The sequence below is a fragment of the Mobula hypostoma genome, chromosome 8 (assembly GCF_963921235.1).
Source record: "Mobula hypostoma chromosome 8, sMobHyp1.1, whole genome shotgun sequence".
Lineage (NCBI taxonomy): Eukaryota > Metazoa > Chordata > Chondrichthyes > Myliobatiformes > Myliobatidae > Mobula > Mobula hypostoma.
The window spans coordinates 129,445,663-129,506,610 of record NC_086104.1 but is presented as its reverse complement, the minus strand read 5'-3'; the positions used below and the strand labels follow the sequence as shown (position 1 = coordinate 129,506,610).

The 60,948-nt window shown below is 42.2% G+C and overlaps 1 protein-coding gene across 1 annotated transcript; it reads left to right on the top strand.

Moving 5' to 3' along the window:
* The first annotated feature begins 2,054 nt into the window (after positions 1-2,054).
* LOC134350949 (chromaffin granule amine transporter) lies at positions 2,055-51,025 on the top strand. Its single transcript, XM_063056823.1, has 17 exons — positions 2,055-2,129; positions 14,421-14,588; positions 16,721-17,066; positions 23,760-23,818; positions 24,310-24,393; positions 26,710-26,802; positions 28,100-28,189; positions 30,373-30,407; positions 38,566-38,580; positions 41,809-41,863; positions 43,623-43,718; positions 43,841-43,919; positions 45,644-45,695; positions 45,799-45,862; positions 46,385-46,504; positions 47,378-47,511; positions 48,470-51,025. The coding sequence occupies exons 2-17, from the start codon at positions 14,462-14,464 to the stop codon at positions 48,581-48,583; spliced, it is 1,563 nt and encodes a 520-aa protein (XP_062912893.1). The 5' UTR covers positions 2,055-2,129; positions 14,421-14,461; the 3' UTR covers positions 48,584-51,025.
* The last annotated feature ends 9,923 nt before the right edge of the window (positions 51,026-60,948 follow it).

The window sequence follows — 60,948 nt, the reverse complement described above, 5'->3', positions numbered from 1 at the left end:
ATCAGAGCTATCAAGCCAGTATGTTGTAGAAAACGGGACGCCTCAGGGGAGTGTACTGAGTCCGACTTTATTCTCCATTTTGATAAATGATATATTCGTAAATATTCCAACGGAAGTGGAGAGGTCATTGTTTGCAGATGACGGGGCTTTGTGGAAAAGAGGGAGAAATATTGAACATATAGTTACGGAAGTGCAAGATGGAATTAATCAAGTTGAAGAGTGGGGGGACAAAGTGGGGTGTTAAATTTTCAGTGGAGAAGACGAAAGCCATCTTCTTTACAAGGAAAAAGTTCAGGGGACTTAATTTGAATCTGTGTGGAAGTAACCTGGAGAGAGTTGAAAGTTTTCGGTTTTTGGGAGTGCACTTTGACGTGAGATTAACATGGAGAGAACATGTTTACATTTACTACGTAGTTAGTAAATGTAAAAATATGATAAATGTCATGAGGTGTCTTGCTGGATTGGAATGGGGTGCTGATTTTGCATCACTGAATAATATTTATGTAGCATTAATGAGATCAAGATTAGACTACGGAAGTATTGTATACGGGTCAGCAGCAAAATCTGTGCTGGCAGAGCTGGATATCGTGCAAGCTCGGGCTCTAAGGGTGTGCTTGGGAACGGTTAGAACTTCCCCAGTGTGTGCTCTCCAAGTTGAAGCAAATGAAATGCCATTGGGGCTGTGGCGTAAACAGCTGGAGGCCAATTACTGGATTAATTTAAGAGGGCATGGTGATAGCCATCCTACAAAAAGAGTGTTGCAGACATGCTGGGAGAAGGAGAGGTCACAAAAAGAAAGTTTTGGCTGGACAGGAGAGCAAACAGCAAAAGATATGGGTGTATACGATAAAGAGTTTTGTCCAAGTGTGGTGTGGCCTGTCAGACCTTTCTGGGTATTAGAAAATCCCTCTGTAGATTTGGAATTGCTTAAGATTAAGCGCAGTAATAAGACGGCTGATATACTCAGTGAATATCATAGTTATAGGGAATGTAACTATAAAGGCATACAGATTTTTACTGATGGATCAAACGATCCAGAAACAGGTGCAACAGGGTCTGCAATTGTTGTACCAAGTTATCGAGTGGAAATTAGCAAGAGAACACCTGATTGCTTGTGTGTATATGCAGTTGAAATGTTTGCCATATTGTTAGCACTAGAATGGAGTGAGCAGGTTGATTGTAATAATTTTGTGATATGTAGCGATTCTGCGTCGGCTCTTGCAAGCATTAAGGCGGGTACAGCTAGAGGTCACCAGGATCTGCTTTATGAAATCCTGTTTGCAAATTCAAGACTGGCTAGACAAGGCAAAAATATCGCATTCATGCGGGTTCCAGCACATTCGGGTATTATGGGAAATGAGACAGCAGATAGGCTGGCAAAAGCAGCAGTCAAAAAAGGATCTGTAGAGGTCAATATTAAACTATCAAAATCAGAGGGGAAGAGCATAGTGTGGAGAAGGATAAATCAACAGTGGCAGCAGTATTGGGATAGAGCGATAAAAGGAAGACATTTACATTCAATTCAGAACAGAGTAGATATGGGAAGAAGTAGGGGAGTAAAGCGGAAGGAGCAAGTAATTATAAGTAGACTGAGAATTGGGCACAGCAACCTTAATGGCACTCTGGCCATCGTAAATAAGCATCCAACAGGTTTTTGCGATCTATGTCAGGAGACTGAAACAGTAGAGCATATCCTTATTTCATGCAGGAAATTTGCACAGGAAAGGCAACAAATGTTACAACTTTCACGCAGAATAGGACTGGTGGAGAACAGCGTTACAGGTTTATTGGCATGTGGGGAGAGTGATCAGGGGAGGAAATGGTTGTTTAGTTATTTAAGGGCGACGGAACTGGAAAGGCGGCTTTAAAGTGAATGGACAATGAGGGGCAATAAATCCTGAAGATGGCGGTAATGCAACAGTGTGGATGCCAACTGCCGTAAAAACTGAAAGAAGAAGAAGTAAGCTGGAGTATAACAAAGGTAAATTGTCTATGGACTATCGCGGCATGCGATGACGTCACCTCCGGTTTCGCCGCGTCTTGGTGCGGGAAGGTGTGAAGGTGGGTGCCGTGCGTGATCGTGACGAGCTCCGTCTCTACCCACAAGGAAACATTATAGAAGCAGCGCCGTAAGTTCATAAGAATGTATTTGAAGTAAAAACATTAACGCAGTTTCTGTTAAGCGCGCGTGCCGGCTTTTCAATTTCAAACGCGGGGTCGGCTCGAGCCCGATGGCGGTTTGACGTGACCCCCTCGCCCACTACTCGGGGCGGCTGGAGACACTCGCTGAAAGAAGAGAGCACGCCTGGTCTCCAGAATGAATCAGACACTGCATATCTTTGTATTGTTTTAATCAACCGTTTTCACCGTACGATGTTAATGTGGAAGAGTGTACAGTAAATGGTTAACCTTACTACGACCGTCTTCATTGGCTCCGGTTTAACTGGGAGTTTAGTCAGAGTTTCAACACACTGCATGAGAACACTACATGTACAATCCAGGCAGTGTCCTGGTGCGTTATTCACAGAAGATTAGTTTGTAAGGACAGCAAGTAATGAGGAAAGTTGGATGAATTAAATTTGAATTTAGGTAGGTTACATTTCAGTTATATGGGGCCCTAGTGAAACCAGTTTTTAAGTGCTGTCGACTATACTTGTCTCCTTATTTAAGAGATGTTAATGTACTGGAAGCAGTTCAGAAAATGTTTTGTAGAATATTTGTTATGCATGAGTTGCCTTATGAGTAAGATTTGTACAGGCTAGGCTTCTATCTGCTGGAATTCAAGCAAGGGAAAGGTGATTTGATGGAGCCTGAGGGATCTTGACGGGCTGGGTGTATAGAAGTGAGAGAATCTGGAAATTGGAGTCAGTATTTAAAAAAATAAGCATTCACACTTCTTAAGTGAAGTAAAAATGTTTCTCTTCAAGGGTCTTTAATCTTTGGAACTCTTCTTCTAATGAAAGTGGAAGCAGAGCCTTTGACTATTTCTAAGGCAGAGGGAGGTTTATTATTGACAGGCAAGGGCCAAAACATTAATGAGGGGGGGGGTAAGTGGAAACGCAAAGTTGAAGTTACCACCAGATAAGTCAGAATTACATGGCAAAGTGGCTACCCCAGCTCCATACTGGTATGTTAGTAGGCAAGCAGCTGGGAGCTTCTGGAACGCACAACACAAGCTGCAACCTATCGGCTCTGAAAGCAGTGACCAGAACAGTAGGTGACAATGGGAAGACTGCAACCTGCAAAGTTTGAGTATGGTTAAGGATAGACTCTGTGGTAAGTCAGTAAGATAAATACCAGGTACAAAAAGAGAAGCAACATACATCAAAGTTGCTGGTGAACGCAGCAGGCCAAGCAGCATCTATAGGAAGAGGTGCAGTCGACGTTTCAGGCCGAGACCCACACAAAAAGAGAAGATATATCTGGGAAAACAGATTTCACTAAGAGATCCAGGTGAGTAAAGTGAATAGGAAATTAAATACTGAGGTTTTGAAGTCATTTTCATCTAGTTAGAATTAAATACTTTTAGCTCATTGTCATTGTTCTTGCTCGGCTCTGCTGCACATGCTGAAGAGTTTGCTTTATCCTGATCTGCTGAAGATTCCAAAGTTTGCCACTAAGGCTCCTTGTTTTAGATTGTTTCGTTAGGAAATGTCTCCCCTTCCCCAGTCATGATCTTATCTATTTCAGTCATGGTTCTCTGACTCCTCTAAACTCCAGTGGGTACATCCCACACAAAAGGATGGAGGAACTCAGCAGCTCCAGTGGTGGGGGATGAACAGTCAGTGTTTCAGGACGAGACCCTTTAACAGCACTGGAAAAGAAGATGGCAAGAGGAGGAGGGGAAGGGATGTCCTGGAATAGAAAGCCTCATTCTGAGAACTGATACAGCGGAGACAGAGGTACTGCGAGAAGGGAATAGCATCCCAGCAAGGACGTCATCTTTTTTCAGTAAACAAGGTTTCCTCTCCACTACCATCAATGGAGCCTTCACCCATATCTCCTCCATTTCTGCACACATCTGCTCTCACCCCATTCCACCACCCCCTCCCCGATGTAACAGAGGTAGGGTTTCCCTTGTCCTCACCTACAAACCTACGAGCATCCATATCCAACACACTTTCTAGCACCGCTTTCTTTGCAACTTCCCTGCCCACTCATCTCTCCCCAGTGATCACTTTCCACACACTTATCTTGCAACTGTGCAAAGCGTTAAATCCATCTGATCCTTCCCCTCCTCCCTCAACACCATTCAGAGCCCTCCCAGGTGAGACAGCACCTCACATGTCAATCCTTCGGTGTCATTTATTGTATCTGGTGCTTGCGGTGTAGCCTCCTCTAAATCAGTGAGACCCAATGCAGATGAGGGGGGGTTGCTTCTTTGAATCTGTCTGCTGCAACAGGCAGGATCTTCCGGTGACCAACCATTTTAATTCCACTTTCTATTCCCACACTGACATGGCCATCCACGGCAGCCTCTACTGCCATGTTGAACCCAGGCACGGATTACCGAAGTAACACCTCATATTTAGTTTTTGTAGTCTCCAGCCTGACAATGATAGCATTGATTTCCATAACGTTCAATGGCCACACCCCTCCATTCTCCTCCCCCTCCTTTGTTTTCTCTTATCCTTTGATCCCATTACCCCCTCTCTTTCCCTCCCCCACCTTCACACCCTGCCCATCACCCACACCTTTCCCTTTCTTCCCTTTATTCCATGGTCTATGTCCTCTCCTGTCAGATTCTTTCTTCAACCCTCTGTCCCTTCCACCTTTACCTCCCAGCTTCTCACATCATTCCCATTCTTCACCCTTCCCTCCCTACCTACCTTCCCCTTCTCACTTGTATTCACCTATCACCTGCCAGCTTGTTCCTCTCCCCTTCCCCCCACTTTTTTATTCAGGCTTCTGCCCTCTTCCTTTCCAGATCGGATGGAGGATCTCAGCCTTTTCATTTCCCTCCGCAGATGCTGCCTGACCTGCTGAGTTCCTCCAGCATTTTGTTTCTGTTGCTTCAGATTTCCAGCATCAGCAGTCTCTCCTGTATCTCCAATGGGTACGTTCCTAGCCTATCCAGTCAAAGGAAGGGATGGGAATGGGATTTACAGGATTACAGAAAACCAGACAGAGGATTTGGTGAAAGAACGATGTTACAATGTACCAAGAGGGAATAACTGAAAACTAGAGTTGCAGACAGTAAGAAGGTACCTCACATAGTTTATCTTGAGATATTTGCAATTTTCAGATAGAACGTCATGTGAAACTACTGAAAGAGGATGTAAGGAGAGACTATTAATTCTTGGCGGGAGAGGGTGGTAGACCAGAGAATAAAGGGAGAAAGGTGGGGAACGAGAAGGAGAAAGGTGTGGGTGATAGGCAGATCATGAAGTCACAGCGCAGAAACAGGCCCTTCGGCCCATCTAGTCCATGCCAAAACTATTTAAACTGCCTACTCCCATCGACCTGCACCATGACCATAGTCCTCCAAATACCTATCTAAACTGCTGAAATTGGGCTCACCTGCACCACGTGTGCTGGCAGCTCTTCCACACTCTCTCGACCCTCATGGCCTCCTTAAACTTCTCATCTTTCACCCAAAACCACCTGGTTTCCTTGGCTGAGTAAATCTAGGGAATATACACTCCGGTCCTGCCAAACCCGTGAGATTGAGACGGCGCTCCCACCCTAAACCCCAGTATGTGTGGATGCTGTGTAATTTGCTACCTTGTTACAACTCGGTGTCAAGAAATAACACACAGCACACTGCATAAGATTGAAGGAATTTATGAATCTTAACTAAGGGGTTAGTAAAACAAAACACAAGAGAGGCCCACTACAATTAAACAGTTAGATGTGCACAAGTTGGAGCTCAACTCTTTCGAAGGTCGTACATAATCACCCATCGTCAGTGGACCCCGACACTTGGCTCTATCGAATCACAGTCCCCCACCAGGTCGATTCCTACAACCGGTTCTCTCCAGCGTCTTCACCCTTCATCTCCCGCCAAACCAAAGACCCAGCTCTCATCAGTGTCAGGCACACAACACGAAAACACACTTACTCAAAAGCAGTTGGAACACAGGGTGAACGGACAACGTTTTCAGAAAGCTCTCTCCAATATTCTCCTTGTAGGCTCCCACTAGCCTCCTCACAATTGGGAGTATTTTGTCCTCACAAGAACTGAAGCTTCGCCCTTCTCAACCGGGTCCAGACAAACCAACATAAATGTATCAAGGACCTCAGCCACGCCCACATCTGCCTCTGAAAACTCCAGCTTCAATGACAAATAACAATCGTACGGATAGTCATCCGTACTAAGACCCCAGATCTCTAGCGCCCTGAGTGGCGTCAATGGTGAATGCGTCAAATACCGTTTGTAAAATGAACGGTACAACAGAGTAACCTGAAAGCCAGTGTCAAGTAAGGCTCTGGCATAAATACCTTCAATCTGTAGCAATACGCTGGAGCTTGGCTTTAGTTTGTTCCCTGATATATTGCTGGGAACGTGCTCCCCCTGGAGACGCCAGGCCGTTCCCACGCTGGGCCTCTTCTAAGTTTCCGGACGTCTCTCTCTGCTTAGGTAGCCAGGGGCTCACTCTCCAAACGCTTTCCTGGCCTCCACACTCCCGCCTGAAGTGTCCCTCTTCCCCACAGTTATAGCAGGCAATACCGGTCGCTCCCCTTCTCGTAAGACCCTGTTCACTGGCAACTTTCTGCTTAGTCCATTCCCTCGAGGAGTCCGACTCCCTGTCAGATTTGTCACGCAGGGTGGCCGCACCCGCCGATAACTTGGACATCTCAGCCTTAAACTCTGCCACGAGCTCCTTTACCACTCCCCAGGATGGCTATCAGCCAAGGGAACTACTACCGGAGACAGTACCCTGCTGACAGAGGCCTCCCATGCCTCCATCGTATTCTCCCCCTCTCTTACTTCTCTGATCAGCTCGACAAATGAGGGAGGGGCGCGTCTTCCGAGACCCAAGCGATCATGTCCTGTGACCATGTGCCTTTTACCACTTGGTCCACTCTTTACTGATTCACCTCAGCCGTTTGAATGCCCCCCCCCATCCTCTAAGCCGCAAGCAACTCAGCTGCCTCTCTAGCCAAAAAATGTAGGTGGAAAGCTTCTCCCCCTTCTGAAACATGTTCCCGAAACCCCATCAAAAGCTCCATTGGGCTTCCTGTCCAGCCAAAAACATTTTCTAGTTCTTGCACGTAGCCCGCAGAAGTACCTTTACAGATCTCACTCTGTCGGCAGCCCACCCACTCAAACTTTCAACCAATCGCTGTCTTACACGTCATCAGAGCTCTCCCACTCATCCAGCTCCTCCCAAGTCTCATACTTCTCCGGGCGTGGGTGTTATTCGCCAGAATATCCTCAGACGACGATAACTAGGAGCGCCCGCCTGTGCACTTGACTATCTATTCGCCAGGGAAGTAAGGGCCGATACCAACTCAGAATGGTATTGCTGGAGAACTCATTAAACTTTCCAAAGCAAACCATTTCGTCTCCTCCCTCCGCAGAAACGAGGACAACTTGTCTGTAAAGTCTCCGTCCCCAGCTACGGGAAACTCGGCACACTCGCCTACACTCCCCTCCTCCCAGAAGTAAGGTCAGTCCACGCACCCCCTCCCAATAGTACCAGGCAGATCCACTGTCATCGTGTCAGTGCTAGTCTGATCTAAAACAAAGTATTTGCCAGCATTTTGTCAGACCTCCGCTCCGTGATCGTAACTGTTCCTAAAGCTTTAACAGTACATTTTAGTCTGAATTAACAATGTATTGGGGCTACGAATGTCTGCCCCACTCAGTAAACACGCATTCATTACCGATAACCCCGTGGATTCGCACCACAGCTCAACCTCTCCAGTGTCCGTAACCGCGTATCGTAATCACTTTACCGGACAATAGTTTAACACAGGCTTAAACACAATGCTCAGGGCAATTACACAGCATCGAACGAAATCGATCCGGGAAGATACCCCGCAATGAAACCCCGCTGGTTTCCTTGGCTGCGTAAGTCTAGGGAATACACACTCCGGTCCCGCCAAACCCGTGAGACTGAGACGGCCCTCAGGGAGTGCTGTTGTAGGGTGCCAGACTGAACTCTACCTTTGTTGAGGCCAGGTGGCAACTCTCAGACACCACCTCATACTTGGTCCTTGAAGAGCCACAACTCTGGACTACGAGAAAACTGTCTCTAACACCATTACTGACCTCCAACTCTGCAGAACTCCCATCCACTGCCATAAAACTCAATTCCCTTACCCCACTTGCTTGCTTCTTTCTATCTATTCAAGATCTGCAAACCTGACTGTCCTAGTAGGGCCATTGTCTTGACCTACTCCTGCCCACTGAACTTGTGTCCTCATATCTCAACTCCATTCTATTCCCCTTGGCTTAGTCCCTTCATACCTACATCAAACATTTCTCATGCGCTCCATCTCCTCAGTACATGTCAATTCCCTGGCCCTGACCACCTCATTTACACACAGATGTCTAGTCTATCCGCTGTTTCTATTCCCCCATTAAGAAGGCCTTAAAGCTCTCCAGTACTTTCTCAATAAAAGAATCAACCAGTTCCCCTCCACTACCACTCTTCTCCACCTGGTAAAACTAGTCCTCATCCTCAACTTCTCCTTCGGTTCTCCCCCTACCTTCTCCAAGCTCAGGGCAGTCACGGGCACCTGCAAGAACCCCAGCTTTGCCTGCCTTTTCGTTGGCTGCTTGTAATGGTCCATGTTTTAAGCCTTTGCAGGTAATGCCCCCCAACTCTTCCTCTAATACACTGATGACTGCATTGGTGCTGCTTCCTGCACCCTTGCTGAACTTGTCAATTTCAATTTTACCTGCAACATTCACTCTCCCTTAAATTCACTTTGTCCATTTCTGACACCTCCCTCCCCTTTCTTGATCTGTCTTCATCTCTGCAATTTTGTACAACTCTATCAAATCTCCTTCCAATTTTCTTTGTTCTAAAGAATACAGTCCTAACCCATTTAATCTTTCCTTATAACTCAGGTCCTCCAGACCTGGCAACATCCTTGTAAATTTTCTCTGTACTCTTTCAACCTTATTTATATCTTTCCTGTAGCTAGGTGGCCAAAACTGTACACAATACTCCAAATTAGACCTCACCAACATCTTATACAACTTCAACGTAACATCCCATCTTATGTCCTCAATACTTTGATTTATGAAGGCCAATGTGTCAAAAGCTTTCTTTATGATCCTTTGTACCTTGAAGCCACTTTCAACAAATTATGGACCTGTATTCCCAGATCCTTTTGTCCCTTTGTCCGTGAATGATGTAGGGAACTAGAAGGAAGCAGGTGTGGGTGATGAGCAGATTTTGAAGGAGGAAGTACCATTGCCCCAAATGTTGCAGGCCAGGCAGCATCTCTAGAGATGCTGCCTGGCCTGCTGCGTTCACCAGCAACTTTGATGTGTGTTGCTTGAATTTCCAGCATCTGCAGAATTCCTGTTGTTTCCTCAAATATTGACTGTTTTTCTCTTTCCACAGATGCTGCTTGACTCAATGAGTTCTTCCAGCATTTTTGTCTTTGTTAAAACAGTTCAGTAAAGGAACAGGCCCTTCAGCCCACAATGTCTGCACCAACATGATGCCAAATCTATTCTGCCTGCACATGATACATATCCCTCCGCCATTCCCTGTCTGTTCATGTATCTATCTAACAGCCTCTTAAAGTCTACTATCATATCTGCTTCTGTCACTTCCGCCACTCTCCCCGAGCCCATTCCAGGCATACACCACTCTCTGTGTTAAAAAAAACTTGCTCTGCACATCTGATTTAACTTTTCCCCCTTCACTTGTAATGCATGCCATCTAGTACTTGTTATTTCTATATTCCGGGGACAAAGATTCCATGCCTCTCACAATCTTGTAAACTTTGATTGGGCCTTCCCTCAGCCCAAGCTTCAGAGAAAATAACCCAAGTTTGTCCAACCTCTCCCGTAGCATCCTAGTAAAATCTCTTGTTCCAAAACCTGTTCCAAATCTTTCCTATAACAAGTATTTTAATTCGCCTTTACACTTGTGTACTGTGAATAACATTAGGCAATCTTTAATCTTGAATCTTAATAGGGCAACCAGAATTGTAGACAATATTTCCAGTGTTACAGTGCTAATCCTGTAGTTGCGACTTCATTACTTATAGATTCAATGCCCCTACCAATGAAGGTAAGAATGTCATATGCCTTCTCTACCATTCAATTTGCATGGCCACTTTAACTGAGCCATGGACTTGGACCCCAGGATCCTTCTGTACATCAGTGCTTTTAAGAGCCCTGCTGTTAGCTGTATATTTTCCTCTTACACTAGACCTTCCAAGGTGCAATACCTCGCACTCACTCAGATTTCTGTTCTGACCGAGATAGTGGCAGTCTGACACCGAGCAGGCAGAGCAGCCACTTCCATATTAGTGAATGGAATCACTACTCACAGTAGCCAAGAGCTACTGGTAGAAACGCCACAATATCTTTTTTCAGCTTTTAAAGATTAGAAAGTAGTCTGTATGTAGAGGAAAATTGTCGTACCTTTTGGTCTAATTCTATTGAGGCAGCATGGTAGAATAGTGGTTAACATAACGCTATTACAGCGACCTGGGTTTAGTTCCCACCGTTGTCAGTAAGGGGCTTGTATGTTCTCCTTGTGACCACGTGGGTTTACTCCGGGTGCTTATGTTTCCTCCCACATTCCAAGGATGTACCGGTTAGTGGGTTAATTGGACATGGGCATAATCGGCCAGAAGGTCCCATAACCGTGCTGTAACTCTAAATGAATAAAGTTTAAAAATAAAAATGGTCTGGGCATTTGTATTATCCTGGTAGGTAGCATTTTATTCCATCAAAATTTCCACCTGCCTTGTGTACATTACTGAAACAGCCTTCTGTCCTTGGCTGCATGAGTCTAAGAAAGACACTCTCAAGTCCTGCCAAACTCGTGAGATTGAGACAGCGCAATCCCACCCCAAACCCTGGTTTGTGTGGATGCTGTGTAATCCGCTACCCTGTTACAAATTAGTGCCACGCAATAACAGACAGCACACTGCATACGATTAAAAGAATTATATTTATGAATCTTAACTTAACTAAAGGGTTAGTAAATAACAAAAAGAAAAGGGCCCATTCTAATTAACAGTCAAATGTGCTGAAGTTGGAGCTCATCTTGAACTTCTCTGTCACTCACGAGCTGGACCCTCGGTCACTATGAATGCCCACACCACCTTCCGAACGCCGCTCGCAATCCTTCTCAAACGAATGGGCCTCCTACCAGATCGCATCACACGACCGGCTCTCCCCAGCATCTTCTCTTCATCTCCCAACGAACAAAAGCCCCAAGCTCAACCTTAGTGTCCCTCACCAGAGAAACCTCCCCTTAATTTGACCATCCTAATTGGATGGCACACATTTCTCCTCATCTCTTACCTTCAAGAATAATCCAAACAAGCTGTTCTTACCAAACTGCCAAAATGAAATACATACAGCATAACAGTAAAAATATGAAGCAGGCATTACATTACCATCACACATCCATGATCAACTGTGTTGGTATCTCCTTTATTTCACAACTCATACTAAATCAAATCTAATTCAATAGTTCAACAGTTCCATTTAATATCAGAGAACATATACAATATACAACCTGAAATTCTTACGCTCCGCAGACTTCCTCGAAATAGAAGAAAAAACCCCCCAAAGAAAGAATGACAAAAAAGACACAAGAACTCCAAAACCTCCTGCCCCCTCCCGCACACAAATAGCAGCAAGCGAGATCAACCCTCCCCCCACTTATTCTAGCAGAAAGCAGCAGCATAACTGTCTGAATTAAAAAGAAGAATATACAGTAAGTTATCAAAAATTCTCTGTTTTGGAAGCTCTAGTCCGCAAATAATTAGTGGAAGATCAGAAGTTATCTTGTTGTGCAAGGTAATTATGTCAACATTAAATTTCCCTTGTTCTGCCAAAAGGACAGCCTACACCTGACTTACTTCCTCTTGCAATGACTCAGTGAAGATTGGACTTCTCGACTATGTTTGTTTGGAATCCTTAATTGTAATCTACTCATAAAGACACAGCCCTTTACCGATCTTTTCATACCCATCTGCTGTTGAAATAGTAGAGACCATAACTGGAGCTGACATCATCCTGCAAACCTTGGGAGCACTGCACAGAGTAGAGCTGGTGAGTCGGGAAAATACATTCAGAAAGAGTGATAGAGGAAGATTCTAAAATAACTTTTGAAAAGAATTAGTTCATATAGTTGGAAAGAAAAATTAGGGATTTGGAGAAAGACTGGAAGACAAATAGTTCTTTTATGGCACAATGAGCCGAACTTCAGTAGCCCTGTGTAATAATATTCTATCACTATCTTAGCCTCTGTTTTAGATTGCAACTCTATAAGAGGTGATAATCATTTACTCCAAGAATGTAATTCTCCTTAGTGAGGATGTTTCATGTTTGCCAATATTTCAGTATTCTATTTCCTCAGGCTGCTACCCTTTTTTTCTCATTTCCAGTTTATCCCTTGCTTTAGCCACGTCTGTTCCACAACATCACACAGAACAAGTGAAACCGATTTCCAGGAAGTTCTAATGCCCATCCAAAAGGTAAACGTCCTTAAATCCTGAGCATTTTATACCAGGATTCTTCAGCAACAGTCTGAAGATATAATTACATTATAATTATATCAATGTTTTGTGAAAGAAAAGCATTTCAGGATGTATATTGTATACATTTCTCTGACATTAAATTGGACCTTAGAAGCTTGTCACCAAGTTCAGGTGGCGTTAAAGTCCTCCTCACAAGCCAGCTACAAATGCTAGATTAGAAAAAACCGTTCTATAAACTAATCAAGTGATAACCTGACCCAGTCATCCCTACAACACCATACCTTACGACTAATGTGTCATCACATCCAGCTCCACCAGCTGGACAGACCCACCAGAGATGGAGACAGTGTAAACAGCTGAGAGGCAGTATCCAGCATGCACCTCAGACCTGATGAACTTTCATGGCATCACATCAAACATGGACAAGAAAATCACTTCCTATTTACTATATACAGTATTTTCTTCCTTTAACTTACTGCTCCTCCATGTTGAACCACACTTGGGGGAAGCATTAGCAGTATCAAGGATACAACATGTTGGATACATGACGTAGCCCATCACTAAGGTTGGCTTTTTCGACAAAGCAACAGATGGAGAGCAAAATGAGAGATAAATACTCCTGACCTCAACTGTACTAGTTTATCGATCTACAACTGCATGGGTGGGAAAGATGAGCACACAGCCCATGTTAAGACCATGGGCTGTGTGCAGCACCACCGTCACACTAAATGTAATTAACTGACAGATCTGATCATTGAAAACCAACCAGCCGGGAGACACCTTGACCATCAACAACAGCAGAGCAGTGTTTTCAGCACAATCAGGAAACACCCATGTTCCTGTGAGAAATAACCCAGCCTATCCAATCCATCCTTGTAAGCTCCCCACTCCAAGCAACATCCAGGTGAATCTCTTCTGCACTCTTAAAATTGCTACCTCACCCTTCCTGTAGTGTGGTGACCAGAACTGTACTCAATACCCTCAGCACAGTCTAACCAATGTTTTCTACAGCGGTGACGTGACAACCCAACTCTTATATTCAATGCCTTGGTCTATGAAGGCAAAAATACCAAATGCTTCCTTCACTACCCTATCCCTTGTGTCACCACTTTCAGGGATCTATAAACTTGCACCTCAAGGTCTGTCTGTACATTACGATTCCTGAGGTCACCACCATTTACTGTACGTGTCCAGATAGTATTTGATGTCCCCAACTACTCACACTTAAGTTCCAAATGCCACTGCCTTGCCTAACTTTCCAGCTGACCTATGCACTTCTCTGTCCTTTCACAACCTTCTTCACTGTCTGCCTCAGCCATTCCAGTAACTGCAAAGTGGAATTCTGCATTTCACAAACAAAAGAAAACCTGCAGATGCACACACAAGATGCTGGAGGAGCTCAGCAGGCCAGGCAGTCTCTATGGAAAAGAGTAAACAGTCAATGTTTCAGGCTGAGACCCTTCATCGGGACTGGAGAAAAAAAAAAGATGAGAAGGCAGAGTAACTACCCCCACCCCCCTGACCTTCTTACTCTGACTTTTCATCTTTTTTCTCCAGTCCTGATAAAGGGTCTTGGCCTGAAATGTCAGCTGTTTACTCTTTTCCATTAGATTGGTTTGGGCTTTATTTCAGAGTTCCAGCATCAACAGATCTCCTTTTTGATTGCAAATGGACCCTAATATTCTATACTTCATAATTATCACTATCCTGTTGTACTTAATGTTGCTACTTAGGTGCAGGGGCTGCTGCTACCAGTATCTGATGAGCAACATTTTGACATGTTCCAGGTTTTCTAAAGAGGTGATCAAATCTCCTGTCCTGGACCAATATGGTGACATGGTTGGAAGAGTTGAGAACATGGAAATGGTTCGAGAAGGCAAGGCAATCCAGAATAATGGTGCTGGTTATTGTTTATGTAGCCCTCTTTCTGGACCGTACTCTGCTAACTGTTGTTGGTAAGTTCTAGTTTGATTTTATCTGGGGAATGTCAAATACAACCTCATATTTTGTGTTCAGCCGGAGGAGAAATAATGAAGTGGGCCTGAGGTTCTCCAGCACTGAGTGGTCAAGTGTAAGTCACTGGTGAGTTTATTGTCATACTCACAAGTCTGCCAGTTGGTTCAAGGACCAAATGGTTGAAGGAAAATAGCCAATCTTGACCTGGTGGGGTGGGAATTCAGGATTCTGTAAATCCTGCCCTACGGTAGTTGCAAAAAGACAGCTTGGTCCGAATGGTTTCTTTGATGACAGATGTTGTCTTCAAAAAGCAGAGCCTCGTGTAGATAGTTCTGATAGTCAGGAATAATGTGCGTGTGATTGGCCAGATCCACTACTCTCTGCAGCTTCTTGTGTTCCTACACAATTAAGTTGCAAACCAGACCATGATGCAACCAGGATACTTTCAACAGAGGTTTATTAGAGTATTCGGTGACAAGCAGAACCGCCTGAGAAAGTAAAGATGCTGGTGTACTTTCCTTATAACTGTATCAATGTGCTGGGCCCAGGACTCGTCTTCATATATACACACTGTATATGTATAGTAAATAAATCTCCATAGCTGTAGAGAACCTTCCTTTTTATTCACATCACCACTAAACCTATAAATCGTAACTCCTACATTCACAAACCTACTAGGGACACAAAAGTAACGTCTTAACACCTGTGAATAATTGAGAGCTTTTTAAAAATTTTATGGTTTTTGTCCAAGGAACAACGCTGATCCAATTATGAATCCAATCTGCTAGATTTTGTGGTGATACCTCCCCGTAAAATACCACAGATGTCATTACATTCTCGAAAAGCAATGGCAAGGGGTTCTAAAGCTAGATCAAAAAGCAAAGGACTCAATGGACAGTTCCAGTTCCACGGTGAGGTTTAAATGGTTTGGATTTTTGAAAATTAGTAAGAGCTTTTTAAAAGTTTTATGGTTTTTGTCCAAGAAACAATGCTGAGCCAATTATGAATCCAATCTGCTATCTTCCCCTGGATCCCATGTGATCTAACCTTCTAGCCTGCCGTGAAGGATCGTGTCAAATAAGTCATTAAAGTTCATATAGACAACATCCACTATCTTCTACCTTCTTGTTCGTCTCCTTGAAAACCTCCAGGAGATTTGTCAGACATGACTCCCCATGCACAAAGCCATGGTGACTGTCCTGAGTCAGACTCTGACTCTCCAAGTGCTGGTAGATCCTGTTCTTTAGAATCCCCAGCGGCAATGTACCCAACACTGATGTCAGACTCACTGGCCTGCTTCTTTTTAAATGTCACACCACATTTGCCATTCTCTGGTCATCCAGAACCTCACCCTTGCCTAAAGATGAAGGAAAAGCCTGTACCAGGGCCTGTGCACTTCCCACTCTAGCCTCCCACAAGAGTGCATCAGCTCAATCCCTGGGATTGAATACAGTTTAAGGCCTTCATTACCTCCTTTCTGCTACCCCAGCTGCGGTCCAATTCACTACCACGTATTTCACCCCTTTTCCTTACTTTCAATCATTCTCTCCACAGTAACAACTGAAGAGAAATATTCATTAGAAACCCGGCCCCATTTCCTTTGGTTCCACACATATATAGCCATGCTAATCTTGAATGATCTTTACACGTTCTCCAAGGAAATTCCTTGGTTTAGCTTGTATCGGAATCAGATCATCACCAGAATTTTACTCAGAAAGAGAGCTTGAGGGAAATTTTGGTTAAAGTCTACAACCTCCCAAACCTGGAGCTATAGGCAATCTTATGAAGAGAAATTTATGGGTATTTAGTCATTTTCCCCTCTTATGTCTATAATGCAACAACATTTTTAGATATCTCCAGCGAAAATTGCCTCCAAAAGGCATCCCATAGTTATTGCAAAAAGCCATTTGGTTAAAGTTGTATTCCAAAGTTTCAGAATGCTGAAAAACTTTCTCATGTAATATCAAAAATGAGTCCTGCATGTAGGTGGCAGCTTTCATGACCTAGAGGTGTCTCACAATCATACCCACAATTGTTTCAAAAGGAAAAAGTTAAGACTGTATGACTTGTAATTCTGTAGCGACAGGAATGTTTAATGTGTCTTTACAGGACTGAACTGTTTCTCTTTCAGTGCCCATTATCCCCAGTTATTTGTATGAAAAGCATCAAGCCAAACTTAATACTTCAACACCACTGGAGCTGCCTCCTACAGCAGCCCCTCTCTTTCCCCACTCCAATGAGACGGATCTTGTACTTGGGAAGAGCACTACAGCAGCCAAGATTGAGAATGAAGGTTTGGAATTGGGGAACACTACACAGGGAGCCACTCTTGACTCAAAGCCGACCACCGAAGCAGCCCAGTGCAACAGGAATGAGTCGTTTCTTGCGGAGGAAAATTTTCACGTTGGATTGTTATTTGCTTCCAAGGCCATTGTACAGCTCCTGGTAAATCCGTTTGTGGGGGAACTGACTAACAGGTAAACAGAAAAACATCTGAACCGGCTGCAGAGTGTTTGAGCACCAATCTCCAAAAACACTATCGTGCTTTACGATGATCTGGTGTCCCTGTATGTTGCTCCATTGATCCTCAAAACTGGGCTTAAGATCTCAGTGTCCCACACAGCAAGGTTATCAGTTACAGTCAAAAAATGGCATATAATGTGTTTGAATCATCCACTTGGCCTCACTTCTCACTTGCCACAATAAGCAGCCAGTCCTGACTGGAAGAAATCTGTCCTTGCCTGTGTGGACGAGGCTGGCGTACAATTGCCCCACAGAGAATTCACAGTGTGCTAAGTTGTACCTGTGCTTGGGTTCTCTGAATCAGAATCAAATTTATTGTCATTGAATAAGTCGTAAAATTTGTTGTTTTGTGACAGCTGTACAGTGCAGATATAACAAATCACTTCAATTTAGATACATACATATATATTCATTTCATATTTAAATCTTTTTATTAATATATAATCTTCTACAGCTATAAAATACAGAAATTCAACAAATTAGTATATATATAATTAATAAAGCTGAAGAAAAAACCTTATATATGCTAATGAAAAAAATTTTTATGACAGAAAAAGAAGGAAAAAAGAGAACCCCAGCTAACTAAAAAAAACCCACTAACTACAAAACGAAAAAAAGAGAAGAAAAAAACCATTAGGAGCCAACTCCCGGAGCAATACATCTTACAATCATTTATGTATATATATAAAAGAGGAAAAAGAAAACAACAACTGCCAAATCACATTTATATAACATAAAATTGGAAGGACCCATATAAATTGATTCAAATTAAATGATAATATTTAGCAAAAGAGCCCCACCTTCTCTCAAAATCAAATCGGGGATCAAAAGTTCTACTTCTAATTTTTTCTAAACTAAGAAATAACATTACTTGGGAAAACCATTGAGTTAGTGTAGGAGCAGAGGTATCTTTCCACTTCAATAAAGTAGCTCTTCTTGCCAACAATGTAACGGATGCAATTACATGTTGGTTTGAAAATGAAATACCCTGAATATGATGCGAAACTATTCCAAATAGAACAGTCAATGTATTAGGTTGTAAATTAATTTTCAAAGCTTTAGAAATTGTAGAAAATAAAGATTTCCCAAAAGATTTCAACGAGGGACATGACCAGAACATATGTGACAAAGTAGCTACTTGATTTTTGTACCTATCACAATAATTATCTCTATTAGGGAATATTTTGGAAAGCCTCTCCTTTGTTAAATAATAGTGGTGAACAATTTTAAACTGAATTAAACAATGATTGGCACAGATCAAAGAAGAATTAACCATTTTCAGAACTCGCAACCAGTCTTCATTAACAAAAGTCATATTCAGTTCGCTCTCCCAATCTTGTTTAATCTTTAGTGAGAGGGTTTTTTTTGTAGTAAAAATAAATTATAAATTCTACCAATGGAGCCTCTCACAAAGGGATTCATATTCAAAATAGTGTCCAACTATATATTCTTGCATATATGGAAACGTAGAAGCATATTTTTGTAAAAAAATGTCTAACCTGTAAATATTGCAAGAAATGTGTGTGTGAGAGAGAATATTTACTAATTAACTCTTCAAAAGACATCAATCGACCATCACTACATAAATCTGCAAAAGAACAAATCCCCTTATTTCTCCATAAAAGAAAGATGGGATCAGTAATTGAAGGTTTAAATAACAAATTTCAAAATACAGGACGAGACAATTTAAATTGTTTGAAATTCAAAGAGTTGCGAAACTGAAACCAAATCCGTAAGGACTGTTTAATAACAGGGTAGAAATTTAAATTGGAAATTTTAGCAAGTTGTAAAGGTAATGGAGCTCCTAATAGTGAAGTTAAATAAAATTGATTAATAGCTTTAAATTCTAAATCAATGCAGGCTGGTTTTTGGTTCTTATCGAGCCAATATAACCAAAAAGATCATTGTCGAATACTAACAGCCCAATAATACAATCTTAAATTAGGTAGCACGAGTCCACCTTTTTTAGATTTTTGTAAATGAAACTTATTAACTCTTGGTTTTTTATTATTCCAAATAAAGGACGAAATAGTAGAATCAATTTGATCAAAAAATTTTTTGGTTAGAAAGATAGGTATATTTTGAAAAATATATAAAAATCTAGGTAAAATCATCATTTTCATGGCACAAATATGACCTATTAAAGAAAGTGTAAGAGGATTCCATCTAGAAAATAATTGTTTCATAGAGTCCAATAAAGGATCTACATTAGCCTTACAAAGATCTTTTTTTTGTAATGATAATACCCAAATATTTAAAAGAATTCACAATTCTAAATTGAATATCCTGATATATAAAGACAGGAACATTTAAAGGGAACAATTCACTTATATTTAAATTAAGTTTATATCCTGTAAATTTTCCAAAATCATTCAATAATTCCAAAAGATTAGGAGTAGATTCTTCAGGATTCGAGATATAAACCAGAAGATCATCTCCATAAAGAGAAATTTACAGAAATACCATGAATATTTTTAGCTTCGCGAATTGTTATAGCCAAAGGCTGCAATGCGAGATTAAGTAATAAAGGACTTAATGGACACCCTTGTCGAGTACCTCGTGAAAGTAAAAAAAAAGGAGACCTCAGATTATTAGTAACGACGGTAGCGATAGGGTTCTTATAGATCATTTGAATCCACTTATTAAAATTATTACCAAAGCCAATTCTCTCTAATACATTAAACAAATAAGTCCATTCAACTATATCAAATGCCTCTTCTGCATCCAGAGAAATAACACATTGGGGTGTTTTGGGTAATGGTGAATATATAATATTCATCAATCTCCAAACATTAGAAAAAGAATAACAGCCTCTAATAAAGCCTGTTTGATCCATAGAGATAATTTTAGATAAAATGTTTTCCAAACCGTTAGCCATTATCTTGGAAAGAACTTTAGCATCCACATTTGATAGCGAAATAGATCTATAAGATGAGCATTCAGTAGGATCTTTATCTTTCTTAAGGATTAAAGAAACAGAAGCTTCATTAAAAGAAGAGGGTAAATTACCTTTCTCAAAAGATTCATGAAATATTTCCAAAAGGTATGGAGAAAGTATTTTTTTCAAATTTTTTGTAAAATCCTACCAAATAACCATCGAGTCCAGGAGCTTTACCTGATTGCATTGACCATATAGCTTTCTGAATTTCATGCTCAACAATTGGAGCGTCAAGGGTCTGTCGATCTTCAGCAGTAATTTTGAGGAAATTTAACCTTATATAAAAAAGCTTTCATTTTAGAGGGATCTGCTGGAAACTGAGATTTATAAAGATCAAAATAAAAATCCTGAAAGATATTGTTAATATCATCATAATTACTTACTATATCTCCATTATCTTTATGAATCTTTAAAATTTGTCTTTTAGCTTTAGCAGCCCTTAATTGGGAAACTAATAGCCTATTAGTTTTATCCCCAAAATTATAAAACTGGCTTTTTAATTTAAGCAAATATCCTTCAATAGGATAAGTTAATAATAAATTATATTGTGACTGTTCCTCTCTTCTTTGGAAAGATTGCATTGAAATTATCTAATTCTTTAATTTGTTTAGCAATTTTATCTACTCCTATTTTTGTCTGTTTCTTCAACTTAGCTAAATAAGAAATAAACCATGTAAATAAGCTTTTAACGTATCCCAAATTACTAACTTTGAGATATTTCCTGTATTATTAAAGAGAAAAAGCTCTTTTATCTGAGTTTCAATAAACTCAACAAAATCTGAACTTTGTAACAAATGTTCTGGAAAACACCAAGTTGGTCTTGTAGGAACAACATCTTTCAAATCAAATATTAAATTTAAAGGAGCATGATCAGAAATAACAATTGCATCATATTCACATTTCTGAACATTAAGTAAAAGTCGCAGGTCAGCTATAAAATAGTCGATTCTCAAATATTTATTATGAACATGTGGGAAAAAAAGGAATATTCTCTATCAGTAGGATGCATATGTCTCCAGACTTCAATTAAACCATAATCAATTAAAAAGGAATTAATTAGTGATGCAGAATGATTAGGGAGTTGATGTCTAGCTGATGATTTATCTAACAAGGGATTTAAGCAAATATTAAAATCTCCACCCATTAATAACATATATTCATTTAAATCAGGTAATAGAGCAAAAATATCTTTTAAAAAATGAAGGATCATCAGTATTTGGTCCATATATATTAACCAAAATCGTTTTCTTATTGTAAATTGTTCCTTTAACAATCAAAAATCTACCATTAATATCAAATATAATATCCTCCTGATTAAAGGGAATATTGGAATCAATAAAAATGGAAACACCCCTAATCTTACTTTGAGAGTTTGCGTGAATCTGAGGGTCCTTCCAAAATTTAAAAAATCGATTGTTATCACGTAACCTGACATGAGTCTCTTGTACAAAAATTATATCAGATTGGAATCAATTAATAACTTATTGTCATTGGATAAGTCGTAAGATTTGTTGTTTTGTGACAGCTGTACACAGCAGATATTAGAAATCACTTCAAGTTAGATACATACATATATATATGTACACACATACACACACACACACACACACACACACACATATGTGTGTGTGTGTGTATACAGTGGCATGTAAAAGTTTGGGCACCTCTGGTCAAAATTTCTGTTACTGTGAATAGTTAAGTGCGTAGAAGATGAACTGATCTCCAAAAGTCATAAAGTTAAAGATGAAACATTCTTTTCAACATTTTAAGCAAGATTAGTGTATTATTTTTGTTTTGTACAATTTTAGAGTGGAAAAAAGGAAAGGAGCACCATGCAAAAGTTTGGGCACTCCAAGAGATTTGAGTTTTCAGATAACTTTTACCAAGGCCTCAGACCTTACCTAGCTTGTTAGGGCTATGGCTTGTTCACAAACATCATTAGGAAAGGCTAGGTGATGCAAATTTCAAAACTTTATAAATACCCTGACTCCTCAAACTTTGTCCCAACAATCAGCAGACATGGGCTCCTCTAAGCAGCTGCCTAGCACTCTGAAAATTAAAATAAATGATGCCCACAAAGTAGGGGAAGGCTATAAGAAGATAGCAAAGTGTTTTCAGGTAGCCGTTTCCTTAGTTCATAATGTAATTAAGAAAAGGCGGTTAACAGGAACGGTGGAGGTCAAGTTGAGGTCTGGAAAGCCAAAAAAACTTTCAGAGAGAACTACTCGTAGGATTGCCAGAAAGGCAAATCAAAACCCCCGTTAGACTGCAAAAGACCTTTGGGCTTATGGGCTTATGTTGCAGCCAGTGGCATGGGGAACACTTCACTGGTAGAGGGAAGAACAAATTCAATTAAATACCAGCAAATTCTGGAAGCAGACATCACACCTTCTGTAAAAAAGCTGAAGATGAAAAGAGGATGGCTTCTACAACAGAATAATGAACCTAAACTCACCTCAAAATCCACAATGGACTACCTCAAGAGGCGCAAGCTAAAAGTTTTGCCATGACCCTCACAGTCCCCTGACCTAAACATCATCGAGAGTCTGTGGATAGACCTCAAAAGAGCAGTGCATGCAAGACAGCCCAAGAATCTCACAGAACTAGAAGCCTTTTGCAAGGAAGAATGGGTGAAAATCCCCCAAACAAGAATTGAAAGACTCTTACAGAAAGCGCTTACAAGTTGTGATACTTGCCAAAGGGGGTGTTACTAAGTACTGACCATGCATGGTGCCCAAACTTTTCCTTTGGGCCCTTTTCCTTTTTTGTTATTTTGAAACTGTAAAAGATGGAAATAAAAAAGTAATCTGCTTAAAATATTAAAGAAATGTGTCATTTTTAACTTTATGCCTTTTGGAAATCAGGTCATCTTTTACTCGCTTAGCTATTCACAGTAACAGAAATTTTGACCAAGGGTGCTCAAACTTTTGCATCCCACTGTACATATTATATAACGTATAGGTAGATAGTGCTAAAGAATAAATTCATAATGCAAATACAGCCCAGGGCTTTTGCTGAAGATTGCAAGTTATGTCACTCTTTCCTTGACCATTCCTCAGTTGATGGAAAATTCTAAAAATGACTCAGCAAATCAACAGGCTGTTCCAGGTAGTTCACAACATGACTTCTGTCCAGATGATTTAGGTGAAAAGCTGAATTAAGGGTTGAAATTCCCTTCCTTCTGCTTTACAAATCATGCTGGTGCACCTCCAAAACCTGAAGCAAATTCATTATAGAATCAGAAATTTTAAAAGGCATCTGCATCAAACAAACTGACCAATTTGCTCAGTCAAGATAGCAAGAGTTATGGATTTGTACAGTACGGGAACAGGTCTTATGTTTGTTTCTCATAGCTCTTCTGACTTCATGTAAAATGCTTTTACTCACATTCCTGCAGAGTCCGAATATCTGACCTTCCTTGTAGTCGCAAAGCTGATGGAATATATAAAGGTGTTACCTTCATTCTGAGCAGGCAGGAGAATGAGGTTGATGGCAAAAACAAATCAGCCACGATTGAATGGTGGAGCAGACTCAATGGGACAAATGGCCTAATTCTGCTTTTATGTCTCATGGTCTTATACAAGATATGATATTTCAAAATTTGTACTCATAACGGCAACAAAGGTCTTCAACAGAGGTAACAATGTGGATTCTCCTTGATACTGAAATTCTGATAATTCTCTGAATAAACTAATTTCCTTTCATTCAGAATTGGATATCATACTCCAATGTTCACTGGCCTTGTGATATTGTTCGTGTCAACAATAAGTGAGTAGCCTCTTATCTCAGTAACTGTTAGGCATGGGATATTGTGGGGTGGTGAAGATGTGGTCTGTACTCGACACTCACTTTCAGAGAGCATTTCAAATAATGTTGTACAGGAGAGTACACAGTAGGATCTTGAGATTAAGGAGGATGCTTTAAACAAATTAATAACTTGTGGGATGAATGGAAAATCGGGCAGGGGACAAGATAATGACATTCTCCAAGGTATCATTTCTAAGGGTTGTCAGAGCTGCTCAGTACTGATGTCAACGGATGACCATGAGAGGACAATTCAATGACAGAAGTAAGGCAGGGTGGGGCCGATAGAGGTGGGAGAGTCTGGCAGGGGACATAACAATGTTAGTTTTTGCCACTGTTGAGTTCATGTTCTCCTTGCTGTAAAAACGAACTGTGATGTGGGGGATAAGTTACAGTTTAAAAGCTCCTTCATATTCTCATTCTTAATACATGAAAATTCCATGTTTTCTCGGCAGTGTACGCTTTCTCGAACACCTACAGCCTGCTATTCTTTGCTCGAGCCCTTCAAGGGATCGGCTCGTCGTGTTCCTCTGTCGCAGGTACTTTTCTCAACATAGATGAACTCGAGATGAAGGGGTAAGTGCAAGATGCCACTTGGAGGAGAGAAGCAGCAGAGGAAAGTAAGTGGATAATTCAGAGCCTGTGCTTTAAAGACTGAAGATTGTAGAGAGAAGAAATGACACACAGGTGTAACAATTTTCAAGGTCTGACGAAAACAAAAGTGGCAGGCAGTCAAAAGAAATTATCACATTTCAGTTTGGTGACCTTGGAATCAAAACAATGTAGAATAGAAGGAAGCTACTTTGAAGTGTTCACCTAACCAAGAATGTCAACAACACATGGTCTCAGATGTAGAAGCAGTTTTGCAAGTTTGAGCTTTAGTATGAAATATAAGAAATGTGTGGTTTGTAAACGAAATCTCACATTCTTGGAAATAGGGTTGGTTGGGATTCTAAAGACAATGTAGTAGTTAGGATTATAACCGGAGCTAAAAGTAATTGTTTAGAATTATGTAACGGGGGAAAAAAAGCCCTTCAACCCAACTCACCCATGCCAATCAAAATGTCTATTTGATCTAGTTCCATTTACCTGCATTTGGCCCAAACCCCTCTAAACCTTTCCTATCCACAAGCATGTCTAAATGTCTCTTAAACATTGTAATTGTTAAATACTATGACAATGAAATAATAATTGGCTGACATGTGCATATTCACAAGCGCAATTGCCGAATCTGTGGTTGTGACAAAAGGTAGACATGGGGGTTGGTTATTGAGTAAAGAGTTTCTGAAAAGGAAGAGTAATCATGAAACAGTAAAAGCGGGCTACAAGGTGAGCCAACAGTTACATCAGGGTTGGAATAATTTGAGGTGTCAGGTCCAGAATTTGGTGGGACACAAAGATCAGATGTCATTGACACCAGGTTTTTCCAGAGGGAATCTAGGGGATTGTTGTCCATGGAGCAGAGGATCAGTGAAATTGACTGGAAAAACGTTTGATAGGGTGGGGAGGAAGTAGGGTTGACAAGTGTTAAGGAATGGTGTTAGAACATAGAACAGTTCAGCACACAGACAGACATGTCAGCCCACATCTGTGCTGAGCATGACTTCAAATTAATCCATTCTGCCTGTATGTAATCCATATCCCACCATTCTATCCTTATCCATGGGTCTGTCTCAAACCCTTTGACTGCCAGCATTGTATCCACTTCCATTACCACCCCCTGACAGCCACATTCAAATCACCTACCACGTTCTGAGTGTAAAATAAGAAACTTGCCCCACACGTCCTGTTTAAACATTCACCCCCTCACACTAAAGTGATGCCCTCCAGTATTCAATGTCTCTACCCTGGTGAAAAGATGATTGTTGTCTACCCTATCTATGCTTCTTACAATTTTAAAAACTTATTGACACTCTAGTGAAAAGAATGCAAGTTTGTTCAACCTCTCATTATACCTTCCCTCTCCAAAGGCTCTACATGCTTCTTATCATGGGGCTCCAAGTGCAGCCTTGCCAAAGTTTTATACAACTGCTTCATGACTTCCTGACTCTTATAGTATACTTTACGCCCCTAGCAATGCTACATGCATTCTTTACCATTCTATCTACTTGCACAGCCACTTCCGGGGAGGTGAACTATCATCACCACTACCCTTTGGTCTAATCTTTATGAAGATTAGAGTTCAAATTAGTTAGATTATCTTCACAGCACCAGGTTCAGGAACGGTTATCACCCCTCAACCTTCAGGCTCTTGAACCAAGGGGATAACTTCACTCACCCCATCACTGAAATGTTCCCACAATCAATGGACTTGCGTTCAAGGACTCATCATCTCATGTTCTTAATATTCATTGCTTATTTATTGTTATTGTTTTATTTTGTATTTGCACAGTTTGTTGTCTTTTGCAGATTGGTCATTCGTCCCACCTGTTGGGTGTGGTCTTTCATTGATTCCATTGTGTTTCTTTGATTTATTAAGTACGCCTGCAAGAAATAAATCTCAGGGTTGTATGCGGTAACATATATGTACTTTGATAATAAATTTACCTTGAACCTCGTTCCGTCATTATATACCTCTCATCTGCCCAATTTTGCATGAATTAAATGTGACGTAAAAATATTCAAACAGTGAACAAAACCAAATGGTTCTGTCCACCCCAACCTGGCCCACTTCAGCCAGCAAGATTTGGTCAATGGTTCCAAATAATCAAAGCTTTGAAGTGTAATGGGCCAGTGGTGATTCACTGAAACTTTAACGTGGACAGGCAGACTGAGAATGCTGTCCCATCAGGATTCATTCCACTGCCTCTCTTAGAGGATTAAAGTTGTGTAACTGGTGGTTTCTTTCCTTGTAGGTCTAGGAATGTTGGCCAGTATTTATACTGATGACAATGAAAGAGGCAAAGCCATGGGGATAGCACTGGGAGGTGTGGCATTGGGAGTACTCAGTAAGTAATTTACATCTTGGAGCTGGATTCAATTGTACACTGTTGCATTTCTAGGAGCTAAACGGACCAAATATTATGATGTGCTTCCTTGTAGGGTTGCACAATAAAGAGGCACCACTTCAAGAGGGACGGACACTGGCTGTGGAGTAAGGAAGGAGGAGTTAGGAAGAGGAAGGGGAGAGGGGAGAAGGTGGGGTGAGAGGAATGGAGGGGGAGAGAGGTGTAGGAAGATGGACAAGGAAAAGGGGGAGAAGTAGAAACATAGAAAATAGGTGCAGGAGTAGGCCATTCGGCCCTTTGAGCCTGCACCATCGTTCAGTACGATCATGGCTGATCATCCAACTCAGAACCCTGTACCTGCCTTCTCTCCATACCCCCGATCCCTCTATGCACAAGGGCCATATGTAACTCCCTCTTAAATATAGCCAATGAACTGGCCTCAACTGTTTCCTGTGGCAGAGAAAGAGGGAGTGCAGATTTGGAGAGAAAGGGAAGGGAAAGGGGAGGAGGGATGGAAAGCTATTGAAGATGAAGGAAGCACAGGGAAAGGAAGTGGAGAGAGAAAGGGAGGAGGGAAAATGAGGAGGGAGGAGAAATGACAAGTAAGAAGGGAGAGGTTAAGAGGAAGATCAAGAAAAGGATGGAGAGGGGCATGGGAAAGAAGGATAAAAAGAGAGGGTGAGAAATATGGAGAGAAGTATGGTGGGTTTCCCCACATGGTGCAAGTATTTCCCGTCGCGTGCCGGTGATAATAAATCTGATTCTGATTCTGACTCTATACAGCTTAGAAGAACAGAAGGAGAAGCACAGAAGGGATACCATGAGGCTGCCAGCCTGCATGACACTCATACATTTTCCAAACTAATTTGTAGAGCCACCGATATGTTACAATGTGCACCGAACTGCGCCAGCTTCCAGAATTTCGATGTTCTTAAATCTCCAGAGCATGGCTAGCTGGCGTGGCCCCTTTAAGAAATCAGGATTGTCCCGCTAATTGGCTGCCATGTTTTGGCACCATGTTTTCAGTATTTAAGGAGCACCTGAACAGAGGTTTAGTGCTCCATCATAAGGTCAATGTGGGTTATCATCTGGTGACTTGTTCAAGGTTCAGTTCATGTTTCAGTCTCATGCTGTGTCATGATCCTCCAGCACTAGGATCTGAATCATCCACATCCAGGTCTCTTGTCACACAATAAGGGTACAAACAGAATAAAGTGAATGGCCTTTTTAATGCTCTCATGCCGAGAGCTGTTTTCCCATCTGGATGTGGATTAACCGGTTATTTCATTGTTTGCAGTTGGAGCACCTTTTGAGAGTGTGATGTATGAATTTGTAGGAAAATCATCTCCTTTCTTGACTTTGGCTGCTTTGACTCTACTCAATGGAGGTCAGTATAATTTTGTTAAATTCTAGAGGATCATGATTTATGAGAAAGTTTAGTGGACAAAATGGCTCCTACTAAATGTTCCGCACCACCTGATAGGTGGAGGTCACCTGCCCTGTGGCCTATTTCCTTCACTCCTCCCTGCATTGTCCTTGCAGGAGGCAGCTCTGGCCTAGCCTGGACCAGAATTTGAACCAGTTTCCACATCTGATGGGGGTTCTTCACAATCCCATTTCAAAATTCTACTTTTCAGCTGGTCAGCTGGGATTCTGTAGGCAATTTCAAGTTAAACACAGAGCCTGCCATGTTAGTTATCTCCGTTGTACTGCATTTGACTTTGTGCACCTCTGAAAATATAAATAGTACACAGAACATAGGACATACAACAGTACAGTACAGGAATAGACCATTTGGCCCATTATGTCTGCACTGATCCTGATGCCAACGTAACTCATCCCACCTGTCTGCACATGGTCCGTATTCTTCTATTCCCTACCTCTTCAAAACAGGTTGAGTAAAATATAATTAGTGTTGCTGTTCCCACTTCACTTGCACTAGAAACATAGACAACCTACAGCACAATACAGGCCCTTCGGCCACAATGCTGTGCCGAACATGTACTTACTTTAGAAGTAACCTAGGGTTACCCATAGTCCTCTATTTTTCCAAGCTCCACATACAAACAAAACAAGAACTGGATCCATTCACAGACAGCTTTTCCACGTGTAAGGTTTTACCAAATACATAAATACAGTATTTGTTTATTTATTGAGATACAACACAGAACAGCCCCTTCCGGCCTTCGAGCCACACCACTCAGCAACCCCCAGTTTAGCCCTAGCCTAATCACAGGACAATTAACCTCCCAACCGGTACATCTTTGGACTGTGGGAGGAAACCCACGCAGTCACAGGGAGGACATTCAAACTCCTTACAGGCAGGGCAGGAATTGAATCCGGGTTGATTCCCACCACTGCCTGTAGGGAGTTTGTAAGTATGAGAACTTACAGAGGAATTGATACAATTGGACAAGTGCATTCAGAGGATCTTGGTTCTGACTCTGAAGAATAATCTCCTACGCTGGTCACTCCCAGGGGAAATTCTATGGGAAGCTGGTTGTGACACAACTAGTCAGGGTCAACTCTGGGCTTCCACCTGAGCAATGAAATCGGGCAGTGCCATGTACAGAGTTCAGCCCCTTTCTCTGTTGGGGAGAAAATAGCCGCCAGAACTGTCAGGTCCGCAGTAGTCGGGGACAGAGGACTGACAGCATGTCAGCTCCTCTTGTCCTGAAGGAGTAATATAAAGGATTCAGAAAGGTCCAAAGATACATTGATTATCGAAGTATGTAAGCTTTGGGGATGTCTGAGGTAAGTTTTTTTTTACAGAGAGTGGTGGGCGTGTGGAATGCACTGCCAGTGACGGTGGTAGAGGCGGATACAATAGGGTCTTTTAAGGGACTCTTAGATAGGGACATGGAGCTTAGAAAAATAGAGGGCTATGCAGTAGGGAAATTCTAGGCAGTTGCCAGAGTAGGTTACATGTTCGGTGCAACATTGTGGGCCGAAGGGCCTGTCATGTGCTGTAGATTTCTATTTTCTATCTTCAGTATGCAACTCTGAGATTCGTCTTCTCCAGATAGCCATGAGAATAACCATGGAAGCTATTCAAAGAAAAACGTCAACCCCCAGTTTCACACAAACAAAACAAATCTCGCAAATGGCAACACAATCTTCCAGATAATATAAAGGAAGAAGTAAAATATTACTTCCAAATTGGCCAGTCTGTTGTCGGACCACTGTATGTGAGCTGCATTTTGCTTTAGCAAGTTGGTTGTACTCTGTGAATTGAAAGGTGACTGTACACAAACATTATATACAGCACGAATTCAGACACTTTGGTGCAACATGTCTATTCAGAGGAACATGGAAATGATACCGTGCAGACTGCCTTCAGCTCATATCCAATATACAATATCAGATTTACAAAATTAAATTCAAGGAAAATAATTAGAAGAGATAAAGGCATATTCATTGTACTTAGAAATGATTGTAGTTTAAGAGTTTATCACAAATAATTCATTTTAACTAACAACTCAGTTAAATAACATGCTTTGTGTGGTAACTTGATGAAACTGCTAATTTGCTTTAAAATTGACTTCCTGAATTCTGTGACAATGTATTTAGTTCTCCAGCTCTGCATTCCTCAGCCCACCATGCCTGTCTGTACCTGAGGTAAGTAACCAGTCTTTTTATCTACCTCATCAGCAATCTATACTTCCACTGAATCACTTGCAACAACTTGCACTTGAGTACCCACCTGGACTGGAAAAATGTCCAAAGTTGATTCGTATAGCCTGCTCTGGCAATATTGTAGTGCGGAGACAGGCCCTTCAGCCCATCGCGTCCATGTTAACCATGGTGCCTTCCTGAGGTTGCATTTGGTCCCTATCTCTTTAAATCTTTCCTATCCGTGTCCTTTAAATGTTGTTATTGTACCACCCGAGCACTTTGGCAACTCATTCAATAAACCCACCAGCCTCTGAGGGAATAAGTTGCCCTTCAGTGTTATGTTTTGTAACTCCAAAAACTAATTGAAAGAAAAGGACGGGAACCCGGGGAAACGTGTGTAATCTGTTTTACTTTCTTTTAACTTGGTGAGGCGCGCATATGTGACTGGTGCCGTAGTGACGTAGGCCATTCATGTACTTTTATATATAACCTGTAATAAATAATGTAAACAAAGATCACTTAATCAAACAATATATTTACAATATTACTCAATATTGCTGAAATATTAATTACGCAACATTCCTCCCTGCTTGGCTATAAACTTCAGTTCAATATAGAATGTATCTCAAAACAAAAATGTAACATATTGCTCTCTAGTTATTATATATATGTGTGTATGTGTATACTATGTACTATACTCAGCATGCTATATAATACAATTACTATATGGACATCCACGTCATAGCAAATTTTAAATTGGCCCTTCCAGGCCTAAAGATTTGATCCCGCTATGGAGGATTAAATGGAATAACGTCTTTGCTGACAAGGGGGCCACTCTGCTCAGCAGGTGAGACTTGTGGCTGTGAATCAGTTTCAGGTTCTGAAGTCTCCTCCGTGGTGGTTGTAGGAGTCGAATCTGCAACTGCAGGAAGTGGTTCTAACAGCTTTGGACGCCTTTTTTTCCTCTAACAATTGACTTTGTTTGTCTCAGCCGATCGATGTTTGGTCTCCAGGTGACATGGGACTCAATCCCCTCTGTGTGGAGAGTGGTCCAGTTGTGTCCTTAATCTTTCTGAGTACTCACCTCTGTAGTCTGTGGCCAGGACTGCTTTTCCAGGAGTGATATATAGAAGCTCCTTGTTTGAGGAGCCCCCAATTAGTCTCAGCTGTTTGTCCTGCATGCTCCTTCTGAGCTTGGGTTTGAGGGGATCCAAGCGTGAGCACAGGGGCGACCCAGGAACAGCATGGCTGGTGAGTTGTTGGTTGTGGAGTGTGCTGCAAGGAGGAAGTTGGCGAACTTCTGATTCAGTGTTAATGAAGGTAGTGTGTTCTGCCGACATTTCTCACAGTGCGTTATTCAGAATCTGGACAAACCTTTCCAGCAAGTTATTTGTAGCTGGGTGGTACGGTGCAGATGTAATGTGCCTTATTTCATTCATTTTCAGGAATGACTGAAACTGTTCCGCACCAAACTGTAGTCCATTGTCAGTGACTAAAGGTTCTGGAACACCAGTCCTTAGGAAGAGACTTCTCAACACATAACAGTGTGTGAGGCTGTAGTGGAGGCTATTGGGAACACTTCTGGCCACTTTGCAGCTGTATCCACTACCAAGAAATTTGTGCCCAGGACTCCTCTGCCAGGGCAATGCAGGCCATTCCCAAGGGTGGAGAGGTGCTGTCATTGGCATCTTTTGGGCATGCTGGTATCCTAAACAGTGCATAGCAGCCTATGTGATCTGTGAGCTATCCCCAGGCCACCAGACTAAGCTTTGCCTAGATGACTGGCATGTCACTCTTCCAACACTTCAGCTTTCAACGTGGCTGGTACAAAAACTCTCAATCATAGTCATACTTTATTGATCCCGGTGAAAATCCCCTCATAAGGCAACCTCTGTCAAGGGCAAGTTCATCCCGACACCAGTAAAAATGGGGGAAATGGGATTTCTGTTGCACATTCTAGCTATTTTGGGTGGCCGTGTAGACCTGAGACACGATGGGGTCTTTTCAGGTTTCCCTTTAGGCAGGCATTCAACTTGCGTTAGGGAAAATGCTTCAAGAGGAGAGTCCTGATTTGAAAATGTTTCAGGTATTTCCTTTTCCAAGGGTATACAGAATAATCCATCAGCATTTCTATGATTAGTTCTCTTCTAGAACTCAATCTTGTAATTGTGTCCTCCAAGAAACAGAGCCCATAAATGTATTTGTGCTGCTGCACCCTTCTGTGGATTGAAAATGGACACTAGTGGTTGATGATCAGTAATGAGGGTAGACTCTCCCCCAGACAGGTACTGGGTGAAACATTTTACTCCCCAAACCAGACTCAAGGCCACTCTGTCAACCTATGCAAATTTTTTCTCTGCAGCGGTAAGAGAATGTGCTGCAAATTCGATGTGGTGTTTGCTACCATCACTGATAACGTGACATAACTGCACCTATACCATAATGTGAGGCATCACAGGCAAGTTTTACTGGACGATGTGGATCATAATGTGCAGATGCCATCACCATTTTGTTTGCCTTTCGAAAAGCCATCTCACACTGTTTTGTTTCCCTGCCGGGAGTAATGAATTCAAGGGCTGGAGTATAGGTTTAGCAGGAACCTGTTTAGTAATTGAGAAATCCTAAAAAAGACCACAGCTGTGATACATCCTTTGGCCTTGGGGCATCCACCACTGCTGAATATTCTCAGCACACTTGTGTAAAACTTGCGTGTCAATGGTGTGACCACTGTAAGTGATGCTTGGTTTAAAGAATTTACCCTTGTTGCATTGTGCTCTGAACCTCTGATCTTTTTAACGCTGTTTTGAGATTTTTTTAGATGTTTCTTGTCATCCCCACTGATACATTTGATGTCACCCAGGTAACACTGAGTGCTTGGGCAGTCTTGAGCACCTGGTCATTGTTTTCTGCAGATGCTTCTCCAAAAAGATATGCAAAGGTAAACTCTATCCTGGCAGAAGGCTTTGATCTACTTTCAGTACTGAGTTGGTGGTGACCTTAAAATCACCACAGATCCTGACAAAACCATTCTTCTTGGCTACTGGGAACACTGCCGTTTCCCATGAGCTCCATGCAGACTTGGAAAGAATCCCTTCAGGCTCCATGCAAACCAGCTCACTGGCTACTTTATCACAGATGGTATAAGAACCAGGCAGGCCTTGTTAAACTTCGGTGTGGCATTTTAATTTTACACTATTTTACCCTTGACATGTTCGAATTTTCCAATGATCATCCAACTCATAACCCTGAACCAGCCTTCCCCCCATATCCCCTGATCCCTTTAGCCACAGGGGCCATATCTAACTCCCTCTTAAATATAGCCAATGAACTGGCCTCAACTGTTTCCTGTGGCAGAGAATTCCACAGATTCACCGCTCTCTGTGCGAAGAAGTTTTTCCTAATCTCGGTCCTAAAAGGCTTCCCCTTTATCCTCAAACCGTGACCCCTTGTTCTGGACTTCCCCATCATTGGGAACAATCTTCCTGCAACTAGCCTGTCCAATCCCTTTAGGATTTTATATGTTTCAGTAAGATCCCCCCTCAATCTTCTAAATTCCAACAAGTATAAGCCTAGTTGATCCAGTCTTTCATCATATGAAAGTCCTGCCATCCCAGGAATCAATCTGGTGAACCTTCTTTGTACTCCCTCTATGGCAAAGATGTCTTTCCTCAGATTAGGGGACCAAAACTGCACACAATACTCCAGCTGTGGTCTCACCAAGGCCTTGTACAACTGCAATAGTACCTCCCTGCTCCTGTACTTGAATCCTCTTGCTATGAATGCCAGCATGCCATTCGCCTTTTTCACCGCCTGCTGTACCTGCATGCCCACTTTCAATGACTGGTGTATAATGACACCCAGGTCTCGTTGCACCTCCCCTTTTCCTAATCGGCCACCATTCAGATAATAATCTGTTTTCCTCTTTTTGCCACCAAAGTGGATAACCTCACATTTATCCACATTAGGTTGCATCTGCCATGAATTTGCCCACTCACCCATCCTATCCAAGTCACCCTGCATCCTCTTAGCATTCTCCTCACAGCTAACACTGCTGCCCAGCTTCGTGTCATCCGCAAACTTGGAGATGCTGCATTTAATTCCCTCATCTAAGTCATTAATATATATTGTAAACAACTGGGGTCCCAGCACTGAGCCTTGCGGTACCCTACTAGTCACTGCCTGCCATTCTGAAAAGGTCCCGTTTATTCCCACTCTTTGCTTCCTGTCTGCCAACCAATTCTCTATCCATATCAATACCTTGCCTCCAATACCGTGTGCTTTAAGTTTGCACACTAACCTGCTGTGTGGGACCTTATCAAAAGCCTTTTGAAAATCCAAATATACCACATCCACTGGTTCTCCCCAATCCACCCTACTAGTTACATCCTCAAAAAATTCTATGAGATTCGTCAGACATGATTTTCCTTTCACAAATCCATGCTGACTTTGTCCAATGATCTCACCGCTTTCCACATGTGCTGTTATCACATCTTTGATAACTGACTCTAGCATTTTCCCCACCACCAATGTCAGGCTTACTGGTCTATAATTCCCCGGTTTCTCTCTCTCTCCTTTTTTAAAAAGTGGGGTTACATTAGCCACCCTCCAATCCTCAGGAACTAGTCCAGAATCTAAAGAGTTTTGAAAAATTATCACTAATGTATCCGCTATTTCTTGGGCTACTTCCTTAAGCACTCTGGGATGCAGACCATCTGGCCCCGGGGATTTATCTGCCTTTAATCCCTTCAATTTACCTAACACCACTTCCCTACTAATATGTATTTCCCTCAGTTCCTCCATCTCACTGGACCCTCTGTCCCCTACTATTTCCAGAAGATTATTTATGTCCTCCTTCGTGAAAACAGAATCAAAGTAATCAAGTTGCCTTTGTCTCAGCCATTCACAGCCCCACAATGCTGGTCCCCCTGTTTTTTTTATCACATCCAAGCCCAAAGTGACTTGATGGTCGTTGTTGTTATGACACACACTCGCCCCCGCCAGCCTCCAGGGTTTAGCTGCTCTAACTCTCCGGAATATGGGTAGTTGGCAAGGTTCCTTTAAAAATTTAGACCCCCCCCCCTCCAATTGGCGGCCAAGTTTAGGCGCCGGAATTTTAATATTTCAGAGCACCTGAACTGAGTTTCACTGCTTAATCATTAGCTCAACTTTGGATTCTCATCCAGCGTTAGAACCTTGTCTTCATTTCAATCTCATATGTCTTGATTCTAGTCTCAGACACTCCAGCACTTGGGTTATAACCATCCTCACATAGGTCTCTTCTCATAGTTCTAGTTCACTGTTAAAAATGTAATTCCCACAGGAGTTATTTTTCTCCAGTATAAGATTTTAGTTGGATACCTACTAGCTACAGTTCAGTATCTTTGAAGTGACATTCAAACTCATGTTGTGGAATGACTGAAGCAGCTGAGTCAGTGTCCAATTCCATTATAATTAATTTACTGTTCACTTCTGGTGTAAGCCATATTCCTTTGTTTCCTGTTAATTTTCACAATATAAGTCTCAAGGCTACATAGTTCTGTGTCACTCTCGCCATTATCAGAATTTTCATTAACAGCAGACAGATTAGCGCTCTTTCTGAAACTGCAATTTGACTTTTTATCTTTTTCTCTTTGCTCTGTGGTCTATTTATTTTTGTCTGTCCAACATGCTTTTTGTAAATGTCCTACCTTGTAACCTCTTCTGGAAGTTTTGCCTTTAAACCTTTAAGTCTGGTATATGTGAACCCCTGCCACAACAGCAACACAATTTGTTTGGCCAGGTAGGTTTCTGTTTCAATGTTGCAATTTTGTTCACGCTCACTTTCATTCCTCAATTGTGTCTCTGGCTGCAGTTTCCATTGATATAGTAATTTCAGCTGCTCTTTTAATTATAAGCTAGGCTTCCATTAGGAGCCATTGTTGAATGCTTTCTTGTAAGTTTCCACAAACTAAACAATCTCTGGTGCATCAATAAGCCCAGACTATTTCTTCAATTCAGCCATGTGAGCTTAAATGGACTCCCCTGCCTTTTGATTCCACTCTTGAAACTAAAGTATACTGCAGTCAACAGTGGCCTTGGTTCTAAATGTTCCTGCATTACATTCACGATATCAGCAAAGCTCATTTTGGCTGATTTACTTGGAGCAGTCAAAGTTCTAAGCAAACTGTCTGCTCTTCAATCAAAGGCACTCAGCAAAACTGGCATTCCTTTCACATAGACTATTCCATTTATTTTAAAATACTGCTCAATTTATTCAGTATACAACACCCAGTTATCTGTGTGCAATTGAATGCATCTATCTTTCCGATGTAGCCGCCATTTCTGCTTTTTATATATGTATTATTATTATTATTATCACCTGATACTCAGTGTTTATGAATCCGTGAATTTTATCAAGTGATTTGCCTTTTTTTTTAAACTCAAACATCTCTATTCCCGTTCAGAAAAACTTGTGCTATGCTTTTTTAAAAATTTGATTGTTTTGCTGCGCTCAATCGGGTAGGTAGTCATCTCAGGTTTGTTTTACAATTTCCTCATTGCCACTGTTATGTTTTGTAACTCCACAACCTAAATGAAAGAAAAGCATGGGAGCCCGCGTTTTGTTTTACTACTTTTTTCCTTAACGAGGCATGCACCTATGACATGGTGGCGTAACGACGTATGCCATTTACATACTTCTTACATTTAACCTGTAATGAATTATGTAAACAAACAAAGATTGCTGAATCATACAATCTATTTACAATATTATTCAAATATTGCAAAAATATTAAATACACTACAGTCAGGAACCTTTAAACCTTTCCCCTTACTTTAAACCTGTGGCTTCTGGTTTTAGATTCTGCTATCCTGGAATAAAAACTGTGGTAATCCATTTTATCTAATCTCCACATTGTTTTATAAACCTTTATAAGTCACACGTCCCCAGCCTCCCTCTCTCCAGGGAAAACAGTCCCAGCCTATCTAGTCAGTCCTTATAACTCAAGCCCACCAGTCCCAGCAACATCATTGTGACTCTTGACTGCAGCCTCTCAAGCATGGTTACATCCCTCCGAGAGCGTGGAGATCATAACTGCACAATATTTCAGGTGCGGTCTCATCAATGTTCTGTGCAGTTGTAACACGACTTCCACATCTGGCGATGTCAAGTATGTCATATCCTCCTTCACCACCCTGTCTATCCACTGTGCATTAGTCTTGGGCACATATATGTAGCTAGGATGCCCAAGATATTTGCACAGTACTTTAGTAATTTTATTTTTTGCACTGTATGCCTGCTGCAAACAAAAACAAAGTTCATGAGACATGAGTGATGAAAATCCTGATTCTGATATGGAGATGTGGGTCTCTATTGTGGACTGAGAGTGGGAAGTAGACAGGGAAAAGGGGGAAAGGAGAGAGGAGGGATTCAGAAGCACCAGAGAGACATTCTGTAATAATCAATAACCCAAATGTTTGGAATCAAATAACCTTGTCTTGTCTCTCAGGGCTGGATGTCTGGACCTGTGCCACCCCCATTCCTGGCACTCCTTCTCTGCCACCTGTCCCACACCCCTCCACCCTCCCCATTCCCTACATCCGTTGTTCCTGCCAAATTTAGAAACTTGCTCCCTACTAGATAAATACAGTACCATGCAAAAGTCTGAGGCACCCTAGCTATATACAGTGCCTATAAAAAGTGTTCACTTTGACACAAAAGTCTTTTTTTGTTGATCAGTGTTAAAAAAGCAAAATTAAATACACTGTGATTCAATGTTGTAAAACAATAAAACATTGAAACTTCCGGGGGTGGGGGGGTGGGCGGTGAATAACTTTTATAGGCACTGTATATGTGTCCAAGACTTCTGCACAGTACTATTTGTCACTGCTTTCTGGAAACTATGTACTTGTACACCTAGTTCTCTGTCATACAACACTCCCAGGGCCCTGTCTGTCACCAGGTTCGGATATGGCCCAAGTGCGGAATGAGAAACACTGAAGCCGGTCGATAGATCACAGACTTTAATGCGAACAGTGTTAAAGGGGAAATAAACAATAAACGCTAGCCCAAACAGGGCCGTTAACTAAAACTCTCAAATGGAAAATGAAGCCTACACTACGGCTGAAAAGAACAGTTAAGAATTAAACGAATACCGCTAGTCTTCAGAGTCAGTTGACTCGACAGTCCAATTTCTCAGGCAAGGCGGAATGCAGGCAGCGAAGTGTTGCTGTGTCCAAGTCTTGACAAATACTACAACGGAATGAATGCAGTTAAATACTATCACAATGAAATAATAATTAGTTAACACGTGCATATTCACGAGCACAATTGCTGTATCTGCTGTGCTGCCGAATCCGTGGTTGTGAAACTGTCATTCACAGCACATGCCCTTCCCTGGTTTAGGATCTGGCAAGTGTGGATTGGGACAGGCTGTTTTCTGGCAAAGGTGTATTTAGTAAGTGGGAGAGCCTTCAAAAGTGAAATTTTGAGAGCGCAAAGCGTGTATGTGCCTGTCAAGGTGCATAGCAGGTTTATGCGAGTAGTTTGAAGGATAGGAAATGTAAGAGAACATTTAAGAAAGAAATTAGGAAAGCTAAAAGAAGGCATGAGGTTGCTCTAGCAGACAAGGTGAAGGAGAATCATAAATGATTCTACAGGTATGTTAAGAGCAAAAGGATTGCAAGGGACAAAATTGGTACTCTGGAAGATCAGAGTGGTAATCTATGTATGGAGACAAAAGAGATGGGGGGGTCTTAATTTTTTGCATCTGTATTTACTCAGAAGATGGACACAGTCTATAGAAGTGAGGCAAAGCAGCATCAACTTCATGCACCCTGTACAGATTACAGAAGAGGAGGTGTTTGCTGTTTTAAGGGAGATTAGGGTAAATACGGTGTTCCCTCAGACCATGCGGGAGGCAAGTGCAGAAATTGCAGGAGGCCTAGCAGAGATAGTTAAATCATCCTTAGCAACAGGAGAGATACCGGAGGATTGGAGGATAGTCAACGTTGTTCCATTGTTTAAAAATGGCTCTAAAAAACACCAGGAAATTATACGCCAGTTCACCTGACATCAGTAGTGGGAAAGTTATTGGCAGGTGTTCTAAAGGACTGGATATATGAGTATGTGGATTGACATGGTCTGATTAGAGATAGACAACTTTGGCTTCTTATTTGGTAGGTCATGTCTAACCAATCTTGTAGACTTTCAAGGAAGTTACCAGAAATGTTGATGAAGGCAAGGCAGGGGATGTTGTCTACATGGACTTTAGCAAGGCACTTGACAAGGTTCTGTCTGGGAAGTGGGTCAAAAAGCTGCTGTCGCTCGGTATTCAAGATGTAGTAAATTAGATTAGACATTGGCTTTGTGGGAGAAGCCAGAGAGTGGTTGTAGATAGTTGCCTCTCTAACTGGAGGCCTGTGACTAGTGGTCTGCTGCAGGGATCACTGTTGGGTTTGTTGATGTTTGTCATCTATATCAATGATCTGGATGATAATGTGGTTAACTAGAAAGACCTTCAGAGCTTGCAGTGGAATCTGGACCTGCTGGAAAAATGGGCTGAAAAATGGCAGATGGAATTTAATGCAGACAAATGTGAGCTGTTGCACTTTGGGAGGACCAGCCAGAGTAGATTTTACACAGTGAATGTTAAGGCACTGGGGAGTGCTGTAGAACAAGGGGATCTGGGAATACAGATCCATAATTCATTGGAAGTGGCTTCACAGGTTGATAAGGTTGTAATAAAAGCTTTTGGCACAAAAGCCTTCGTAAATCAATGTATTGAGTACAGGAGATGGGATGTTATGTTGAAGTTGTATAAGACATTGGTGATGCCTAATTTGGAGTATTGTGTGCAGTTTTGGTCACCTACCTACAGGAAAGATGAAAATAAGATTGAAAGAGTGCAGAGAAAAAATTAAAGGATGTTGCCAGGACTGTAAGACATGAGTCATAACGAAAGATTTAATAGTTTAGGACTTTATTCCTTGGAATGTAGAAGATTGAGAGGAGATTTGATAGAGCTGTACAAAATTATGAGGGGTATAAATAGGGTAAATGCAAGCAGGCTTTTTCCACTGAGGTTGGGTCAGACTCCAACCAGACGTCATGGGTTAAGGGTGAAAGGTGAAATGATTAAGGGGAACATGTGGGAAACTTCTTCACTCAGAGGGTCTTGAGAGTGTGGAATGAGCTGTAAACATAAGTGGTGCATGCAAGCTCAATTTCACTGTTTAAGAGAAGTTTGGATAGGTACATGGATGGTAGGGGTGTGGAGGGCTATGGTCCCAGTGCAGGTTGATGGGAGTAGGCAGTTTAAATGGTTTGGCATGGACGAGATGGCTGAAGGGGAATGTTTCTCTGCTGTACTTCTCTTTGACTCTATGACTCTGATTTCCATCTTCCATTGCTTTGTCAACTTTCCCCATTAATTTAGATCCTGTTGTAGGCTTTACTGTGCACCGCACCACCATTTTCAGTGGTATCCACAAACTTACTTATCAGGTTCACCTAATTTTCATCCAAATGTGATAAATCTTCAACCACCATCAAAGATATATTCAAAAGGAAATGCCTCAAGGGGGCGTTGTCCATTATGAAGGACCCTCATCTTCCAGGATATGCCGCCTTCTCATTAAGTTTCTGTCCAATGCCATCATGCACTAATCTATTTGGACAAAGAAACCAAAAGAATGATAACACGAGGAATTCTGCAGATGCTGGAAACTCAAGCAACACACATCAAAGTTGCTGGTGAACGCAGCAGGCCAGGCAGCATCTGTAGGAAGAGGTACAGTCGACGTTTCAGGCCGAGACCCTTCGTCAGGACTAACTGGAAGAAGAGCTAGTAAGAGATTTCTTGACACCATCTCGTCAAAGCATGTTATTTTAGCCATTGTGCCCGTCAGTGGATTTGACTGCCTAACGTAGTTTACTTGTGTTGTGAGTTGTGGTTTGTGTTTCTTTGATGTGAGAAATTCTATACTTTGACTCTTTCGGTAATTAAAAAAGATCATAATCTAATAAGAATTTTTAATTTAAAAATTGTTAGAAAAAGGTAAAAAAATTGTTACTTAAAACAACATCTTAACCAGAGAATTTGCGTAGATGCAGTTACCAAATTATGCAACCAAAACAACCCTTTCAATTAATAAACAAAATCAAAAATATGGGATTTTTTAGATTTTCATTCTAAATATTCATAGTATGCATATTACAAAAAAAAACCATTTAAAGTCCTGTGCAGTTTTCAGGCCATGTAAGTGTCTCCTGCTCAGAGCAATGGTTGGTCCGTGCAGCTGTAAAAAAAAACAAACAGAACATTGCTGCTAATTGTCACTCTGTTTTGTGTCTTGGAGTTTTACATTGCAGCTTTTCTCACTGATATTCCTGTCCTATGGTTACAGAATCAGAAAGGCTCATCACTCCTTACACTGCTAAGAGACCCCTACATTCTGATCGCTGCTGGTAAGCCAATCTCTTCTTTGTGCATGCACCAGACGACTGTGATTCATTTACAACTTCATCAGATTTTTTTTAATGTATACTACAGTTTTCCATCTGTTGGGTGGTTATCAATTTACAGGAAGCCTAGTTTCCAAGGTACTGTGTTGCTACATCTGTTCAGTTACAAATGTTAATCTGAAAAAACAACAGCGGGGTCCTTGCATACGGAAGGAAGCACGTTTGTTTATACCTGTGTGTCAGACCAGACCTGCACATTGTACATGGAGCTTTCAGAGACTGTAGTGTTTAAAATAACAAAAATAAAGGGTATGACAGTGCAATGATGACTTGCTCTGTTCCAAGTTCTGTTGGAGGAAGAAATTACCAGGTAGATAGAGGAAAAGATTCAAGGAAATTCTCAAAGACTCTCTGAAGAAATATAACAATACCACTAACTCCTGGGAATCTCTGACCCATGACTGCTCAAGATGGGGTACAGAGCATTGGGAGTGGGAATGAGAACTGTATGGTCTTGCATCAAGAGCTTGCAGAGACCCTGCACAACTATGAAAGGAGCAAACAACCACAAAAACTGCACACCCCAACTTCCATGTCGGTTCCTTCTGTGGAGCCCACACTACCTTGTTAGCTTTCTCAGAACACACAAAACTCATTATGAAGGTACAACGCTGGCTGGCAGGGTGGAGATGTCTGTAAGGTCCTCCGTCCCTCAGCTAGCCTGCAGGTCACCCTTGAGCAAGGAGTAGCACCTGCCTAGCCCACCAATCAGGATCACATAAAGCTATGGGTGCAGGTGGCGGATGGTCATATGAGCAGCTGGTGCATATCGCAAGTCCTGGTTATGCAACGACTGACGCCAGACAGACAATCTCTGAAGGGTATTGATGTTGGCTGGGGTCACCTGTCTTGCAAAGTCACTGCCCAGAAGAAGGCAATGGCAAACCACTTCTATAGAAAAATTTGCCAAGAATAATCATGGTTATGCAGACTATGATCACCTATGTCATATGACACGGTGCATAATGATGATGTCACACGACACGGCACATGATGATGATATTATTCTCAATCCTGACGGCCTGCCTAAGGAGTAGAATGCCACTGCACTAAGTAATCCAGAAACCAAAGAGCTGCTGAATTGTTATAAACCCCACTTGGTGCAATTGCATCCTTTAAGGAAGGAAACTAATCATACTTAACCCATTCTGACCCCTGTATGATCCCACACCAATGAGGGTAACTGTTAATTACCATCTTCCATAGTGACCCAGGAAGGCACTAATTTGTACAAACAGCAAGTCATGATAGATAACCCACCAATATCAGGGCAACCGCAAATCACGGATGAGCAACAAACACCTGTTCAGACAGCAATGCCAAGAATGAATTTTTAAAAAGATGCAAAATAAGAGAATAAATATTTTTCAGAGAGTTAGATTGAAGACCCATGGGGCTGGACATAAATATATTCTCACTCACAATACCACAGAGGTAAAGTAAATCACTTTATCTAGGGTTTAAAATCCTTTGAAGTTCAGTACTTCCTCAAAAGTTGACTATTCCTGCCATTCTTTGGGTTCTATGAACGAAATCAATACAGGCTTATGAGCGCTGAAACACTTTTCAGACAAACTGTTGCACCCATATTAGGAGAAGGTGAAGGGACTAGTCTAGTTTCTACAATGTTCTGTATTGGTATAATTTCAGCCTAAATCAGTTGCATAAATTCATGTTTAAGATGGTGCTTTCTTCTCTCGAGGATCCTTGTGTTTCTCGAACATGGCCATTGCTATGCAGGAACAGGCACTGCCGATCTGGATGATGAAGACCATGTGTTCACCCAAACTGCATCTGGGTATGAGATTGTTAACAATATTTGTTCTGAAAGCAGACTTGGTAACATATCAATTGGAGTTGCACAGTCAGTTTCCTCCATCTTTCTTGTCTAGATTAACCCAGGTTTGTTACTCCTGACAGGTCTGGTCTTCCTACCATCCAGCATTGCCTACGTGCTGGGCGCTAATCTCTTCGGAGTTCTTGCCAACAAAATGGGCAGGTAGGAACAACATGAGAAATCTCTCCAACTGGGGGAGGCATTCTTTTACACTATAGTATCTAGCAAGCAATAACTTGTCCAATGCCAAATATAACTACTATATTTAAGATGCCAGATTCACTACAAGCAACGATTCCCAACTTTATTTATGCCATGGACCTTACCCTACTGAGGACTCCAGGTTGGGAACCCCTGACTACAAATGAATGGACTTCTACAAGTATTTGAATACTTGTGATGCACATTGAGCCATCTTGAAGCTGGACCAATATTATGTAAAATTAAGTCACTTCTTGATAATTTTGCCAAATCACCAACAGAACTATGAAAGGTGGACAAGCTTGCTTTAAGACATTACTCCTACATTTCACTGGAATCTAGCGTGCACTGATAGATCACTTTTGCATGTGGTACCTGAAGCTGTCATTTCAGAATCAAGTTTATTTTCACCGGCATGTGTCATCAAATTTGTTAGCTTAGTAGCAGCAGTTCAATACAATACATAATATAGAAGAAAAAAAACAAAATAAAATAATAATAAAAACGTGGATCAATTATAGTATATGTATACTGAATGGATTAAAAATCGTGCAAAAAATAGAAATAATATATATTTTAAAAGTGAGGTAGTGTCCAAGGGTTCAATGTCCATTTAGGAATCCGATGGCAGAGGGGAAGAAGCTGTTCCTGAATCGCTGAGTGTGTGTCTTCAGCCTTCTGTACCTCCTAACTGATGGTAACAGTGAGAATAGGGCATGCCCTGGGTGCTGGAAGTCCTTAATAGTGGACACTGCCTTTCTGAGACACTGCTCCCTAAAGATGTCCTGGGTACTTTGTCGGCTAGTACCCCCATTAATTGCTGTTAAAATTATACAAACATGAGTGAAATGCTGGTTGGTGGTGTCGTGGTATCCACATTGGACTTCGAGGAGAGTGGTCCCATGTTCGAATCCAGCTCACTCCTGGCGCGCTTTCCACCCATGCTGGGTTGAGGGTTGAGTGTTCAGCTAGCAACTCAGCCTCATATTAAAAAAAATACAAGAATGCTAAAGAAACGGCAAAATGTGCCACAAGGTGTGAAAAGGAACAGCAAACAATGAGTGAAAATGGAGAGGTGTGGGTAAAACAGAGAGGCAGGAAAGAAATCAAGGAGGGACAGGTTAAACAGAGCAGCAGTTGACGTTTCAGGCTGAGACCCTTCTTCAGGAATTCAAGCCATTTATGATGTTAGGTTTCATCTCGTAGGAAGCAAAGACCTGTAAACCTTACCAGAGCTGACATGTACCTGAATCCACGTCGAACTTCAATTGGAATTGTTTTCTCGCTCTTAAAATAGATTTCTGTAGGGTGTGCCCGGAAATTTGCATAGTTCCAGATCATCAGTCTTGAATGCCACAGATCAGCAGACTACGAATCTCCTGGTTCAGCCACAGCTTTTCGTATCGATATGTGCGCTATGTTTTCGAAGGGACACACTCGTCCACATAGGTCTTGGTGAAGTCTCAGACACAAATATACAATTAATTCAATTCAAAACCATCCCAGTGATTTTTTTTCTAAACTGGCATACAAACTGATGGTTTTATGTAATTAATAGATGTATGAAGGTTGCAGACCAATCAAGAACGGATTTTGCATTCTCAGACAATGATAGTATATTTTCTGTTATGAGCTGATGTTTATGTAAATATGTCTTTACATTCTTCTTCTCTCTGTATGCAAAGGTGGTTGTGCTCCCTGACTGGAATGGTGATTTTGGGGATCAGTATGATCTTAGTAAGATCCTCGTTTCATTTAGTTTTAATACTTCATGCAAATTTAAACTCTTACTGCGCCCTTCCTTTCCTTGATACTAACAGAAGTACTTTCTGTGTCCTAGCTCCCGTTTGCCACGAACATTTTTGAGCTGATAGCACCTGGGTCCGGAATAGGCTTCTCGATAGGTCAGTAGAACAAAAGATATGAATACATTTGTAACCAGGATCAGATGAGAGGCAGGGTCAGTTATTCTCCAAACCCCAGTATGTGGCATGATTTGTGGCTCCAAGGTGAACTAATACTATTATGGTTTCAGCTTGTGTTGTAAAGGGAAGATGTAAAAAAAAAAGACACATTTCTCAAAAAGCAAACCTAGCACATGTCCAACAAATTAATTCAATGTGATTCCTAGCACAGTCTAGCTCAACTGTCAACAATAATATGTACGAAGTGCAGAGTTGAAACTATTCCAAGCCTCTCCTGAACAATAACTGTCTACAGAGGAGCATGGGCTGACACCATCCCACCCACAAGGGTTGGGTTAAGGCTGTTTGTTTTATGAGGCAAAAGTCTTCCGCTTTGTACTTACCATTGAACGGGTTTTCCATTACTGTGAAACCAAAGAGAGGGCTGTCTTCAGATCAGATCTAGGATTTGGAAAATATTTCTGTTGCCTTAATTCTGAGAGAACCTTTTGATATGAGCAGGGATGATCGATTCTTCGATGATTCCCATAATGGGCCACCTGGTGGATATTCGGCATGTCTCAGTGTATGGAAGCATTTATGCCATCGCTGATGTGGCACTCTGTGTGGGATTTGCTATTGGTGAGTCAATATCTATATTTCCTTGGGAGTACAGCTCAGAAGGAAGCCATTTATCCAATCACAACTGTGTTGGTTAAAGATGAAGATATTTAAGTTACTTCCTTGGATAGCAAACAAGTCCTCACTCTTTTCAAAGAGCTGGTTTGGTCTATAAACTTTTGCTATCAACGTCTGTATGATGTTAACTTCTCTGAAATGTTTCCCCGTGCCTCCTCACCATCCCAAACTTCACTCCTGTGGTTTCCCTTTCCCGACCAATGGAGTTACTCTTTACTTGCTCCTTGACCTCTTGGAATGTTGAATAATGGAGGTATTGCCTTGGATGTCAATTGAAATTGTAGCACATATCCGAGGCATGCTTGCTAACCCAACACAAGGACTGCTTAAGTGTCCACCTGCCAAACCAGCATAAGAGGAATGTTTTGTTTGTAATTTTAACATGTTTTCAATTAAAAACTGCATTTCTCAATTGCGAGTACTACTCACTTCAGTACATTTACTCCTTCTCCAAGGAGATACCATGGTAGTCATAAATCACACAACAATTTATAAAGTACCTCCAAGAAGAACATGAGCAGGTCCAGGCAAACTCCAAGCTGCAAGCAATCCTGCTTGGGAATATATAGCAATTGCCTCGTCTTTGGGTCTAAACCCTAGAACTCCCAACATATTATGAGACTACCTTAACTAAGAGTCTCCTCTGTGGGATCTTTCAGCTTTCTAGAATTCATAATATTAAAGAAACATCCCCATTCAAACACAAGAACTCCTTGATATTTATTGTCTTTGGAGGACAGGTGTTGTTGAATAATTTCACTTGAAGACTGTTACTATTGCATCCCAAGGATTAATAACTTTTTGTCTACTAACCAGGGCCTTTACTTGGAGGTGCTGTAGTCAAAGCAATTGGAATCAAATGGCTAATGTTCATCATCGGAGTCATCAACATATCCTATTCTCCACTCTGTATCATCCTGAGAAAGCCACCAGTCAATGAGGAGAAAATGGTAAGAGGTATATTTAAATATCGCTGGAAAGGAAGAGGCCAGATGTATCGTCCACATAGCACAGTTCTTGCACATTTTATGTCAGTAGGTGTATTTCGCTTACGGTGAGGGGCAGGGTAATCCTTGAAAGATAACCCTGGGGAGGGGTAGTTAGGAGTGGTAAGGGAGAGAGAACTTGAAGAAGGAATCAAGTGAGGAATGAGCAAAGAAGCTATTGATGAAGTCAAGTTTTAGTGAAGGGGGAGAAGGTTTGTGGGGAAGGAGGCATTGTGCTCTGAGCTCTGCAGTGAGGTGAGGTAGAGTGGATCTGTCTCTCAGTAAAGGGAAATGGTAAATGCTTTGGACTCCTTAGCAGCAGACTAGAAATGAATGAGCCTCTATAATGATGCGAACTAGATATTCCAGCTTGTGCAGGACATGTTTGGAATTCTTCTGCAAACAAATATTGGCAAAACATGTGGTACATGCTAATTCTGTCACCTGCAGGGTAACTATGTTCACATGTAGAAGGAGCCAGAGCACATTCTGAAGGTGCTGTGTCACCACATTAAGAAGTAACTTTTCAAATGCAACCACGTAACATGCTGAGCAGCAGAACAGAATTTGTAGCCCACTGTCGAGCTGGCCCATTACCCTTCCTAGGACTTGTTGCATTCGTTATGTTACATTCTGAAAGAATTTAATTGTCTGTGAAATACTTGGGGAAATCTGGGTAGAAATATCATTATTGCTGTGGAGTGAATCCAGGGGATTGTAGTCATTGAATTGCTGTGTGTGTGGGACATTGATGTATTACTGCCAAAAGAGCCTTCCTTTGCTTTTTTTTTTGAATAGAGTGTTACTAATTTATTTGAAATGGGATTAATTATGTCATCAAACTATTGGGTGAAGAGGTGTCAAGTATTTTTGTGCTAATGTTGGACAAACTTAAAAGCTAATCCTTTTGCTTTATTTATAGATTATTTTGAACCACGATGATGCAGCAAATGTAAATTTTTATACTTCTGAGAGGTTTGGGCAAGAAATCCTGAGGACAGAAGCCAGCAATAAAGAAATGGGGAGCACAGGATAGATCCAGAACTGTGCTGACACACTGATGGTCAGACCAAGGCTGTAACCTTCTTCTGCCATGGGTGCCAATTAAACCGTGCCAGGGATCTGTTCATGTGACCAATGTCTATGATAGACCACAATGTGGCTTCACAGATGACCATTTTACTTGAAAAGATAGTGATAGTGAAACAGTCTAATGAAATTGTGCGCTTTGGTCCTTTGCACTAATAGGTTGTAGCTTTAACCTCCCCCAGACCTCTTCATCTGACCCCATCAACTTGTCCTTCCACTCATTACCCCTTCATTTCTTCATCCAGATTTCATAAAAGGCCTTATACTTTTCACCTTAACCAATTCCTATGGTAGTGACTTCCATAATCTGAAAACTCTTCTTGCAGAGGAGTTTTTCTGAAGTTCTTTATTTCTTTTTACTTAGAGATATAGTACAGAAGAGAACCTTCCAGCCCTTCAAGCCACGCCACCCAGTAACCCCCAATTTAACCTGAGCCTAATCACGAGACAATTTACAATGACCAATTAGCCCACTAACCTTTGGACTGTGGGAGGGAGCCGCAGCACCCTGAGAAAACCTAGGCTTTCCATGGGGAGGACATACAGATGGCATCGTAATTGAACTCTGAACTCCGACGTCCTGAGCTGTAATGTCATCGCGCTACCTGCTACGCCTCTGTGGCACCCATTTTGGTTCATCGGTAACGATGAAATTAAACCTGCTCCAGTTTACAGCCCAAACCTGTGGACCTGTTCCATCCTTTTCCAGTACTTTTTTAAGACTACTAAAATTATGGTCACTACAGACAAAATGCTGCCTGACTACCACTTCCATTACTTGCCCTGCCTTACTTCCTAAGAAAAAGCCCAGTGTTTCACCACCTTTATATATTGTCAGAAATCTTTCATAGGACGTAGAACGTAGAAATCTATAGCACATTACAGGCCTTTCAGCCCACTATGTTGTCCCGACCATGTACCCTACTCTAGAAACTGTCTAGAATTTCCCTACCACATAGCCCTCGATTTTTCTAAGCTCCATGTACCTATCTAAGAGTCTCTTAAAAGACCCTATTGTACCCGCCTCCACCACCGTCGCTGGCATTGCATTCCACGCACCCACCACTCTGTGAGAAAAACTTATCTCTGATATCCCCTCGGTACCTACTTCCAAATACACACACTTATGTTAATTATTTCAGCCCTGGGAAAAAGCCTCTGGCTATCCACACGATCAATGCCTCTCGTCATCTTGCACACCTCTATCAGGTCACCTCTCATCCTCCGTCACTCCAAGGAGAAAAGGCCAAAATCACTCAACCTATTCTCATAAGGCATGCTTTCCAATCCAGGCAATTTCCTTGTAAATCTCCTCTGCACCCTTCCTATATTGCCCACATCCTTCCTGTAATGAGGGGACCAGAACTGAACACAGTACTCCAAGTGGGGTCTAACTAAGGTCTTGTATAGCTGTAACATTACCTCTCGGCTCTTGAAATCAATCCCACGGTTGATGAATGCTAACACACCATATGCCTTCTTAACAACGCCGTCAACCTGCGCGGTAGCTGTGAGTGTCCTATGGACATGGACTCCAAGATCTCTCTGATCCTCCACACTGCGAAGACTTTTACCATTAATACTATATTCTGTCTTCAAATTTGACCAACCAAAATGAACCACTTTACAATTATCTGGACTGAACTCCATCTGCCAATTCTCAGCCCAGTTCTGCATCTTATTGATGTCCCACAGTAAACTCTGACCCTCCTCCAGACTATCCACAACACCCCCAACATATGCGTCATCAGCAAACTTATGAACCCACCCTTCTACTTCTTCATCCAACTCATTTCTAAAAATCACAAAGAGGAGGGGTCCCTTCCTTGGGCACGTTTCACAAATTCCTCCCCATTCAAGCCCCTAAAACTCTGGGTGGACCAGTCAATAACGGTCTCTAAACACCTGCTCCTCAAGTTCACGCTGACGATTGGGAAGGTGGGGGTGTCTAAAATAAAGCCCAACTAGAGTGACCCTCCACTTCTTGTTTCTAAATTCTACTCATATTGGCTCACTGGACAATCCCCCAAGAACATAACATCACACTGTCTATCTATCTTTCTTCCTCTCCATCTCCCCCCCCACACCCATCTGCACCCTCCCCACCCATCTTCTCCCTATACCGCTCTATCTCCCCCACCACTTTCCCTCTCTCTCAGGTGGAATGAGGGAAGACGTACCTCACCATTGGTGGCACTGAAAACCTAGACTCTGCACTCAACCTTTGAAATTGTTTCTATGGATTTGCAGTACGAATGTGTGAAGTGCACAAATTAGCGGCTCCATCTCGTTAGTTATGATGCAGGGTGGCTTTCAGTGTGGTGTGTGAGACATTGTGATCGAAACCTTTCTGGATTTAACTGCTGCATAAATAAACATTGCATCTGATTCCCAAATGGGAGATCGTGACATCAATCTTGGGATTCTATACCCGTCAGTTACTGACTTCCCTCCTTTATACTGTTGGATTTTAAATTACACAACTCGGTTCACCCACTCTTTACTGTGTCATTTTCACAAGATATGTTTTGAGACTCAGCATTGATATTACATACCACTTAGATAATTAGATTTGGGACTTCTCCAGTGAGTTTATCCATTGGTTAAACTTAAGGTCTTTGATTAAGAATTAATGTAGCTGATCGAGCTCCATCTGCCTTGCCAATAAGCACACGTGTTAAAAATGGAGCAGGGTTATTTATCTTTGACTTCTCCTGGGGCTCCTGGAAACTAGACTCTGTCTGTGAAATAAAATACAGAAAAGATAACTTGTGTTTATCCCCTTGCACCCAGGGGAACAATATTTGAAAGGAATTAGAATTGTGCACAAAAAAGTTTAAAGGAAAACTTGGCAAGAAATAACAACTGATAAGGGCATATTTTTGCAGCTGTGCCAATCCCACATTCATGATCATTGAATGAAAGGAATTCACTGAGCTTCTGGAACTGGTCAAACTGAACATCATTAAGGAAGGCAAATACAGGTTTTGGTTTATACAGGTACACCTTCATTAAAATTCTATAGCACTTCCTTTCACAAATCGACACTTGCAAGAGACACATCTTCGAATCTTGAGGAAGGCTCCAGGATCAACTGCAAAAGTCAGCATGCTGAGTGCCTTTTTCAGCATCGTGTCTACCTATGGTGCCTATTTCACAAACTATACACTTGTCAAAAGGGTTGTTGTCACATGTCTAGTGTGGTAATGTAGTGAGCAGTGCTGGTCACTCTCACTTTCAGCTTCCACCGCTGGTTAGTAGTCTCTCAAAAAGGAGAGCTGACTGTGTAAGTCTCTCCCTGCCAGTACATACCCTTTCCAACAGCAAGCCTCACGTAGTGCCCCCTCGCTGGTGACGCACACAAACTGAAATCTGTTCAGACTCAGGCTGAACTACAGAGGGCGGGGAGGAGGTCTGACCCTTACACATGTAGCACACAGGCCTACTGGTGTGTGGACAGGCCCTGGTGCTCGTGAACCAGATCCCCAGCTATGGGTAAATAGCCCCGCTGCCTTGTGGGCAGCCTTGGGAGAGACAAAGGCTACGGGAGTAAACCCAGACAGCAAATCCGGAGTGGAGCCCCTAAGGCAGCTGGGCATCACTGAACATCTTTGCAGGAACTCTTACAGCCAAGCTGGTGCCAATCATATTGCTTCATAAGCTTTCCTTTGGACTACACTGTTGAGGCCGAAGGGGGGGATCTTGATGATTGGGCATCTCAGGATCCCCATACCTTCCACCCAGGCTTGTGAGGATCACCATCACCCATTGACCTTCGAGACAGATGGGTGCCAACCAACCAACCAACACTGTTACTCCTAGCTCCCTCTGTTCCCATACACTACCTAGTGCCCCACCATTCATAGTATAAGTCCTACTCTGTTTTGACTTTCCAAAACACATGACCTCACACTTCCTGAGACCAATAAAGTTTGCCAAAGGGTTTCAGCCTGAAACATCAACTGTACGCTTTTGCTAGATCCTGCTTGGCCTACTGAGTTCTTCCAGCATTTTGTGTGTGTTGCCTATTACTGTTTGACTTCCTATGTTAGCCCTCAATGAAACCCAGATGTCTGCAGGGAAAGCATACTCCTTAAAGGCTACAGCAGTCTGACTGCCAACAAAGCTCCTCAAATAGCTCCTTACAATAGTCTGAAGACTAATACCCTCAACTGGTATGTTGCCCCCTGGATGCCAGGATCTCACATCAAGTCCTCAGCTTTCTTAAATGGGAAGGTGAGCAGCCAGAGGTTGTGGTCCATGTAGGTACCAATGACATGAGTAGGAAGAGGATGAGATTCTACTAAGTGAGTTCTGGGAGTTAGGTGCTAAGTTAAAGGACTGGACCTCTAGGGTTATGATCTCAGGATTGCTACTCATGCCAAAAGAGGTTAGAACTAGGAAGATCGTACGGCTTAACACGTGACAATGGAGTTGGTGTAAGAGAGAGGGTGTCAGATTTTGGGATCATTGGGCTCTCTTCCAGGGAAGGTGGGACCTGTACAGAAGAGAAGGTTTGCACCTGAACTGGAGGGGGACTAATATCCTAGCAGGAAAGTTTACTGGTACTGCATGGAGGGCTGGCTTAAATTAGAGTTGCGGGGGGAGGTGGGAACCAGAGTGCCAGAACAGACAGTAGAGAGGTTGTGGACACAGATGTTGTTAAGACCTCATACAAAGTCAGGAAGCAAAAGGTTGAGCATAGTGTGCTAATGGTCTGAGCTGTGTATGTTTCAATACAGGAAGTACTGTACGAAAGGCAGATGAGCTCAGGGCATGGATCAACACATGGAATTGTGATATTGTGGCCATTAGTGAGATTTGGTTGCAGGAGGGGTATGACTGGCAGCTCAGTATTCCAGGGTCCTGTTGTTTTTGACAGTAGCAAGACAGTCAGGGAATGTTTTGGCAGTGCTCAGTCAGGAATGACTGGATAACTCATCCAGTGGGTGGAACTGAGGAATAAGAAAGGTATGACCACATTAATGGGGCTATAATACAGACCACCCAACAGTCCTTGGGATTTAGGAGAACAAATTTGTAAAGAGATCGCAGACTGTTGCAAGAAACATAAGGTTGTGATAGTTGGTGACTTCAGCCTTCCACATATTGACTGGGACTCCCATATTGTAAAAGCACTAGATGGGATGGAGGTTGTCAAATGTGATTGGGAAAGTTTCCTTAATCAGTACGTAGTAGTCCCACTAAGAGAGCGTGTGATATTTGATCACTTATTAGGGAATGAGTCAGAGCAGGTGACAGAAGTTTTTGCAGGTCAGCAATTTGCATATAATGATCATAATCCGATTAGTTTCAAGGTGATTATGGAACAAGATAGGACTGGTTCTCAGGTTAAAATTCTAAGTTGGAGAAAGGATCTGGCAAGAGTGGATTGGGACAAGCTGTTTTCTGGCAATGGTGTACTTGGTAAGTGGGAGGCCTTCAAAGGTGAAATTTTGACAGTACAAAGCTTGTATGTGCCTGTTGGAATAAAAGGCAAGGATAACAGGTTTAGAAAACCTTGGTTTTTAAGAATTATTAAGGCCCTAGTTAAGAAAAAGAAAGGAGATGCATAGCAGGTAGAGGCAGGTAGGAACAAATTAGCTACTTTTGGAGGATAAGAAATGCAAAAGAACACATAATAAAGAAATCAGGAGGACTGAAAGAAGGTATGAGGTTTCCCTAGCAGACAAGGTGAAGGACAATCCTAAGAGATTCTGCAGATATGTTAAGAGCAAAAGGATTGCAAGGGATAAAATTGGTCCTCTGGAAGATCAGAATGGTAATCCATGCACGGAGATCTTGAAGATTTTTTCATCTGTATTTACTCGGGAGACAGAGACGACGGAAACAGAGTGAGGCAAAGCAGCAGCAAGGTCGTGGACCCTGTACAGATTACAGAGGAGAAGGTGTTTACTTTCTTGAGACAAATCAGGGTGGACAACTCCCCAGGGCCTAACAAGGTGTTCCCCCAGACCCTGTGGGAGGCAGGTGCAGAAAATGCAGCATCCCTGGCAGAGATATTTAAATCATCCTAAGTGACTGGTGAGATACCAGAGGATTGGAGGACAGCTAATGTTGTTCAGCCGTTTAAGAAAGGCTCTAAGAATAAATCAGGAAATTAGAACTTGACATCAGTAATGGGGAAGTTATTGGAAGGTATCCTAAGGGACCAAATATATGTATACTTGGATAGATAGGGATTGATTAAAGATAGCATGGCTTAGTGTGTGGTAGGACATGTCTTACCAATCTTATAGAGTTTTTCGAGGATGTTACTAGGAAAGTTGATGAAGGCAAGGTAGTGGATGTTGTCTACATGGACTTTAGCAAGACACTTGACAAGGTCCTGCATGGGAGGTTGTTCAAGACAGTTTCAGTTGCTTGGTATTGAAGATGAGGTAGTAAATTGGATTAGACGTTGGCGTTGTGGGAGAAGCCAGAGAGTGGTAGTAGAGGATTGCCTCTCTGACTGCAGGTCTGTGACTAGTGGAGTGCTGCAGGGATCGGTGCTGGATCCATTGTTGTTTGACTTCTATATCAATGATCTGGATGATAATGTGGTTAAATGGATCAGCAGATTTGTGGATGATACCTAAATAGGGGTTGTAATGGGCAGTGAGGAAGACTCTCAAAGCTTGTCATGAGATCTGGACCAGCTGGAAAAATGGGAGAAAAATAGCAGATGGAATTTAACACAGACAGTGCGAGGTGTTGCACTTTGGGAGGACCAACCAGAGTAGGTCTTACACAGTGAACGGTAGGGCACTGAGGAATGTGGTAGAATGAAGGGATCTGGGAATTCAGGTCCATAATTCATTGAAAGTGGCTTCACAGGTGGATAGGGTCGTAAAGAAAGCTTTTGGCAAGTACTGAGCACAAAAATTGGCATGTTATGTTGAAGTTGTGTAAAGCATTGGTGAGGTCTAATTTGGGGGACTGTATACAGGTTCAGTCATCTTCCTACAGGGAAGGATTCAAAGTAGAGTTTTTATCAAAGAATGAATGCAGTATACAACCCTGAGATTTGTCTTCTCCACAGACAGCCACAAAACAAAGAACCGTTGAAGCTGTTCAAAGAAAAACATCGCACCCCTCCACCACGTGCAAAAAAAAACAATTGCTTAAACAACAAAGCAGAAAATAAAACACAAAATCCAAAGGCATATTTCATTTCAGCTCAGTGTTCATTATCAACAGGCCACCCTGATTCAAAAAATTGCCCAAAAGTAGCAACAAAAAGAAGAACGACCAGAAAAGAGAACACAACATAATGGGAAGTTAAAGTCCAATCTACAAACTGTGTCAATTAAACCTTGCTCCAACGGCATCGAGAGAGAGAGAGAGAGAGAGATCAAGGAACTTCCCTCGGGAGAACAAGCCAGAGGGAGGGAGAGACCATCACATGCAGACCACCTACCTCCTGCAGCAGTGAGTGAGTGAGAGGCTGGTAGATGACGCTGAATGCTCGCTTGCCTCTGCAACAGCCTTCGGTGCTTTAATAGGCGAGATTGGCGAGAGATGGAGTCAATCAAGGGCACACGCCTCGACTCCAAGATTCCTGGCCTTCATGCCACACGCTTTGCACACAGCCTTGTGTAACCCTTTCTTAGAGAAATACAGCACAGAAGCAGGCCCTTTGGCCCATCTAGTCCATGACAAAACCATTGAAACTGCCAAAAAACCCCCATCGACCTGCACCGAGACCATAACCTTCCATATCCCTACGATCCATGTACTTATCCAAACTTCTCTTAAATGTTGAAATCGAGTTCACGTGCACCACCTACGCTGGCAGCTCATTCCACACTCTCATGACCCACTCCCACTGAGTGTTCCCCTTAAACTTCTCACCTTTCACCCTTAACCCATGACCTCTGGTTGTAGTCCCACCATACCTCAGATGAAAAAGCCTGCTTGCATTTACCCTATCTATACCCCTCATCATTTTGTATACTTCTGTCAAAATCCCTTCCCATCTTCTACATTTGAAAGAATATAGTCCTAACCAATTCAATCTTTCCTTATAACTCAAGTCCTCTAGCCCGGCAACATCCTTGTAAGTTTTCTCTGCACTCTTTCAACCTTGTTTACATTTGTCCAGTATATAGGTGACTAAAACTGCACACAATACTCCAAATTAGACCTCACCAACGTCTTATACAACTTCAACATAACGTCCCATATTCTGTACTCAATGCATTGACTTATGAAGGCCAATGTGCCAAAAGCTTTCTTTATGACACTATCTACCTGTGACACCACTTTCAACAAATTATGTACCTGTATTCCCAGATCCCTTTGTTCTACCACACTCCTCAGTGCCCTACTGTTCACTGTGTAGGACCTACCCTGGTTGGCCCAACTGAAGTGCAAAGCCTGGCACTTGTCTGCATTAAATTTCATCTGCCATTGTTCAGCCCATTTTTCCAGCTAAATCACATCCCTCTGCAAGCCATGATGGCCACTACACCCCCAATGTTGGTGTGATCTGCAAATTTGCTGATCCAATTAACCAAATTATCACCCAGATCGTTGATATAGAAGACAAACAACAATGGACCCAGCACCGATCCCTACGGCACTCCACTAGTCACAGACCTCCAGTCAGAGAGGCAATCCTCTACTACCACTCTCTGGCTTCTCCCACAACGCCAATGTCTAATCCAATTTACTATCTCATCCTGAATGGCGAGCAACTGGACCTTCTTGACTAGCTTCCCATGCTGGACCTTGTTAAATGCCTTGGTAAAGTCCATGTAGACAACATCCACTGCCTTGCCTTCATCCATTTTCCTGGAAACTTCCTCAAAAAACTCTATAAGATTGGTTAGACATGACCTACCACGCACAAAGCCATGTTGACTATCCTTAATCAGTCCATGTCTACTTACATATCTGATCCCTCAGAATACCTTCCAATAACTTTCCCACAAATGATGTCAGACTATCCGGCCTATAATTTACTGGCTTCTCTTTAGAGCCTTTTCAAACAGTGAAAGGACATTGGCTCTCCTCCAATCCTCTAGTACCTCTCCTGTCGCTAAGGAAGCAGCGAAGCACCAGATTACCCGATCGGCTCGAAAACACACTGCCAGAATCTAGATAACAGGTTTGACAGTAGTAGAACCACATCTGAAATAAAAAGGAGATGTAAAAGAAGTGAAAGGTGTTGCTTCATGGCCTGTCTTGAGGATGTCACCCCAGCTAGTGTTGTTTGCTGGCGCCATCTGCTTCTGGATGTAGATAAGATTGAAAGAATACAAAGAAAATTTACAAACTTACAAGGATGGTGCCAGGACAGGAGGACCTGAGTTATAAAGAAAGCTTGAATAGGTTAGAACTTTATTCCCTAGAATGCAGAAGGTTGAGGGGAGATTTGATAGAGATGTACAAAATTATGAAGGAGTGTCGATAGAGTAAATGCAAGCAGGCTTTTTCCACTGAAGTTGGGTGAGACTACCACTAGAGGTCATGGGTTAAGGGTGAAAGGTGCAACATTTAAGGGGAACATGAGGGGAAACTTCTTCACTCAGAGGGTGATGAGAGTGTGGAATGAGCTGCCAGCACATGTGATGGATGCAATTTCTATTTCAACGTTTAAGAGAAGTTTGGTAGGTGCACTGGTGGGAGTGGTATGGGAGGCTACGGACTGGGTGCAGGTCGACAGCATTAGACAATTTAAGTGGTTTGGCACTCGGTAGATGGGCCAAAGGGCCTGCTTCTGTCCTCTATTCTTCCATGACTCTATGGACAACAATCTACTCCTACAAAACAATGAAAGGCCCCTTCCCAAGGGTGCGCCAATGGGCTGATGATAAACATCACCAACCACAGCATGTGACTGCCCCAACTGAAAGACAGCCCAGGGAGGGCGAGGCTGCCTGTTCCAGTACTGGAATAGGAGGACCTGCAAAAATTATGGCCATTTAAGTCAGAACATCGCCCACGTTCTGACATCCAGTTCTGAGAAATCCATCACTGATCAGCCTCACCTGAAGCCAAAGAAGGGATTGCGAAGGTAGTCCTTGAACCCTGATTACTTCAGATGCATGTGGGTGCTGGAACTGTGCCCTGAACAGACCCCATTCGGAAGGGGAGGAATAATGTAACAGGAGCAGGCCATTCAGGTACCTGAGACCATTTCACTGCTCAACGTTTCGAGAGACAAGACAGCAGAGGTACAGAGAGGTGAGAAGGGGGCGTAGCCATTTTAATAAGAGAGAAGGTAATTGTAGTGCATAGAGATAACATCCTTGGTGGGTTGTCCAGTGAGGTTACATGGGTCAAACTTACAGTCAAGAAAGGGAGGGTCACTCCAGTATGCCTTTATTATACACCCCCCAACAGTTATTGAGAATTTGAGGAGCAGTTGTGTAGAGAAATAACAGGCCTGTATTACTGCGTGATTTTAATTTCTCCGGTTTTGACTGGGGAAGTCTCAAATTGTTAAGGGATTGGATAGGGTGACATTTGTGAAATGTGTCCAGGAAAGTTTCTTGAGTGCCCTAGTCAGGTGTGCGATACTGGACCTCGCCTTGGAGAATGAAGCAGGCCAAATACCTGAAGTGGCAGTCAGGGAGCATTTGGCTCTAGTGACCATAATTCTGTTAGTTTTAAGCTGTTGGTGCAAAAGGTCCACAGGTTAGGGTCCTAAACTGGAGCAGCACTAATTTTGAGGGAATCGGGCAGAATCTAGCAGAGATCAATTGGGTGAGTCTGTTGGAAGAGAAAGGATTGAATGGCAAGTGGGAGGCTTTTTAAGACTGTGATATCAAATGCCCAGGAGCCACATGTTCCTGTCAGGGTGAAGGATAACCCTGGCAAGTTTAGGGAACCCTACCTGATGAGAAATGTTGAGGCTCTAGTCAAGAAATTAAAGGAAGCATAGGAGGTTGAGGATTAATGAACCCCTTAATGACAATAAAATGATTAAAAATACACTTAGGAGGGAAATCAAAAGGGTAAAGAGCGGATGTGAGATGGATCTGCAGGGAAGGTTAAAGAAAATCCCAAGAGGTTCTATAGCTATATTAAGATTAGGGGAGAAGGTTAGTGACCTTAGAGATTAACATGGCTGCCTGCATCTTGAGATGCAGGAGATGGGTGAAAATTTAATGAATATTTCTCCTATTTACTGGAGAGAAAATCATGGTTGTGCAATAGATAAGGGAAACAGGTGGAGATGTTTTGGAGAACATTCACACTATCAGTTGGGCACATGGCCAAGTGGTTAAAGCGTTCGTCTAGTGATCTGAAGGTCGCTAGTTCGAACCTCAGCTGTGGCAGCATGTTTATATCCTTGAGCAAGGCACTTAACCACACATTGCTCCAGTGTCTGCGAGGAGTGGTGCCCCACACAGACTTCCAATCTGCGCCTTGTAAGGCATGAAAATGCCCGATGCAGGCCTCTCATGGTCTGAGTCGACGTTCCCTCCCTCCCTCCCTCCCTCACACTATCAGGGAGGTCGTATTTGCAGCTCTTACAGAACATTAAGGTGGATAAATCCCCAGGGCCTAACTGAGTACATACTTGGAGAAGAAAATGCAGAAGCCTTGCGAGAATATTTACTTTATTGTTAGCCACTGGTGAAGTTTGCTCATGTTGTTTTGTTGTTTGGGACAAGCTAGGGAACTCCAGGCTGGTCAGCCTGATATCAGTAGTGGGGAAAGGTACCAGAGGGAGTTCTGTGGGACAGGGTCTACCAGCATTTGGATAGCAGAGTCTGATTAGGAAGAGTCAGCTTGAAGTTGTGTTTGATGAATCTTATAGAGTTCTTTGAAGAGGTAACCAGAAGAGGAGATGAGGATAGCTAGCAGGTGACAGGTGGAATTCGGTAGGGAGAGGAATGATGAGCAGATGAAGCTGATACAAGGGGCTACAAATACTGGAATCTGTTAAGTAAGTAAGGAGTGGAGCCAGATAATGGAGAGATAGCAGGCAGGTGGAGCCAGATGAGGGAGAAGTTAGGAGATCCAGCGGGCGAAGAATATGTGTGGGTGATAGGCAGATGGGACCAGGCGGAGCAGGGAGGGAACTGGAAAAAGGGAGAAATGATTTCCTTTGTAAGTTACCTGTAATTGGAAGATTCAATGTTCATACCTGGTTGTAAGTGACCCAGACAGAAAGATGAGGTGTGGTAACTCTAGTTTGCATTTGACCTCCGCTTGGTAGTGGAAAAGGCCCAGGGCAGACAAGTTAGTGTGAGAATGGGAAGGGGAGCTGAAATGGTACAAAACTGGGAGCTCGCAGTGGCTGCTGAGGGCACAGCACTTGTGCTCTGCAAAAATATGCTTTGTAATGTCAGAGAG

Coding starts and splice junctions, on each gene's coding strand:
- LOC134350949 (XM_063056823.1), top strand. CDS start 14,462: ATGGTGACATGGTTGGAAGAGTTGAGAACATGGAAATGGTTCGAGAAG. Junction 41,864..43,622: donor CTACATTCTGATCGCTGCTG/GTAAGCCAATCT, acceptor TCTTCTCTCGAG/GATCCTTGTGTTTCTCGAAC. Junction 47,512..48,469: donor CAGTCAATGAGGAGAAAATG/GTAAGAGGTATA, acceptor CTTTATTTATAG/ATTATTTTGAACCACGATGA.